General features: G+C 34.5%; 2 protein-coding genes across 3 annotated transcripts in view; both read right to left on the bottom strand.

Annotated features, from left to right (window-relative positions):
* The window catches only part of Miox (Myo-inositol oxygenase), a 6,281-nt gene extending 272 nt beyond the window's left edge, over nt 1-6,009 (bottom strand). Inside the window, exons 1-4 of the mRNA XM_090166439.1 lie at nt 5,873-6,009; nt 5,004-5,084; nt 1,938-2,509; nt 1-682 (exon numbers count right to left, since the gene is read on the bottom strand). The exon at nt 1-682 is cut by the window's left edge and continues 272 nt beyond it. Coding sequence (XP_090022565.1) covers nt 574-682; nt 1,938-2,509; nt 5,004-5,084; nt 5,873-5,968 — 858 coding nt within the window. The 5' untranslated portion in view covers nt 5,969-6,009 and the 3' untranslated portion in view covers nt 1-573. The remainder of the gene's footprint in view (nt 683-1,937; nt 2,510-5,003; nt 5,085-5,872) is intronic.
* A 7,682-nt stretch (nt 6,010-13,691) lies between these two features.
* On the bottom strand, nt 13,692-54,317 carry su(w[a]) (suppressor of white-apricot). 2 transcript variants are annotated; one of them, XM_090166436.1, is made up of 13 exons: nt 53,999-54,317; nt 43,875-44,044; nt 42,134-42,253; nt 40,780-40,841; nt 39,325-39,538; nt 38,914-38,984; nt 30,256-30,367; nt 29,053-29,304; nt 20,788-20,976; nt 17,770-18,060; nt 14,978-15,251; nt 14,436-14,651; nt 13,692-13,846 (listed from the first exon to the last, which is right to left on the bottom strand). In XM_090166436.1, the coding sequence occupies exons 1-13, from the start codon at nt 54,187-54,189 to the stop codon at nt 13,753-13,755; spliced, it is 2,256 nt and encodes a 751-aa protein (XP_090022562.1). In that variant the 5' UTR covers nt 54,190-54,317; the 3' UTR covers nt 13,692-13,752. The 2 variants fall into 2 exon arrangements, with proteins under 2 accessions (XP_090022562.1, XP_090022563.1); XM_090166437.1 differs by lacking the exon at nt 42,134-42,253.
* Between the last annotated feature and the right edge of the window lie 17,772 nt (nt 54,318-72,089).

Below are 72,089 nucleotides of genomic sequence, written 5' to 3'. Positions count from 1 at the left end.
TATTTAGAGGATAGGTTAATAGCCAATGTGCCACACTGTTTTAAACCACAAATGGTAAGCATTAGTTTATTTTTGTAAATACATAAATTGAACTTTCTAGTAATAAAGTGACTGAGTTATATTCACGAACAATTATTCCTATAAAACTTTGTCTATTTTAAATACATAACCTGAATAATTTTTCTAAATACAACAATTAAAAAATCTTATAAAATAATAAAATGGAATATGTAGTTTTAATTTCCATCCAAATAGGCTATGGCTAATATGACTTCTTCACATGAATTGTTTGTGACTAGCACAAAGATGAATTAATTATGCAATACAGTTTTCAACAGTTGTCCCCCAAGGAATAAATTGGTGCAAGTGATGTGTACTTAAACTTTACATGTGATGTAGAATTTTATTTCTTATCTGGAAAGTATGTTAAAATGCTTTCTAGCTTATACCACCATCTACGTAGTCTTATAAACGCAGTGTGCCTTTTGAAAAAATGTTTCTATAGCAAATTTCTGAACATTATGGCCTATAGGATGAAAATTAAGCTACTTTTTAATAACTATTTTTGCTAAACTACCACTCTATAACCCCAGGTATATATTTGTCTATAAGGCTTTGATAGTAGGGTATTAAAGCCTCAACATCTGGAATGATCTCAGATTTGGAGTACAAGTCGAATTTACTGAAAAGAAACAAAAATTAACTTGGTATTTTGTTAAAAAAAGAAAACATGACCAATATAACAAATTATGATTATTTTACAAGAGTATAGTAACCTTGGAGATTTATTGTACTGAAAACTGGTTTAATTTACTAAAATGATATGAAATTTAGTTCAAACCAGAAATAAAGTGTAAACTTTAATAGAGCATACACCTAGTAACCGATTCGGTATGGTAAAAAAGGTATGTTCATAAAGTTTTTATATTTTCAGTCTGACAACCTCATCAATTTGCTTAGTGCAAAAGTTTAAAATTTATTAAAATAGTTTAAAGTGTTGGTTGCACAAAATTTTAGCTATGGCTAATTAACGATTCATTAGAAAGAGCAAACATTTTATAACAAGTACAGAAAATTTCATAAAAATTGGTTTAGCGGTCTTTGAATTACTATAAACAGAGTCAAAATGGTGGAAATGGAGTTTTTTGGCGAAATTCCAGATTTCTAAAATTCTTATCGGCACCCATGACGTCAGAAAATGCGAAGCGAAGCGTATCATTTGCTAATTGTCTGTAATACATTTCTTTACATCTGGGATTAAAAGCAGGTTGATTTAACACCCAGTAAAAAGTCCTACGCACTAGCAATTGAAATAGGCATACACACAGCTACGTATTAGAAAAATTATATGAAACTGAAGGTTCCTCTCGTATAAAAACGTCGTGTCACGCGCGCCGCATAGCGCGCCCGTAAAAAAAAAAATTAAATCGATAATAAGCCTAATATTATAATTAAAAATCTCTGGTTTGAAAACTTCTACAAGTTAACAGAATCCCTCCACTTCAGTTCCTTCTATTTTAGGAATAAAACCAGCTTCGATTTGCCCCAAATTGCTCGTGCTACGGAGGAGAAAAATTAAATTTCAGGATTTTGGGGAGCGAAAAAGGTCAGTTTCGCACTCAAAATTAGTACACTTAGGCTTAGAAATTTGTTTCGACAATGACATTTTTGGAAAGAGAACGCCCAGAGCTTCAAAACAAGCCCGCATACATTCGTTTTTATTACTATCGATTTTTCGTGCAATCAACACTTTAATAATATTGAGCTGTTATCTAAATGCTATTTTTTGTACATCGCAGCCTTGATTGTACTCAAAAAATTTATTTTAAGGTTTGCCTAAATTAAAAGCTAAGGCCTTGCATATCAAAACTGTATTTTTAATGTGGAATAAAATTAGATATCATACAATAATTATATATTAAACTGAAAAGACTTACTTGAATTCCTTTACAAACTCCATCATAGCCAGGTCACGTTTGTTGCATAAGTATTTATAATCACCACCAGTGTGCCATGGATAAAATGAATGGTAACGAATCATGTATAGTGCTTCATCAGGAAGTGTAGTGCCATTGTGCTTGAGAACTTGGTACATATATTCATCGTGACCCCAAGATATTGTCACATTATCAAGTCCACAGTTTTCCTTATATATACCTAATTTCGTGTTGTACATATTGTTTTTTAAATCCACATTATTTTTGAAGGTGCTATTTATGTATACAATAGATTTGGCAAATTCGCAACCCACAGCAAATGTGTCACCAACTACACACCACTGTGGCTCTCCATACAGAGCCATTAATTTGCCAAGATCATGAATCAGCCCAGTGAGGTGAAACCAATCAAGTGTTGGATGTGCTTCTCTTATTCTCTCAGCAGTTTGGAAAGCGTGAATTATATTAGGTAAATCCAAATCAGGATCACTTTCATCAACCAAACTGTTAAGCATTTCCAAAGCCTCCATAATAGTTAATTTGGCAGTGTTGAATTTCATCCATTGCTCCTTCTGGAAGTGTAAATTTGAAAAGAACGTACATACACATAAAAGATGTAACAGTAAATGTTAAAAATAGCTACAGAACAAAAAGGGGATATATTTAACACTGATATGCTTTTTGGCGGGAATTAATGTTTTAAAGTTGCAACTTGAAAACTATTTCATTTTGACAATGTAAAAAACAGTTGAGGTCTGGTAAATTTTCAGTTGGAGACTTTCCTTAAAAACCTACACCTAGTGCAAAATGGCCGAACCTTTATTTTTGCATTGTGACTTAAAAAATATTAATTTTTGCCAAAAATATATTTCAGTTAAAGGGGAGGTAATTACCGCCATTTTCAACCAGTAGCTATTTTTAACTTAAGTCAATGTAACTATAAACCCTCCTCACCCTTGTAATGAGGAGTAACAATTGGAAAGACCCCACACGATAAATTACCTAACCAATACTCAAATCTCCCCTTATTTGAATATCACCATAAACCTTAAAATTATTAACTTTATTTAAAATTAAGTCTATTTATATATTGTTTTACATCTAGAAAACTAATCACACTATGATAAACAAGACAAACTGGTACTAAATTAAAATTATTTATAATTTAGGCTCCAGTATAAAATGGTGACAGAAATACATGAACCAAAATTATCAGCATCCTATTCCTCTAACACGGAAGGCAAGTTCCCCGTTTTCCCCCACCTTAGTGGCCGCGTGTCATCTTCCCCTCGAAAGGTTTTAATATGCTACCTGGCGACTAATGAGCGAAACTTTCTCGAAAAAAAAAATAAAATAAAATATTCTGCTGGTTGGGGAAAAATTAGAAGTGCATCATGTGTTAGTGGAAGAAAGGCAAAAACTAGACTAACTTGACTACGTTAAGAATTATACACAATAAATATTTGTATTATTTTGTTAAAATAATTGAACTTGTTTTATTTGAAATATAAAACTGAATAGCAACGTACAGGTAGCCTTGCTCGTAAACGAAATAATTTTTTTTCTTATTTCTACTAGTTCTTTTCTCGTGGTTTATTTTAGTTTCTTCTTCTTCCGTGGCCTTCTGCTTCTTTGCTACTGCAGGCCTAAATATTTTTCTCTCGGTTTCATATATCTTAAGTAGCTCCATTAAATAATTCTTAATATTTTCGGATTCTAATAAAACTAAATATTTCTCTGTTCTTTCATACATAAATGGTCTGGTAAGATGAGTTAAAAAGGTGTTTAATTCATCTACTTTTTCCATTTTAGACAGCTGCTACAGCCTTCCACCTAGGAGCAACAAACACAAGGAGAACGCAGCTAGCCTTTAAACACGCTAACGAAGGGTTGTGTACGAATTGCATTGGACAAGCGTCACGAGCCTTTATGCTGAACGTTTTACGGGCGGGGGGGGGGAAGACAATTTCTAATTTTTCCCTTCCGACGGCATCAGGCGCTAAAGCGTCTAGCCAATGAAAAACGTACACAAGAAAATCCACGACTTTTGACGGGTTGCGTTCTCCTTGTGTGGGGTGTTGTGTTTGTTGCTCCTAGCTTCCACTGACCTCCATCAATAACAAAACACGGCTAAGCCTAGGTTTGCAGACCACGTTTCTCACGATTTTCTTCGATGAAATAATTTCTCTTAGCCTCACTAGATGGTGGTCTAGAAATTTTCCCTGTAGTTGCGGGAGGCGGAAAATTAACAAGGCCTCGCTATTAAACCCTCCCGTTACACGGAGAAATTGCCGTCCGAGAAAAATTTGCTCGCTGATAATTTCGGTTCATGAATTTCTGATGGTGATATGTGACTTAACATTTGAGCAACCACTTACTGCATTACATAATTTGTGAATGGCCCCAAAGCAAATATTAGTTGGTAATTTAATATTAAAAAATTTCATTGTTAGGCGAAGTAATATATGCTATAAATATTTAGCAGGTATGGCTGGAGATTAGAAATTACCCTAAGTTTGCGAAGGTATACCCTTACCAAAAAAAAAGTTGGCTAAAAACCACTTAGGACGACTTGTTTTTCAACTTGGTTTTCAGTTTGTATTTGGGACAAATGCCTACTTAAAAATAACTTAAATCCTCTTTATTAATCAACTTATTTCCAACTAAACCAGAATCAACATTTACACTTAACTACTTAAAAGCAACTTAAATCCTACTAGGGAAACATCTAAAAACCAACTTAAAAATATTATGTAATTTCCTGACTACTAAAAACCAACTAATTATAAAATTAGCAAAAGCAGTATTTTCCTACCAACTGAATAACAACTTATTACCCCTTTAATAGTAATTTGAAATATGCTGACAACTTGAGCCTACTTAATACCAACTCAATATCAACTAATAATGTGTATACAAACTAAATACAAACTGAAATCCAACTTATTTTTTGGTAAGGGTACATTGATGGATACTTCTTTCAAAACTAAAACTAGTAAAAATTAACCCATTTTCTTCTATTCCCTTCCAATAGAACTAATTTTTCTGCATTATCAACCTGTTTACCTTGTTTCTAACGAAGTCCACTGTTTGATGGGTATGCATCTTAAGATATGTATCCTTAACTCGCAATTGAATTGCATCATTCTAAAAAAAAATTAAAGAATGTTTTTTTTTTATAATTCAGCATTGTTATGTAGCAAGAAGTTTATCACTCGTTAAAATTTCATCAAGAACGCATTTATTATACTTAGGGATAATGACTATGTTGAGATGATTTTCATTGTTTCTCCCATTCTGTCTCAGGGTGAGTCAATATGACTTTGAATGCTTCTCTCCAAAGTTAATCAATTCAGCTCTAAAACTTATGATCGTTTGCCAATGCTATTGGCACACCCAGATTAAGTGTTTCCTTCCCCCTTTTTCATGATGGACTAGCTAGACCATGGTGCTTATGGATAGTCGGATTATAGTCATTCTCAATAAGTACAAATAAATGAATTTATAATTTAAATGCCAAAAAACTGATTTGTGTATGGCGTAAAAATTTAAAATATTGATTTTGAAATATTGCAGGGTTAGTTCTGAGACTCTTAGCTGCTTTGATTAAATTATTTTTGATGTATACAAAGATTTGGTGTTAATTTCAAGATTAAATAACTGAAGATTGAATTTGGACATTTAGTTTTGATTTGAAAATGATTTATTTTTAGATTAAAACAAATTTGATTTTTTACAAAATTTACTTAAGATTTTAGGTTTTAAAAAATATTAAGGTTTCTTTCTAGCCATTGACTATCTGCAGGGATTATCAAAATTTTAAGAATGGAGAGTGACAAAGTACCAAATTTCATTGTTCTATTTGATAAAACCATTATTTGTATGAATTTCCATGCTTGAAAAATTTAAATTTTGATATTAATAATTATACTCACAACATTATCTTCACTAAAGGTCCTGAACTCTTCAATATTTTTGTTTTCTGGCCTATATAACTCAGAAGGATCTAATAAAGAGACCTTGGTAGACATCTTTTTGCTGTTAGAATGGCCACTCAAACTGAAGTTAAAATAGGATGCTATCTAATTTGGATATCTGTTTATATAGCAAAATTTTAAAGACTAATGTTCAAGATGTTTGATAAATAAAGTTTTGCGTAAATCAAGTGTTATCTGAAACACCTTATCAAGGTCATACACTATCTTGAAGAATAAGTATTTACGTCAAACATAAGAGGTCAATAACTATTTCGTGATAGTGAATTAATTGAAAAAGGTTGCGCTATGTCGAGTGTTTTTATCAATTATTTCAAAATACAAAGATATATTCTATTTAATAACGTTGATCTAACTGATTTTTTGAGAAAAACAAATGTTGGCTGAGAATTGAAACTAAATTAATATAAATGTAACAGACTTGGACCACTTTACAAAGTTCGTTTGTTTAACAAATAATAATAACAATTGATTAACTAGTAATTTACTATAATTATGATTTTATATATATATTTACACTACATTCACTGACTGACTAACATTATCAGTGTTATCTCAATTCTGGTAAATAAATTTCAACCCATTAAAGTAAAATTCCACAAAATGTACTGATACCATTGCCCAAATTGTACTAGAATATTTCCATTTAAAAAGTTGCAAGCAAGCATAAAGGGAATAGTTGCAATAGACTTTAATTTTGCTGTGGCATCTAAAAATGTTTTTGATAATTAATACCAAATTTTTGTGTGATTTAACAAAGGAAAAAAACAAAGGTTTATTTAAACCTTAGGGACATTTCTTCCGCACTTATACATGAAGATAGAAAAATTTTAAATTCCACTATTGTATAATAAAAATAGGTTTTATTAGATAAAACAACGACTAATTTCACAATCCCGTTCGGGTGCATCATCAGGTCTGAATTTTGACGTTGTCTTTACATGCTTATATAACCTTGCTGTCAGTTTTTTAGGTGAATACAAAAAGAAGAGGGGGGGGGTTGTGATAAGATAAAAAAAGGAAGGGGGGGGGTTAAAATATTAACAAATTATAGTTTGAAAATTTTAATTTAGAATTGTACATTTAAGTTTTTTGGACCATCGTCTCTATTTTGTGACGTATTTAATTTTAAAATGCAGTAGGCCTTAATTGAAAATATATATTAGTAGGCCAATAATACATAACGTCACTATTTGATCTAGTCCCGGATAACTCGCTTAACTTCATTATTTGTGTTAGCGAGGGCATGACTAATTTTAAAGGTTTCTAGTGGAAGTCTAAGTTTAAATTTAAATACTAAATTATTTATTTAGAAGAAATATATCAATATTTTAAATTAAAGTTTTCCATAAATCTAAATTTTAAAAACATTTTGTCCGAAGGACACAAGAGTTATTATATACACAGACATGGTCGCCAAAAGGCACAGGTTATTTTCAAAAATACTTATGTACTGCTATGAAAGTCGTAAGTCCAGTAGTTCAAATGGATGAATGGTGAAAACGAAGTTGAAGGATGCCCACTAATTGTTGCACGCAACACGAGAGAATGGGTGGATCATTTAGATCTCTTTTTATTTACTTTTGTTTATTGGTTTTACGCTCCGCACACGAATTTAATAAGCCGCCAAAGCCGCACATCTCTGAGTATTCAGAGAAAATTGGTGAGTTGCTGACGGACTCTTGGTTTTTAACCAAAGAGTTAGAGGAGGTTTTCTTAATCCGGGTCGCTGGTGATGTCCAGAGGATCCAATCACTTCTTGGCGTCCCTTTTATTTAAGCCAATCGGCCACGTTGGGTTGGACCTAGGGTTTATGGCCCAGGGGTACCAGTTATTGGTGACCCCTTTCCGTCAAAGGTTAACTTCACAATATTTCAATAAACAGTCATAAATTATCTTAAACCCTTGGGTTAAAGATAGCGAAAAAGAGTAAAATACAATAAAAATAAGAAATATCAGAAAATATTATTTCAAACGCTATGTGCCAATACTATTGAGGGAACGGAAACTATGAAATACCTAGGACTATATTTTGATGAAGATCTCACATGGAATAAACATGTTCAATATACAGTAAACAAAATAAACTCAAGAATATGGCTGCTTAGACCTCTTCAATGTCACCTTACAAGTGACACGTTGCGTATTATCTATACTTCATTAATAAAATCAATAGTGGAATATGGAATAATATTCTACGCTAATACAAATAAGAATGAAATAGGGAAACTAGAAGGTATAATTAATCGTGCCATAAAACTGATCGCAAAAAAGACAAAATTCTCTTCCTTAACTGAATCAAAAAAAATTGCAAACATACTCTTTTCAAAAACTTAATATTCAAAATCTACTTATATTTATGTTCAAGATTAAAAATAATTTATTCCCTATGTATATAGAGGTGTAGAATTAAACTTATTTGCTGGAAAAAGCTATATAAAATATACTAATAAAAGTACTAGAGATAGGGGTATTAAGGCATGGAATGACTTAAATACTACTCTAAAATCTTATGGAACTGTTAATGACTTTAAAAGTAATTTAAGAATATTATTAAAGAAAATGACGTGACTGTTAAAATATGAACCTAAGCTCATATTAACTTAACTCAATAATTCGGACCTAAATTTAATTTAAATAACTTTATTTTATTTTCTGCTTTGTACAATTTTAAACAAATGGACTCTTTTGAAAATAAGATCACTCTTAAAAGATGTTCCGAATAAAGCCTTTTATTATTATTATTATTATTATTAGAAGTTATACAAAACAAGCCATTACTGGCATTTTTGGCAATTCTCAATTCTCATCTTTAAAACGAAAGTATGGTAAAGAAAAGGGGTTGTAAATTAAAACTATTTTGGTACATATGTTAAAGAAAAGGGGTTGTAAATTAAAATTATTTTGGGATTTGAGAGTAGGTCCTAACAAAGACCAAAAGTGAAGCTTCGCGAGCACATACGGAACAAGGTGACAATACGGGGAATAGGGGGCTATGGCCATTAGACCCTCTAACCCAATTTAAGAACGACCCTGCGAATATACCTGGGGGAAATACTCGCAGAGCGTTTGAAGAAAGACCGTCAACTGACAAAAAGGGGAAAGGACGGCCAGCGTCCATACCTGACGATTGATCGGTTTTAAACGAGCATGGGAAGAAAATGAATGTAAAAGTTACTGTATTCTATTTTGGAGAAAATTCTGTAGGTATTAAATTTAGGAGTAGAATTATTTAAACTATAAATAAATAGGGATTATAAGTAAAGGGGAATCAAATCGGAATATTTATAAATTGAAATATTTATTGTTACAATTTAAAATAATAGTGGGGTTATTTTTTCTTTTCTTCATTATTTCTAGTGATTCTCTAATATCTATCTTAAAAGGATTATCTAGTTTACAAATTATTTTGGTGTTTTCAAACAGAGGGTAGTGTTCGGTTTCGTTCGTGTGTTCAGCTAGGCCTGATTTATAAGATATTTGTTTCTGGCATCACCAATATGTTCGTTCAGTCTTTTATTGAGGTTTCTTTTTGTTTGTTGGATATAAATTTTCTCACAACTACACCTAATCTCATAGATACCAAAATTATCTAATTTTTTAATGGGGGGAGTGTTTACTAGTTTGTCGGTGGGTTTGAATATAGGTATGATGTCAAACTTGCTGAACGCATAATACTACAAAGTTCTTTTTAAGAAATTAATTTTTAAGGGCGATTCTATCGATACCTCTATATAGAGTGTTGGGGTCGTATCCTTGATTCTTGGCGATGGCTTTTATCATATGTAGCATAATCACTCACAAGTATGCCATAAAAGTATTTTCGTTAATGAAACCTTGTTCACGGGATATGACGTAAGTTACGTCACTTACAATTCCGTGACGAAATACGCGTCATCAACTTTACTGATTGGAAACGGAAGTTAGTGAGAATTCCTCGCGCGTTTCTGGCTTTGCCCATGTCAAGTTTAGCTCGTGTCTCGAGATCATGAGATTTCGTTTCCTTGGTAACCTTTTCAATAGCACAAGGATTATATGCATTTTTGGGTCCGCTTAATGTATGTTCAGCATGAAACAAGGTCTCATTGAATTTTTTTCAATGGAAATGTTATACAGAGGCATACTTATGAGTAATTATGTTACATATGCTTTTATAAACAATATTTCTTGTTGTTAAAGATCAACATTGAAGCAAATTTTTGTAGCTCAATCGATGAAAGAATAAAGCAGTCAGTTTCTTGCTCTGTGGATGTTGAGAGTTAATGTGGGGTTACATAGCTACGGAAAACGTAGTTTACGGAATAAATGCCTTGATATAATTGAAAATAGAAAAAATAAAAAACCAAATTTATCAAAAGACCAAGCCCTAGCCTTAAAAGAACTAAAGAACAATAAAGATTTAATTATAACCCGAGCAGATAAGGGTGGCTGTATTGTACTACTAAAGAAATCGGACTATATCAATGGCTTAAACGAACTCCTCAGAGATTTGAACACATATCAACTTATTAAAACAGATCCCACAAATACGTTCCACGAAAAAGTAAAAAGAACCGTAAAAAATTGTACTTCATTGACACAAGAGACCAAACGCTTAATCGTATCCCATTACTCCGCCCCTAGAATGTATATTCTACTAAAAATCCACAAGCCTACCCTAAAATTCCGACCCATTGTAGAAAATAAAAACTCGTCCGCAAAACCAATAGCTAAATTTATTGTTAAAAAATACAGTCATCTAATTATTTAACACAAATTTACAGTAAATAACTCTAAAGAACTCATTAATGAAATAAAAAATATCGAAATAAGTCAAGATGACCTACTCCTATCTTTTGATGTAGTACCATTACTCACAAGCGTTCCGGTGGAAAACGCTATTGATACATTCTGACAACGCCTAATTGATAATAACTATAATTATGTTGAAATTGTTGATACTATTACATTAATTGAATTATGTATTAAAAATCCTTTTTTCAAGGCCAACGATAAAATATATATACAAACTAACGGCCTTGCGATTTGATCATCACTGAGCCCCCTATTATGGGATATATATGTCAATAAGCTTGAGACCATTGCATTACTTAATTCCCCTTTCATTATTGACTTTTGGAAAAGATACGTTGATGACGTTCTCGCGGTATGGCGCCACGGCTCATAAATTAAACCAATTCCTAGTATACCTAAATTCAATTGATAAGGCTATACAATTCACCTAGGAAATTTAAACTAATAACTCTATAGCATTTCTAGACATACTAATTAAAAAAGAAAATCAGTCATTAACTACGTCAGTCTACAGAAACCCAGGCAAAATTGAACTACGTACAGTGGCCTCATTTATTTTTTTTTTGGCGGAGAATGTAGCACTTGACGCGTAGATTACGAAATGATTTTTTTGGGCCGCAAATGATAATTTTTTTAATTAACTTAATTTTAAAAAAGTTGTAATTTTGGGGGATTAGTAACGTTTTTCTTAAAAATAGTTCCGTCGTGTATCCGCCGCCACTACTTTTTAGGCGCGCACCAGCCCCATTCTGAGCATTGACGGTGGGCCTTCTGTAATCGTACCTAGTGGCACCGTAATTAGTGAAATAGTATCAACTTAAATAGTAACAAAAATGAGAACAGGTTTGAAGCATACTTTAAAATTCCCCGTATTGGCGCCTGACGGCGCCGCGCACTCACTTCGCCCAACGCTGGGGGCGCGCGGCGCCTCCCCAACCCCATACTAAAAAAAGCGATGAGCCATCTATAACGCGATCAAGTATTTAATTTTAAATTATCAACAACAACCAAAAACGTGAAAAGGCCCAAAAAAGTGAAAGCTTTTCAATTAAATTAAAACCTGAAATAAGAGTTTGTGGCCCAAAAATACAAAACACCTAGAAAATGAACAAAAACTTTAATTGATTTTATAAACTACCGGAATATCGCGTGGAAATTATTAGGACACCAAAACTGTGGTGTCGGCGAACACACAATGGAAATAAATACAACAAAACACGTGAAAATGCACAAAAATGTTAATTTTTTTAAATTAAAAAATTAAATAATCATTTGCAGCCAAAATAAAAAATACCCTCGGCATCTATCAGGCGCAACCAAAATGAATATAAAATTCAATGAGGCCGCTGTAGTTCACTTCACCCGAAAACTGTTTTCCGTAGCTATGCCCCCCCCGCCCCCCCACATTAACTCTCAACATCCACAGAGCCAAATTTTTGCTTCAATGTCGATCTTCAACGACAAGAAATATTGTTTATCAAACCCACCAACAAACTAGTAAACACTCTCCCCCCCATTAAAAAATTAGATAATTTTGGTATCTATGAGATTACATGTAGTTGTGAGAAAATTTATATCCAACAAACAAAAAGAAACCTCAATAAAAGACTGAACGAACATATTGGCCACGTCAGAAACAAAAGATCTTATAAATCAGGCCTAGCTGAACACACAACCGAAACCGAACACTATCCTCTGTTTGAAAACAACAAAATAATTTGTAAACTAGATAATCCTTTTAAGATAGATATTAGAGAATCACTAGAAATAATGAAGAAAAGAAAAAATAACCCCACTATTATTTTAAATAGAGACGATGGCCCAAAAAACTTAAATGTATAATTCTTAATTAAAATTGCAAACTATAAATTGTTAATATTTTAACCCCTCCTCTTTTTTTTATCTTATCACAACCCCCCTCTTCTTTTTGTATTCACCTAAACAACTGACAGCAAGGTTATATAAGCATGTAAAGACAACATCAAAATTCAGACCTGACGATGCACCTGAACGGGATTGCGAAACTAGTCGTCGTTTTATCCAATAAAACCTATTTTAATTATACAATAGTGGTATTTTTAATTTTTCTATTATTTAACCCTTGAAGTTAAATAAAATTACAAAGGAATTTTTTTATAAAATATATACATTTTAGTTTGGATGAACTAGCTTCAGTGAATGCAGTGGCATACCGAGGGTGTTTGGAATGGCACTCCTTTTTGGGGGGATAGTTACTTTGAATTAAACTAGTTTTTGTTAGAGTGGGACTTGGTTCAGGATGATCCTTGTCAATAGGCCTTTGGATGAATGAATATCCAAACACCATTAAGGCAAACTCCCAAGCCTTTGAAATTTTAAATTCTATATGTAACCAGCATTATAATTATTAAGTTTCTTTCAGAAAATAGGGGTCTTTCATGGTTGGTTTTTTATAGCCTCTCGGAATTTTACATGAGAAAAAAAACAATGTTTGAGATAAATATTCCCACTAGTAACTAGTTGCCAAATTAGTGTGTAATATTTTATTCCTATAAATCCTCTTTTCTGCCATTTTGTATTTGAGGATTTGTTTCTGTATATAATAAGCACCAGTGCTGGAATTCAGTTTAGGCGGTTTTCAGATTCATTCAAGTTTTTTTTGTTTCTTTTTGTTAACCAATACCCCTGACAGTCATTGGAGGATTGGGGAGCAGAGAAATCAGACAATAGGCGATAGTACTACCCCACAAAAACAAATAGGTGGCATGATTGGAAATAGTATTAAACCGCGAAACAAAAAAAGGAAGTTGATAGGCAATAAAACCACAGTGTTTTTGATTTCACTCAATTCTATCTAATTTCAGTTCTTCGGCCCACCCCATATTTCCCTGTTCCTATAAAACCTTTAAATAAATTGCCCAACTTTATAATTATACTAACCTAAAATTAAAGATGTCTTTCTTAACTTAAACATATGACTATAATATAACATAAATTAGAATTAATCACTTTTATTTACAATAATACTACAAAAATTAATGTTATTTTTAAAAATCATATCTCCGTGATGACCTCTCTCTTGATTTTGATCTCCCCCCCTTTTGCCTCTTTGGAGAACTGCTTCTACTTCTACTTCTAGACCTGCGAAAATTTAAAAAAATATTACAGAAAAAGTTAACTTCTTAACATGGAAAAACTCAATATTTCATATGTAAATTTAAGATTGAAGAGTTTAATTTGAAAGAAATAACTCTCATTTGTTTGATATCAAATTCTGAGTTCATTTTTCAGTTTTGAAATTGTGATTCAGAGAAATTTAAATTCTTTAGAGACTACAGCTAAACATTTACAGGGAATGACTTAACATGTATTCTTCAATGTTTTAGGTTAGTTAAGTAGTCTTATAATTATTAGAAATCTATAAGATGTTTTAAGACGTCATAAAACCATTGTAGGATTATTTCATGCTTCTGTTAAAATAAATTTGGTTAAATTCTAAAAACTGAATCAGGCATTAAGCCTGTCTGTAAGTCATGAAAACTACCTATAAATATTTCTGGATATTACAAGATTTACTAGCAATAAACCTATCTGATTTTTAACTCTACATATGAAGAGTTTTAAATACAGTTACTCAAAAAAAATGATATGATTAATATGAATTAAAGGTTTGATTGCCAGGCCCTAAATCCGAATAAATAGAAGCTAAATAAAAAAAAATTAAACATACGGGTGAGAGGAGTATGCGGAAGGTGGAGTTTTAATTTTGGAAGCTCGCTCATAGCTAGATTTATGATACGATTTTCTTCTGTGTGATTCACTGTTATGAAGTAATGAACGGGACTTGTGACTACTACTGGGTGGTGAAACACTTCTCTCATATGATCTGGAATGATTTTTTGAAGACCTAGAGTTATCTTTAACCTTGGTCACTGGACTTTTCTCACTACAAAGAGCAAAACAATTAGATGTAAGTTTCAAATTAATCCAACAGAAACATAATAAATATAAGTTTCATTTAAGAGGTTAAAAGTCTTGGAAAATAAATATTTCTTTTAAAATTTCACTTTCAAAAGTGTCACACACTTTAACCAGTAGCATGAACAGATAGATAAGGAAAAACCATGTTAAACAAATAATTTTATACTGAAAACTAAGTAAAAAAATGTTCCATAATGAATTTTTAGTTTCGATTTTCTTCACCTACCTATGAGCAACAGTTCAATAACTTATTTAATACCGCTTAATTGCATACATTTCTAAAGCTCTTACCGATCTTTTGTACTTCCATTTTCAGAATGCACTATGCTATTCTCCAGATGGGGACCGAAAAATATTTGTTTTTTGCTTTGAGAATTATCCGCACCAGCATCTACATCAGATTGTGTTTCATTTGAACTTTTCACCAAATGCGGTGTTGATTTAATCATGTTGAGGAACAAAGCTGCTTTCCTTTTTCTCTCTTGTTGTAACAATCTCTCTCTAGTTTGTTGTGCCATTTTATCTCTGGCAGCTGCAGCTAGACGGTCTCTCAATTTTTCCCCAGCTAAAAAGGTTTAAGAAAATTAGTACTTTATAATACATAGTTCAATGTATGAGGGTGGTTTCTGTAATGATGTATTAAAGAGCTCTTTTGTATATTATTATGTGCAGGTTCTTAATACTGAACCATCATCCTTTTTCACTGTAATTTGCGCAACAATATTCTAGACTTAAAACTAAAGATTAGTGCTAAAGGGGAAAAGAAAGTCATTGAAATATTTTCCAAGTGATACTGACGTCAACTGCTACTTTTTTCTCTTTATCTACAAAAAAATAAGAAGCCTTCATACTAAAGGCCCATGGCAGTACAGCTCAAGATAGCAGACAAAAATTTTGGTTATTTTAAATACGTTCTACCAAAGCAATGTATGGGAGGTTTGATTTAGCTTCAGGATTTTAGCACCCTTTTTTTAAATATTTGCAATACATTTTTAAGGATCGAACCAAGCCTCGGCCTCGGTCCGAGGGTCGTCTAAAAATAGCCGAGGAACAGAGGATTTTTTCGCTCTTATTAAAAACATGGATAACTGAAATTTTGGCCAATCTTCTACCGTAAAATTTATATCTAAGGAGAATGAATATGTGGAGACGATCGTCCGGCTACCGGCACCTTGAACACTTTTTCCCCTGTCTTGCGCGGAGGAGGAGTCAATACTCGAAAGTTTTAGTTTTAGTTTTGTAACTTTGGTTGTAGGGGGCGCGGCTGCTTTGAGGGACGAAACATCTACAATATTTGATATTAAAACTTTTATTTGGAAGCTTTATTTATCCATTTGACCATTTAACCGTTGCCTCGGCCTTTGATGGGTTAGAGTGTGCAATAACTGGTGGCTTTACTGGGGAGTCGGGGTCCGGCTCTTGTAACCCATAAGGGCGGTGGCGCACTGGGAGATGTTAGCTCTGTTCAAATGGTCCTATCTCCACCTCCGACTTTGGTCAGGTTTGGGCTGGATACTGAACTTCGGTTCAGGCTAACGGAGAGGGTCCAGGCAAACTGGTCGCCTCGGCGGATTGGGTAGCCTGCTGTGGGGTAGCGAGCCTCCGTATGAGGGCACGGCGGACCCATCTCCCGGTCTTTTGGACTCCCACCGGGATCTCCGGTGCCAGCTGTGCCGGGTTATGTGGGCTGCTGTGTGCTCATCGTTCCCCTTTAGGAGCTCTCTCCAATGGGTTTGGCTCCTTACCTTCATAGGTAGGGTGTCGGCTGGAGTTGCTATAGCATCCATTCTAAATCCCACTGATGTGTGCGAAGTGGTGATTGGTCCACCCATTGCTACACCTACTGCTGGGTTGAGTGGCTTGCGTCAAAGGTGAGACCATCAGTAGTAAGGTTCTGCTACCCATGCTGGATTTGTCACCGGTCCGGGCTAGGGGGACGCTGGCGTAGGGCACTATGATGATAGGCCTCCGGTGGTATGGTCTCTGTTACTAGGTACACCGGGCTATAAATTCTGACACACTGCCTCGGCCTCGGCCCGAGGCAGTTTTTCGACCCTTGTTCGATCCTTGCTAAAATATATTGCTATTTTCATCTCATTATGTACCAAAGACAATTGTGTCCCCACAAACATAAATTACCCCAAAACAGAGGATAAGCAGGGTCATAGTGAAGTGTGTTTTAATGGTATATATGCGGGCAGACGAGGTTAACTTATCGCAAATTGGATGAGGGTATTTTATTATATATTTATATCGACCTATTTTGTTTTTACCAGTTTAATCCCAAATATGAATGCAATTTCGTGGACTACACAAGTGGGAAAAGGTATATATTAACTCGTTGATTGTTCAAAGAACCTACATTCTGGGGGGGGACGCAGCACCCTCCAACCCCATTCTCGGTGGAGAATATAAATCCCACCTACTGACATTGTATAGCTAGTGATATCTTGCCTACGGAGGCCGGACATCAAAACCATTTAACTTAAACACATATGGGCGTTATACCTTAGCGTAAGCTTTGTGATTGGAAGCCTCAGTGGGCAGTGCTGGAGAAGGGTTTCGAAGTTTAGATTCAAGAGGGGTGCTGCCTAATTTTGGTTTCACCAAGTCTGTGAAGCGTTACTGGGGGCAGCTCCACTACTCCCCCAGGCTATGTCCCTGTCTTAACCTACTCTCCTTATTTTCTAGTAATGATATCTATGTAAATAATGGCAAGCTGAAGAGAAAAAGCAGACATTGACAAGAATTTTAGAATACAGAGTTAAAACAAAAGTTTAATTTTTCCTACAGCTAATGGAAATAAAATTAAATGTAACTTATAAAGAAACCTGTACTGGAATTTTAAAAGTTTGATGCAGGAAATACTGTTAGTAAAAATTCCAGAATTTGATTGACTGGAACTGCTCTCAAAAGGTATGAAAAGGAAGAAGTAGTACAATTTTTCAAATTCCCTTTAAGTTTCCCTTGAATTAGTATAGTTGCCATCTTTTAGACAAATTACTTATTTCAATTCATTGTTAGTAATTTGCAGTAATTTTTTTGGAAATTAATAAAAATACGTTTTATAATAAAATAATTACCAATTTTAGCTTCTATTGATTCTGTCGAAATTTTTTTGAGAGGTGCTTGCACTAAGGTAGACACAATTTGATAAGAGGAGCATGGTGATGGAGGTACATCAAACATTGTTTTTCTGGGAGTAACTTGGGGTAGCAAATTTGGAGATTGAATACTAGTTGATACTAATTTATATTTAACAAGCCCTGCTTGAGTTTGTTTCAAACTTTCATCATCAGAGTCAGCGGTAAGTTCGGAAGGTTTAACATCTTTGATATCAGATTCCTTAGGTTTTAATGAAAATGAAACAGGACCTAATAAAAAAAAATCAAACACATAATTTATACAATAATGCAACTCAATATGTGATATTAAAAAGTTTGATCTTATTCAACATTTTGAACTGTGGTCTGAAGTGGTACAGCCAGACCACTGCTTGGGCCCTTTAGTAGCCCAGCCTAACCAATCTGTAATTAATAATATATAAATAGAACTAAACTTAACACTTTTTTAGTTAGGTATTGTGACAATTAAATCTGGTTTTTGTCTAGGGAAATAGTTGGTTCGAGTGAAATAAGTGTCAGTATATAAAGATATTGATTTGATTTATTTTTAAAAATATGATTTTGATATTAAAATTAACATTACGTAAACATCTTAAGATTAATACAACCTTTTTTAATACGGGGAATGGTTTGTTCTGGTATTTACACAACTTATAAAATAAAGTTTGTTCATGCATGTCTTACATCCAGCGGGTGTAGAGGCGACGGCGGCTTTCGATGTGGCACTCTCATGGATTAAGATATGCAGCTGGTATGAGAGCGTTCGGCGAAGCACTTGCGAGGATTAACAAAGCACAGCTGGGGGTCATTTTGACTAGCGAACGTTGTCTCTTCTAGTGGGAACAACTCGCGAAACTTGTGGCGGTGAGCGGGTCCAGCATATGCGGTAGGGCATAGCATTACAGTCAGGAGCGTATCATCTAAGTCTACTCAATATTTTGGTCGCATGGTTCTGCGCTTTTATATTTAAGATTCTAAGGGGTCCTGGAAGTTCTCCCAGAGGCCCATACAAGCTAGTGCGTCCCTGAGGATGATCGTGCCTTTTTTGGCGACACTACAGTTTTGGGAAATCCAACACACAATAAGGGTGATGAGGTACTAGGTCAGGCATGGCTACTAGTTGGGCAATACCAGAGGGGAAAATACCAGAACTTGGTAATTTATTTACAAGTTAAGCCAGGGGGCATCCATAAAGGTCAAAATATTAACACTGTGTACAAATTTGTTACAGTTTATTGAATTATAAAATGAAACGGACACATTTAAAAGGCTTTCAAGACCTAAACCTATATTAATGTTCCATCTTTTGCTTTTTACACTTCTACTTTCATTTCAGATCTAGATCAGCTCAAGGTAAAAATAAAAGAGAGCAGTTCCCGCAATCTTCAGTCATTTGTATAGAACCAAAGTTAGTACATGGATTCCATTAAGCTTCAAAAGAGGAAATTCAATACAACAGCAACCTTGATAGATTTTATGGTTTACTATGTATAGTAAGGCAAGGAAGAAGTTGTTTAGCTGGTATTTTTTTATTTCTATATGGCACTAAAAGACTAGAAAACATCTATTTTTGTTACAATTGTTAATAAAAACACAAAATATTGAGTAAAGGTCCCTTGCAATTTCGCTCCAGCATTGCTTTATTTCAGACTACAGTAATGAAATAGCAAGTACTCAATGTGGCATCAATCCACTTAAGATTCAAATCTATTTTCAAACAATGAAAAATGATCAAAAACCTTTTTCAGAAAACAGACTGATCAACAATCTCAGGACTGAGTTTCCGGCGGGTTTAAATGAAAAATTAGTTTTTAGCTAGTGCGGTCATTCTGACATTGGTCAATTTCTGTCTCTTTCGAGCGTATGTGGTTTTTTGGTTGTCGGGTAGGGGTTTGTTTGCATGCATTTGATGTTAATTTTCCCATTTGTTTTTGTCCCCTCTTTTACTCCCTAATTGTTTGTCAAACTTATAGCAAACTTCCCCCTATAATGGGTCCTTAGCTGTTTTAGTATTTTATAGCCTCTTTGTCGTCGCGTATTTAAGTCTTGCGCTTTATTTAAAAATTGTAACTTTTGAAATCGTTTTCATCAATAGTCTTAAGTTTTGTATTCGCCCAGAAGGCCCATAGGCCAAAGTACCGTGCTTGTTTCCTTAATAAAGCTTAGTTTCCACTAAATGTTGGTCTCCTCTTACTTTCTCGCGTTTAACATTAATATATTTTAGTAATACATATCGCTAACTTAGCATGGGCTTTCAAAATTAATAAGGTTCGGTTAACAGAATTAAGGGCCCTAGGCAAGATCCTACATCCAGGCCATACATCATCTTATACAACTTAAAGCCTGAACATTTTTGTTTTAACTTTTAAGTTTAAAATTTCACCAGATGATAAATTTAAATTTACCATTAATACTCATAGAATTAACTCATTTTGATACCATCTGTAGTTACATATAATCCAATTTGCCTAAGACTTTTCCTTTTACTAAATTTCTGGATATCAGAATGGATAGTTTTATAAAACCACAAAATTGAGTAATTGTATAACCTTCCTCTTCAGAGATTTAGATTAAAAACTGTTTTTAAATATAATGAAATGGGTGTTAAATGTTTTAAAAACTTATTCTAATTATGGGTCATATTGGTATATAGCATAATGTGGCATAATATAGAGGAAAGGGAATTTATTTAATTTGGATAAAACACCAACCCCAGTGTTTATTCTTTTAGTACTAGACCAAAATTAATTACTATGGTGCTGGTCTAAAAGAGACCAATTCTCTCGTCCCCTCTATCTAAACTCTTCCTCAAACTAAAATGTTTGTCTTTATATTACATTAGAGAAATGTCCCCTGCCGTACATTTCATAGATCCCAATTCTGATGCCTAAGTTATTCAGAGGAAATGCCTTAGAATATTACTACCATATTCTACAAAATTAGAGGTTTGGAATAAACTTTTATACATCAACATACCAGATGATTCTGTGGGCATGTATTGATTTTGAGTGGCTAAAGCAAGTTTTTCCTTCTTTTCTCTTTCTGCATCTTCATACATTTTCTGTTGCATTTCTAAACGCTTCTGTTCAGAAAATATTGTTTTCTTATAAATATAGTAGGCGTGATACTGATTGTCCGGATTAAGAAATTCAAAACGTTTGTCTTCTGTAAAAATATTAGGGAAAATTTACAATAATTACTATTAATGAAACAATACAACGGATCAATTTTGTTAATAGGCACTTCAATAGGATTGTTTATTTTAATTATTTAAATAATTTTATATTAAATATATTTCAATGATTTAAATTAAACAACCCCTGAGCTCCATTAAGTTGGCCCCCCCTCTCTACAATTTTAAAAACTTTCATTTGCGATCGAATGCGACCTCGATGCGACGTTATGCGAAACTAAAAAAAAAAGATGCGACATAATTGTTAAGTTGGAATAATTAAAACAAAAGGGGGGGCTAACTTAATGACAGCCCCCCCACTTTCAACTATCAACCCGGAAACACCTTTATTCGATTGCGACCTCAATGCGACGTTATGCGACACCCTTACTTTCGAATGCGACATCTTAGTTAACGAGATAATCGCTTTCGTAAGTGGGGGGGCTAACTTAACGCGAGCCCCCCCTATAACAGTTGAGGCCTCCAAACACCTTTATTCGATTGCGACCTCAATGCGACGTTATGCGACACCCTTACTTTCGAATGCGACATCTTAGTTAACGAGATAATCGCTTTCGTAAGTGGGGGGGCTAACTTAACGCGAGCCCCCCCTATAACAGTTGAGGCCTCCAAACACCTTTATTCGATTGCGACCTCAATGCGACGTTATGCGACACCCTTACTTTCGAATGCGACATCTTAGTTAACGAGATAATCGCTTTCGTAAGTGGGGGGGCTAACTTAACGTGAGCCCCCCCTATAACAGTTGAGGCCTCCAAACACCTTTATTCGATTGCGACCTCAATGCGACGTTATGCGACACCCTTACTTTCGAATGCGACATCCTTACTTTCGAATGCGACATCTTAGTTAACGAGATAATCACTATCGTAAGTGGGCAGGGCTAACTTAACGCAAATGAATGGGCCGCCATGTTAAATGAATGCAAATGAATGCGACCTCATTTTAAATGAATGCAAATGAATGCGACCTCATTTTAAATGAATGCAAATGAATGCGACCTCATTTTAAATGAATGCAAATGAATGCGACGCCATTTTAAATGAATGCAAATGAATGCGACGCCATTTTAAATGAATGCAAATGAATGCGACGTCAATGCGAAGCAATGCGACACCATAATTATCGAAATAATCACCGCTATTCGAATGCGACAGCCGTGTTAACGAGATAATCGATTGAACCAGATCGATAATCATCAAATATAAATACGGAAACACAGGTCGATTAAGTTGGCCCCCCTTTTTTGATTTCCCAGAAAATTTCTCTATCAATTTTATGCACCCACAATGCGACAGCAAGTGAAAGAGATGTGACTTAACCATTATCGAGATATAATTAAAATTAAAAGGGGGCTAAATTAACGTCAGCCCCCATAATTTCGTTATTCAACCAGAACAGAATATCATAGCCACTACATGGCAATGCGAAGAAATGCGACAGATATAATTTTGATTGCGAAAAATAGTTTATGAGAAAATTAATAGAGAAAGTGGGGGGGCTAACTTAACAGTAACCCCCCATATTAATTCATAATTTTAATTAACCTTAATATAAAGAGACGTCAATGCGAATTAATGCGACACTATTTTTAACGAATGCGACAAATTAGGTTATGAGATAATAGACAAATGAAAAAGGGGGCTAATTTAATGGCAGCCCCCCCCCGAAATATAAAAAATAAGTTCTATAAAAAAATGAAGTCGTCAACGCGGACCAAAGCGACAACCATTTATCCAAATGCGACATCAATAAAAATAGTTCTTCCTAACCAGATTGTTATGTGACCAATAATAGATAAAAAAGGGGGCTAATTTAATGGCAGCCCCCAAATTTTATATTTATAATTTGTAATTAAAAATAAATTACGTCGTTAACGCCAACCAATGCGACAATCATTTTTCCAAATGCGACATCAATAGAAATAGTTCTTCCTAACCAGATTGGAATATGACCAATAATAGATAAAAGAAGGGGGCTAGTTAAACGGCAGCCCCCAAAATATAATGAAAAATTTAAAAAAAAAAACAATTTGCGAGTGTAACGCTAATTAACACGACAATCGTTTTTTCAAATGCGACATCCATAGAAAGAGTATTTCCTATCCAGAATTTTTTTTATCAGATTTAGAAAAAAAAAACAATCTAAGGAGACGGCGATCAATTTAATGCAACCCTGTTTTACACGAATTCAACAAATTAGGTAAAGTAAAAAGCTAATTTATTGGTAGCCTCAGAATGTTAAAAATTTAAAAAAAAATTAATTATGTTTTTAACGTGGACTAATGCGACAACACCTTTATTAATTGTGACAATATTTCATACCTGCGAATCTGACTACTAAATGCACTCCATTTATGTTTTAAAAGCGATAGTTTTATTCAAGAAAACTGATAGTAGCGACTGCGTATGATTACGAATCATCTCTTTTTGATAGCGACATCTGGGTGACTGCTTGAGACATAATTTTAATGAATGGGACATCATTTTAAGTGAATGCGACATCAATATAAATGAATGCGACATCAATATAAATGAATGCGACATCAATATAAATGAATGCGACATCAATATAAATGAATGCGACATCAATATAAATGAATGCGACATCAATATAAATGAATGCGACATCAATATATATGAATGCGACATCAATATATATGAATGCGACCTCATTTAAATGGACTGCGACCTTATTTTAAATTAATGCGACAATTTTAATGTGAAACCTTAAAATTAATGCGACATCAATATAAATGATTCCGACATCAATATAAATGAATTAGACCTCATTTTAAATTAATGTGACCTTATTTTAAATGATTGCGACCTCATTTTAAATGATTGCGACCTCATTTTAAATGAATGCTACCTCATTTTAAATGAATGCGACCTCATTTCAAATGAATGCGACATTATTGAAATAATTGCAATATAATTAGCATTGAATGCGATATAATTTGAATTGAATGCGATATAATTTTTAAATAATGTGACTTTAATTTAATTGAACGCGGGACCATATTTATGTCATCAAACCGCAATTGTACGACGTAAATAAATTCTATTGAGGGTGTTAAAGATAAGTTTGTCAAATATTAAGAGGAGTGGCGTAGACAAGGGGTTTGTGTCCAACGCCCCACCCCTTTTCAGCCAACCTTTTTCTGTTTTATATATCAACTCCTTCTTAACATTGACACTCGTCGACACCTTTGACGTATTTCCGGCTACGTCACAGATAAGGAGCTGTTTTCTATGGATCCTAATGAGTTGAACTTGTCTAATGAACATGAGTTGTAAAGTGCTTTGTTTCAGAGATTTGGGTTCCTAAAAAATTACTTGGAAAACCCAACACAGCCTTAATACTGATAATCGGTATTCTTCCTTAAACCAATTTTGATTTCATAAAGTGATTAGATATTTTTTATCAGTGAAATGAAATACTTTAATATGTGGCAAAAAATCATTATTGTACCTTTAGAAGTAATGTAATTCTGAAGAGGGATTCATGTTTTTTAAAATTAAACGCTCCAAAATAGTTATTTCCGTTTCGATGTCAATTTGAATGGCTATAAAATCACCGCCATTTTGTAATCCCTCAAGTCATTTTGTACCGCCTCCTTGCTAGAGGTCGGCGGAACAAATAAATTAACCGCAACAATTTCAATTAATCATTAAAATTAGTATTATCTGTTTTATACGAATAAACAACGATTTAACATGCACAATTTATAATTTTTTTCGAATATTTCTGAATAATTCTCGGTTATGGATAAATATTAACAATCGTATAATTTCTTATTCAAACGCCGACCTCTACTCCTTGCAGAGACCCTCTCAAAGATCAAATGGTTGTTCATCACAAAATCAAACTAAGACGCTGCAGTCGCTCAGAAGTGAAAATAAGAAAACTATAAAAAATAATTAAAAAACGACCGCTTTATGTTTTTAGCGTGGTTTTCGCTTGACGATTCCCCTGCAATATTACGAGATTATAAAGAACGATCTAAAATAAAATAGTGGATATTACTTTAAATTTAAATTGGGGCCCAGTTATTAACTGTTAGAAGGCCCATAAAGTTGATATGGTGAAGCCCCAACCCCCCTGGAAGTTGGGCCAAATTTGTATATAAAAATACTTGAAACATTTTAAAATACTAGCACCACCTCTGGTTGCCCGTTTTTTGTGACAAACAAATTTATTCCGTTAGCCACAATAATGTTGTAACTTTACAATGCCTTTAATTAAATCGCTATTTAAAAAATGAACCAGGCTTAAATGAAAAACTCATTCACATTCATTTAAAATGAGGTCGCATTCATTTAAAATAGGGTCGCATTCATTTAAAATGAGGTCGCATTCATATATATTGATGTCGCATTCATTTATATTGATGTCGCATTCATTTATATTGATGTCGCATTCATTTATATTGATGTCGCATTCATTTATATTGATGTCGCATTCATTTATATTGATGTCGCATTCACTTAAAATTATGTCTCAAGCAGTCACCCAGATGTCGCTATCAAAAAGAGATGATTCGTAATCATACGCAGTCGCTACTATCAGTTTTCTTGAATAAAACTATCGCTTTTAAAACATAAATGGAGTGCATTTAGTAGTCAGTTTCGCAGGTATGAAATATTGTCACAATTAATAAAGGTGTTGTCGCATTAGTCCACGTTAAAAACATAATTAATTTTTTTTTAAATTTTTAATATTCTGAGGCTACCAATAAATTAGCTTTTTACTTTACCTAATTTGTTGAATTCGTGTAAAACAGTGTTGCATTAAATTGATCGCCGTCTCCTTAGATTGTTTTTTTTTCTAAATCTGATAAAAAAAATTCTGGTTAGGAAATACACTTTCTATGGATGTCGCATTTGAAAAAACGATTGTCGTGTTAATTAGCGTTACACTCGCAAATTATTTTTTTTTAATTTTTCATTATATTTTGGGGGCTGCCGTTTAACTAGCCCCCTTTTTTATCTATTATTGGTCATATTCCAATCTGGTTAGGAAGAACTATTTTTATTGATGTCGCATTTGGATAAATGGTTGTCGCTTTGGTCCGCGTTGACGACTTATTTTTTTAAAGAACTTATTTTTTATATTTCGGGGGGGGGGCTGCCATTAAATTAGCCCCCTTTTTTCATTTGTCTATTATCTCATAACCTAATTTGTCGCATTCGTTAAAAATAGTGTCGCATTAATTCGCATTGACGTCTCTTTATATTAAGGTTAATTAAAATTATGAATTAATATGGGGGGTTACTGTTAAGTTAGCCACCCCCCCCCCTTTCTCTATTAATTTTCTCATAAACTATTTTTCGCAATCAAAATTATATCTGTCGCATTTCTTCGCATTGCCATGTAGTGGCTATGATATTCTGTTCTGGTTGAATAACGAAATTATGGGGGCTGACGTTAATTTAGCCCCCTTTTAATTTTAATTATATCTCGATAATGGTTAAGTCACATCTCTTTCACTTGCTGTCGCATTGTGGGTGCATAAAATTGATAGAGAAATTTTCTGGGAAATCAAAAAAGGGGGGGCCAACTTAATCGACCTGTGTTTCCGTATTTATATTTGATGATTCTCGATCTGGTTCAATCGATTATCTCGTTAACACGGCTGTCGCATTCGAATAGCGGTGATTATTTCGATAATTATGGTGTCGCATTGCTTCGCATTGACGTCGCATTCATTTAAAATGGCGTCGCATTCATTTGCATTCATTTAAAATGGCGTCGCATTCATTTGCATTCATTTAAAATGAGGTCGCATTCATTTGCATTCATTTAACATGAGGTCGCATTCATTTGCATTCATTTAACATGAGGTCGCATTCATTTGCATTCATTTAAAATGAGGTCGCATTCATTTGCATTCATTTAACATGAGGTCGCATTCATTTGCATTCATTTAACATGAGGTCGCATTCATTTGCATTCATTTAACATTTGCGTTAAGTTAGCCCTGCCCACTTACGATAGTGATTATCTCGTTAACTAAGATGTCGCATTCGAAAGTAAGGATGTCGCATTCGAAAGTAAGGGTGTCGCATAACGTCGCATTGAGGTCGCAATCGAATAAAGGTGTTTGGAGGCCTCAACTGTTATAGGGGGGGCTCACGTTAAGTTAGCCCCCCCACTTACGAAAGCGATTATCTCGTTAACTAAGATGTCGCATTCGAAAGTAAGGGTGTCGCATAACGTCGCATTGAGGTCGCAATCGAATAAAGGTGTTTGGAGGCCTCAACTGTTATAGGGGGGGCTCACGTTAAGTTAGCCCCCCCACTTACGAAAGCGATTATCTAGTTAACTAAGATGTCGCATTCGAAAGTAAGGGTGTCGCATAACGTCGCATTGAGGTCGCAATCGAATAAAGGTGTTTGGAGGCCTCAACTGTTATAGGGGGGGCTCACGTTAAGTTAGCCCCCCCACTTACGAAAGCGATTATCTAGTTAACTAAGATGTCGCATTCGAAAGTAAGGGTGTCGCATAACGTCGCATTGAGGTCGCATTCTATTGGTTGTGTTTCCGGGTTGATAGTTGAAAGTGGGGGGGCTGTCATTAAGTTAGCCCCCCCTTTTGTTTTAATTATTCCAACTTAACAATTATGTCGCATCTTTTTTTTTTAGTTTCGCATAACGTCGCATCGAGGTCGCATTCGATCGCAAATGAAAGTTTTTAAAATTGTAGAGAGGGGGGGCCAACTTAATGGAGCCCAACCCCTGACCTGATGGGAAGAATTAAAATACAGACTGGACATGCAAGATACTTTTTAAAATAATATTTGCCATTTGGGTTCAAAGCAGTGTCAAAAATATTAAATAATTCTGCCTCTAAAGTAAATGTAGAAACTATTTGATTTGAGTATGTATTCTAATTGGATAAGAACTTAATTCATTTCATTCAGGAGTCCCCTTAGGATGAAAAAGGGGGTGAAAGAGAGAGGTTTTTGTATTGAAAAGCCTATTATTCATTTTTCTCTTTGCTTGCACCAAATAAAAATTAGCACTTAGTTTAAAAAAGATACATTGAAAATTTCTTTGGGAAAAACTTCATTTTAAAATTTTAGGCATATACCAACAGGTGGAAGTATAGAGCACCAAATTTCTAGGGACTCCAAAATTTTGGTTGATCATTCACACCTCCCCAAGGCCACTACACAAGAGGATGTCAGAACACCTTCCATGTTGAAAGTTTAGATACTAACCTATGTACTCTATCGATCAAATGCAGAGGCATATAAAACTGTGGAACAATCTTCCCTTCTCTATACGTACTATGACTAATACTCATGAATTCAAGTATGCTATCCGCAAAAACAGTGTTAACTAATTAATTTAATTTTTAATCTGCATATAATGTAGGATTTAACTAATTTATTGTTTTTATTCTGTCTTGTTATCTACAGACTTTGTATATTAAACCGGGACCCCTTGAAAATCAGCTTTGCTTAAGGGGATATCCCTTAATAAAAGACCATATTATTATTATTATTATTAGGGGCTTCAAAAAAATTATGCACCCCTGACTTGAACAATATGCCAAGATTAAATTTTATAAATACAAATATTACTTTTTACTTAAAAATGCAATATCTCAAGCACGTGCCCTTTTAAATGACACAAAATTAACCAATTATCCTACCATGATCTAAATCTAATTGTTTATTTGTATGTGGTCCTTAGTCAAATTTTGGGTGAAGGACCACAGTTCTAAAGCTACAGATTAATAATAAAGTATATTATTATTTCAAAGCCAAATTGTATCTGTCTTTTGATAACTAAAAAATTATATTAACTCAATCCATAGGCAATTTAATTTGAAATTTATGATCTTAATCCATTCTGTAAGTTTACGTTTGAGCTGCTTTAAGTAGGACAGCCTTCCTATGAGCTGGAAATATAAGATTTGTGTCCAAAAAACTACAATTCCCCACCAAAAAACTGCTTTTCCTACTCAAGCGTTTACCATAATTTTGTTGCATTACATCAGTTGTGAATAAGTTACAAAAACAAAGTAAGAGAAATTACGTTTTCTTCTAACAACTGCTTCAAAATCATCTCCACTTCTCACAACGTATTCTGCCATTTTATCAACAATGGACTGCACTTCTAGTGGAGGTGTGACAACTTGATCTGGCCGGAGATCAGACCCCAAACTATTAGAAAACGCATGGTATAAAGCCTCATCACCAGGAGGAGGTGGTTGACCGTAAATTGTTCCTTGAGTTGGGTAGTTTCCTTGTATACGAGTCCAATTGCTCATGGAGTAATTCCCATGCCCTAAAAAAACACAATTCTTATGATCAGTGTATAGCTAAAAATAATGTGAAACTGGAAATATCACCAAAAAAATAGATGTACGCGCTTTAACCTTAATACGAATATATCAGTACCACTAAATTAATTACAAGTAGAACCATATAAATATTCCTTTATTAAAGCGAGTAAATGTTATGTAGTACACTATAGCCAAGAACAAAGACTTTCCTTGTCTCCCATACCAGGGAATTGTTCTGGAACCTAATTTTAAGGGTAAGATTCATTACCATCTACTGCATTTTTCTGTGTTATCGGCACATGGTAAGTTTAATATTTGCTTTACATGATAAAATTCAAGGGCATAGCCTGTGACATTACTTGTAAGGTCACTGTGGTTAGCTCGCGAAACTGGTTTTTGGGTGCCTTCTTTTACAAAGGCCATTTCTTAAGGAATTGCTTGACCCTGCAGGGTCATTATCTGCTCAACTTGGCATAGCCCAAAGAATATTTTTCAGTATTTCCATGCTATACTTATGGATTTGGCCCATAACCAGTTATCTTAGCAAAAAAAAAGGAGGGATTGTCAATTTTTAGAAATATCCATACAGCTGTTATGACACCATTTAAACTCTTACCCTTGTCCCATATATCCCTTGAAGGAAATTATAAAGATATACTTTCATTATTTTTAAGAAGAATTATTAGTTTGGTGTCTTCAAAAATTGAGAGGATAAAACTTAAGCACTAATTTTTTATAACATTAATTCCTCCCCTGCTAAATTTCCAGTTGTTTCATCTCCAATGACATATTTCATAAAAATGACCTCAAAAATAGTTCCTTTTTTCCACAAAATTTGTGAGGCTTGTTATACTATGTAAAATCTCACAGCACCTAGAAATTCTTTTCAACTATTACTTTTTTCTTTACTCTGCGGCATTAGTGTTGCCCTTTAACGTAATATAAACTATTACCCGAGTAATTTTGAGGTTGGGGTTGAACAACTTTATCTTTCAAGTTTTGAACAAGTTTAGAATATGCATCATCCTGTCTGCTTTTGAAAACCGGTAAATCTGGAATTTTTACCTAAAAATAAAATAAAAATTATATTATAATTAAAAAACTTGTATAGAAGATTAATTTTTTAATACACTGCCAGCTATAATAATGAATAAATTAATTATCTGCCAAAGGTAGACATCTGGGAAGAAACAAAATTAGGCATTTACCAATTTAAGTATAATAAAGAAGTATGAGGTATGGGGGAGGTTGGTTGATATTCTACACATTGGCGTTGATGAATGGTTTAGTGGAAAAATTCTTTGAAACACTCTCATAACTAAAGTAATATGAATTACAAAATGCAAATTAGTTTAGAATGGGTCATGGTTTAGAACTGTAGATCCCGAACAGGAATGTTTATTGATTTTAAAGGCCCTATATACAGAGACTAAGAACAAACTATAGTAGATTATCTTTTTGTTGTCAGAATGATTACCAGGTTATGTTGGTGGCAATAAATGCCAGTGAAAACCAATTTCTCTTGTACACTTTAAAATTTGTCTTTTCCTTTAAGCTATAGTTTAGTCTTAATCAAATTTAATTCCATCTGTTTTAATTCTTAAGAATAAGCCCTACCTCTAAAGAAACATGGTCAACTTATTTTAAAGTAGATCTTAACATAACTGTCTCTTACTTTTACAAGTCTACAAGCGCATGATAAAGTTGAGACTAATTTCGAATTTTCTACTGCACATTTAAGTCTTCAGTGCTAACACTATAATTGTCTTGTAATCAAGGATTGCACAAGGGTTAAACAATTATCTTGGGTCGAGGGTTTAAAAATGTTCGGCTTGGCACCGAGGCTGAGGGTTACCTAAATGGTCGAGCCTAGGCCAAGGCTTGGTTCGATTCTGTACATTAAAAGGATCGAACCAGCTAGGGTCTAAGATCTCCCTCGGGCTGAGGCAGAGGCCGAGAGTTTAAAAATGTTTGGCTTGGCACCGAGGCCGAGGGTCTTCTAAATTGTTCAATCAGGTAGTAAATATAATTAATGATTAAATGCATCATTCCAACTGATAAGAATAGTTGGATTTCAAATATCATATTTATTTATTTCATAAATAATATTTATCATGAGATTAATGCAAATTTCTCAGTTAAATTTTTTATTTACTTTTTGTAAAAATAATTAACTTATAATGTAAAATAATAATAGTTTTAAGCGGAGCCTATCTAAACATTGGACTTTAAACCAAATTATTTTAACTGAATCCCAGCTTGTTGCATTTAAAAACGGGACACCACAAAACTCTATAGATTAGATTTCCTCCCGGAAACTTTCAATATCAACATCAAAAGGCATTTTCAATAGCATGACAATATGTTGAAGTTCAATGATACAAAAAATTATCAAGATTTCGTTTATTGGCTATACTCTGCATCAAAAACCAAAAGCTATACTCTTATTAGGAAGGATCGTGTAAGGTGGTGGTTTATGCGTCTTCTATAAAAGCTCACTGCAAATATCATTATCAGTTGAGGTTGACACTGTTATATTAGAATTAGTAACCATGTGGCTCTGCACCTTGGGGAAAAATTGTAAGCGAACTGTTATTGGAATATTCTACCTCCCTCGAATGGAAATATATTGGATCTAAAAGCCCAACTGCAAGAATTAACTGATAGCCCACAGAATGACGAAATTATCTTCCTTGGGGACTTTAATACAGACCTAATTGTATCTGGGTCAACAAATGTATGCCATTTGCAACATACCACATAAGGATTTCAACAGTTAATAAATCAACCAACATAGAATTACTAGTGTTGTTAATTTTCTGGATAAATAAAATGCGGAAAAATTTCCAGAAAATTTTCCGCAAATCGGAAAAATTGAAACAAATTCCTTTTTAAGGGTTTTCTATCGATATAAAACGTCTAATAACAGTAAACATACTAAAAAACATTAAGTGTTACAATGTTAATCATTTTAAAGCTAGTCTAGAGGTTTAGTTTTACTTTTAGATTTGAAAAAATTAGGCGAAAATGCCGCTTTATTTAAATTTGCAAACAATATTAAACGAATCATGGAATAAAAACTTTTTTTTATTTTTTTCGTAAAAATACGGAAAATTTTCCGGAAAAAGGCCTTTGTCATTTTCCAACTTACAACACTAAGAAATACTTTGACAACGATAACCATTATCGAACACATATATACCAACATGCCTGCAAGAATTAAGCAGGTAGCAGTTTCAGACCTGTAAGGACTTTGCTGTACTTTGCATAGGTTATTATAAATGTCCTCTGCAAAATCGATGCAGACGCTCTAGCAGACTAATGTCATCTGCTAAACATAACAGACAATATAGCAGACGAATTTCGTCTGCAAACCAAAACTTTGTTTGTTGTGTCATGTTCTTTTATGAGAGATATATATTTTGATATTCTAACTTTTGGTCTTCATTAAACTTAATTATATTTCATTTCAAGATGTCTAGATTATTTACTAATTGCCATTAATCCCCCACAATTGGAAGCGGAGCGTGGTTATAGATCATTTAGAGAAAGTAATTAGAATGTATAGTTTGAATTGGCAATTAGTGTAATAGAACCAGACAATAGAACTAGATTGAAGAAAGAATTAGTTACAACAGTTACAAAAGATGGATAAACAGAACTTAACTATAGGAACATCTTTTCCATTTAATAAGTTAAATGATGAAAATTATGTGAACTGGAAGTTCAACATGAAAATGGCCTTGTTAGATTTTGGCCTGTGGGGGATTATTGATGAAACAGATGAAACCCTGGGGAAGAGGCTGATGCTAAAGTTAAAGAAGAGATATGAAACTAGAAAACAAAGAGCACTGTCAAAATTGTCATTGGGTGTTGATGACCAACACAAGAACTTAGTGTCACAGTATGATACGGCTGTGGAGGTTTGGACCACACTTCAAGAGTTATATGAGCCAAAGTCAAGGGCTCGGATATCATCCTTACGTAATGCATTTCAAAGTTTGAAATATAATCCACCGGAGAGTATGTCTGGATTTTTAGGGAGAGTTAGTGCTGCGGCTGAACAATTAGAATTAGCTGGTCGAACTTTAGCCCCAGATGATTTGTAGCCCCCCTTACCAAAAAATAAGTGGTCTTGTAACTTTTTAAGTTGGTATTTGGAACAAATGCCAACTAAATACCAACTAAAAACCTACTTAAAAACCACTTTACACCAACTTAAAACCAACTAAAAGCTTTCTTAATAAAGACCACTTAAAACCAACTTAAAACTTACTTAAAAAGACCTCTTAATAAAGACCACTTAAAGCCAACTTAAAACCAACTTAAAACTTACTTAAAAAGACCTCTTAATAAAGACCACTTAAGGGCCTTACCAAAAAATAAGTTGGTTTTTAGTTGGTATTTAGTTGGTTTTCACATTTAAGTTGGTTTTAAGTTGGTTTTTAGTTGGTATTTAGTAGGTTTTCACATTTAAGTTGGTTTTAAGTAGGTTCAAGTTGCCAGCATATTTTAATAAACTATTTAAAGAGGTAATAAGTTGTTTTTAAGTTGGCTGGAAAATACTAATTTTTTGAAGTTGGTTTTAAGTTGGTTTTTAGTGGTCAGATAATTACTTATAATTTTTAAGTAGGTTATAAGTTGGCTTTAAGTGGTCTTTATTAAGAGGTCTTTTTAAGTTGGTTTTAAGTGGTCTTTATTAAGAAAGCTTTTAGTTGGTTTTAAGTTGGTGTAAAGTGGTTTTTAAGTAGGTTTTTAGTTGGTATTTAGTTGGCATTTGTTCCAAATACCAACTTAAAACCAACTTAAAAAGTTACAAGACCACTTATTTTTTGGTAAGTGCAGAAACTAGTACAAAAGGATGATGAGAAGACAGATAAACAGGGCGGATTTGCATCTTTACAATACAGACAGACTGGTCAACAGAGAAATAGATTTACACAGCCAAGACGTGTATTTGCATTTGCAAATACACATCAAAGTTTTGAACGTTACAAATGTGGAAAAACTGGACATATAGCGGGACATTGTCAAGAAAATATTCAAATAGACGCTAGACAAATAGATCAAAGAGGAAATAGACAGGAGCGCAACCAGAACAAACCAGCAGGAAAAGGTTACTCTAGTGGTTGGGACAATAACAGTTCATATATGAATGCATATTTGGCTTCAGCGATGATATCAACATCAGATAGAGATTCCTGGATTTTTTATTGTGGTGCTACTCACTATTTCTGTCATAAAAGAGAATGGTTCGTTGAATATCGAGAAATAGACGTAGCGATTGATATTGCTCAAGGAGGAGCAAAGGCTCTTGGAACTGGAGTTGTTAATATGATAGTCAAGACACCATATGAGGAAGAATTACTACATTTGACAGATGTATTCTACGTTCCAAATTACAACAGGAATTTATAATCAGCGAGAAGATTCGATAATAATGGGTGTAAGATCATAATAGTTAATGGATCTATTAAAGTGTATGGAGTTGATCAGAAATTAGTTTTATCATCAACATTGGCTGGAAATAATTTATATGTTGTTGATGCATATATTCCAAGTACTGATGGACACACAGTGAACCGTTCATTAATGCCTAGATGTAAAGCAAGTTTAACTATTGATACTGCTAGATGGCATCAAAGATTGGGCACCCTTCAGTGAAACGAATGAAAGAATTACAGAGTAAAGAGATGATTCATGGCTTACCAGAATTTAAGGGTGACATTGATCATTGTATACTTTGTAAAGTGGCAAAATCAACTAAGACCGCTTCAAAGTCTATACCAGATAAATCCACAAAACAACCTCTAGAGCTTGTTCAGTGACATTTGGGGTCCCGCACCCGTTACATCTTTAGGAGGTTCAAAGTATTTTATCAGTTTCATAGATGACTACACTAGAAAAACTACAGTTTACGTCAGTAAGAATAAAACTGAAGCTTATTAGAGGTATAAAGATAATAAAGTCATGGCTGAAAGGCAAACTGGATTAAAACTAAGAAACTTCGCACCGACAATGGTTTGGAATATTGTGCCAAATATTTTGAGGAAGGTTGTAGAAAGGATGGAGTGACGTTGCATAGAACTAACACATACAGCCCACAGATGTCGAATGGAATTGATGTTTATCATTATGACAACATTACGAATCAGAAAATAAGATCTGAACCTGAAATGAAGCGCTACCCTTACCAAAAAATAAGTGGTCTAAGAACTATTTAAGTTGGTTTTAAGTTTGTATTTGAGACAAATACCAACTAAAAACCTACTTAAAAACAACTTAACACAAACTTAAAACCAACTAAAAACTTACTTAAAATGTTACTTAATAAATACCACTTAAAGCCAACTTAAAACTTACTTAAAATGTTACTTAATAAAAACCACTTAAAGCCAACTTAAAAAATAATATGTAATTTTCTGACCACTAAAAACCAACTTAAAGAAAAAGGCATTTTCCCACCAACTTATTTTACTAATTTACTGAAATATGCTGACCACTTAAAACCAACTTAATACCAACTAAATACCAACTAAAAACCAACTTATTTTTTGGTAAGGGATATATGGTCATTATTTAAGTGTTCTGTTTGCTGACCTAAGTAAGGCCTTTGATACAATGGATCACGGCACTCTTAATTATTCTCAAGAACAAGGATTTGTCTACAGCAGCATGGAAATGGTTCAATTAATTCCTACTTTACTAATAGAAAACAAGCTGTAGTTGTCAGTGGTGAAAACTCAATGACCAAAATGTCCAGCAAGGTGTCCCCCACAGAGGCATTCTTGAACCAACATTATTTAATATATATACTAGTGATATAAATCAATAGCTTTCCACAAGTCTTTCGAAGTAGTACGCGGACGATAACGCTCTCATAAATTCAGCAGGATATATTGATGACTTTATGAAGGCATTGGGGAAAGAAACAAAATCTTAAATCTATTTTGATCTCTAGATGCATAATATTAAACTAGGGGAAAACTGAATGTATGATTTTCAGCCCCATTGAGAAATCAATACAATCTGATGTACATACCACGATTGTAGGTACTGAAATCAAGAGAGTATCATCCTACAAATATCTTGGGGTTTTAATAGACAACACAATTGCATGGAAATATTACATCAATCATGTTATTAAAAAGAATAATATAATAGTAGGATGGGTATACTTAGACCGATACATGCATCCCTTGATACAGACACCCTAAATTTATTATATAAAGCACTGATTCAGGCAATCTTCACCTATGGTGATATTTTCTATAACTCAACTAATGAGTCCTATCTAAAGAAAATACAAATTGCTCATAATAACGGTGCACGTTTTGTGGCCAAAAAGAGGAAAAGAACCTCAGCTAAGGATACAAGAGACCAACTAAATTGACTAACACTGAAACAGCTATTACTGAGAAATATTTTGATATTTATGCATAAAGTATCTAAAAACCAGTGTCCAGAATATCTTTTCGACTTTTTTAAAAAACCTTCTAAAGTTCATAAACACCAAACCCGCAGTACTAAATCAGACTTTTATGTTGATCATCTAAAAAATATCTTTACGTAATAAAAGTTCTAAATACCGCGGAATAAGTTTATGGAATAACATGAAAAGTAAATTAAAGCAAAGAGATCATTTTAAAAAATTCAGGGAAGAAGTGACAAAATACATTATGAGCGTAGATATATAAATGTATTGAAATTATATTTCATATTCTTAACTTCCTTATATTTGAAATTAATACGCGGGACCTCTTTGTAAATAAGACCTGTCTGAAAGCGATATCCAATAAAGCCTTTTATTATTATAACCATTTGAAATTCTTATGGCATAAGAGCTACCAATTATTGAGCAGCACAGCCTCACTAGCTGTTTCTTAAACAATTATACAATTTAGGTATAATTTATTTCTTATTTTACATTGAACCTGGGTGGTCCGGCCTACCTACTCAAAATTGCCAATCCACTTGATATTCATATCCACAGCCCTTTGTATACCCTGTGTAGCAGACAAATTTGCTGGGCATCAAAAGATTTAGATCATGTTACCTATTGTTTTGATTTTTGATGTTCAGGAAAGTTACTCAATCAATTAAAATGAGCCACAGTGAAATCATCAGACATGAACAATAAAACTTTGATTCATCAATAACAAACTGTAGTAAACAGCTTAACAATGACCAAGTTTTACACGTGACCATGCCTAGGGACCATTTAAATAAATCCTGGGTGCACCACCTTACACAGGCGAACAACAAGTATAAGTTTACCATTCAGTGACATATTCCACTGCGAATCGACAAAATGCACCAGCAGGTAATTGTACCTAGTAGCTTATTCCAGATAGAGCAGCATTGGCTTTACGTAAAACTAGTGATAGCTGCCATACATGCTTTTAATAAAAAAAATTAGTGTGATTAGAAACCTGATGGAATGAGCTAAGCGTTGATACAAAGGCTTACGGAATACAGCCTTAATGAAAACGTACAAGAGTTAGCGAAAGACATTCATTACCACATATTCACCAACTATAACAAAACGTTGAAATCTATCTTTGATTACAACTTCGCTAACGCTAAACTTCATGGATTGGCAAATGTTGCTGTGGTTGAGTTTATTATAAGATGACTAAACAATGAGGCCCTGATTAAAGCTCATAGTGCAAGATATTTTATGACAGCCCTTTTTATAACGCTTTAAGCAAGATTTAAGAAATATAAAATTTCTATTGAATAACTTAAAGCCTTCAAAATATTATTCTTAAAATTGATCTTCAAATGCTCAGCAGGGAGTCACCACAAAAGAAATCATGACCCTTGAAAAATGAAAAGCAAGATCAATTGTGTACTAACAGTTTTAGATCTATATGGATAGAATGTAAAGATAGTTTTAAGCCAGAAAACAAAACTTGTCTGTAGAAAATGTCAGGTGTTAACATACTAAAATGATGAGTAATGAACACACGAAGTCACTTCGATAACTGAGGTTCAAAAGATGCAAACGTTGAAGCATCAATAAATGGTAATACTTTGAAATTATATACATTGACTTGGGATACAAATCTTACAAAAAAACAATGCCGACAATCTGGGATTGCTTTCCAAAAATAGCTGTAAATAAAACAAGGGGCTAAAGGAATGGTTTTGTACTAAAAAAAAAAAAATAACCCGTGGCTGAAATTAAGATGTAAGGAAACTATAGACTTAACAATTTTGGAAGGATAACTATGAAATTTTTGAAGTACTAAACTTTAATTAAAAAATAATAATAATTGTCATTCTGCATATGGGACAAAAGAGAAAAAGGCAAAGCAGTTTTCATTTAAACTTCAGTGAAATCATGATCGCATCTTCAAGCAACCACTTTCTGGCACTTTCTCAGCCCCTGTTTCTGCAGATTCACATGAGTGAATAGTTAAATTCATATGACAGTGTTGCCTTTTTAAAGAATGCAATGCTCCTGTGTATTTCTAAGGCCTAAGAGGCGTTTAAATTTGTTAGTTTTCTGTGTAACAATTTTTAGAATTCAGAAATCAAATTAAAATGAAGACATTTTTTTTAAAGGAACAGTAATTCACAGTTGTGCTATTGTCAATATTACGTACCGGTGAAGTAGACTGTGCTGCGTAAAGACTTGGATGAAGATAATCAGTATTGTCATCACTATCCGAGTCCCCTATCAAAAAAAGGAATACCAAAAATTAGATATTTCACAAAAATATTACGCACTGGTATTAAGCTTCAAAATAGTAATAATAATTATAAAAATATGAACTTAAAAGTATTTTAAAAACTATTCTCTCTTTCATACATACTGTGGACAAACGTGGATTAGAAATTGGTGCCAGAATTTTCTTTACCTTTAATTATAACAATATACTTTGCTTCCTCAAGAAATGACCTAAGGAATCTCCATCAAAATACTAGATTTTGTCTCAACTCTTTCGGTGTCAGGATGAAACTTCATTTAAATGTCTCAAATATAAGAGATTTTTAGCATCAACTTGGAAACTGACCTTTTTCTTCGGTTGGCTTTGGATGATATCGACCAGTTTTAATTGACGTAACAAGATGTTTGAAGTATGGATTCAACTGGTTTTCAAAAATGAGGAATTGAAACTGAGGATTAGATGACTGCTTATTTTTAATAACAATCTCCATCTGAGGTCCATGTTGAGCAATAAAAGCCGCAGTTTTTTCCATTATTAAGTGAACTTTCATTGTTTCTGGCTGAAAAAAGTTAAGCTTAATGTAAAAGCTATAGTGACATGGTCATTCTAAAAATTTATAGTTTGGAAACTTATTTTATCCTAAGGGTACAAAATACACAAGGGCTGACCACTATCCGTAATCGGTGTATAAGCCTGTAGCTTTGACTGTACTCACTGTAATCGGTGTACAGAATTGAAGGAAGTGGTTAGCCCCTCATTTTCTCCCATAAACATCTAAGTGTAGCTACCTAGTGAACCAACCCTAAATTGCGTACAATTTTGATTGGCCAGGTTATAAGCAAATTTGCCATTTATTTGCTGGAATTTTTTTTTAACTGCTATCATAAATTATAGTAATGAGGTTGACTTACATCTGTATTATATTCTTAGCATTATTAGTTAAATGTGACATACATTTAAAAAAAAATGTTACTCGCGTCTTCTATAACTTTGTAAATTTAGGGTTTGATATTTTGAATATTGAACAAAATTACATAGCAATAGTTAGTACTTTTGATCACTGTCCTGATATTCAATTTTTATCAAAGGATTTGCTTCTCTTATGGTTCACATGACTAATTTTATAACTTACAAGTATTTTGGTAAGCTGACAAGGTTATTTTTCAAAAACCAAACTCCTTACCCTTACCAAAAGATAAGTTGTCTAGGAACTACTTAAACTTGGTTTTAAGTTCGTATTTGGGACAAATACAAAATAAATATTAATTAAAATCGAACCTAAAACCAACATGTAATTTTCTGACTACTAAAAACCAACTAATTACAAACTTAAAAAAGAAAAACTAGTTTATTGAAATATGCTGACAACTTGAGCCTAGTTAAAACCAAGTATTTAATATCAACTAAGATGTGTGTCTACCAACTAAATTCCAACTTATTTTTGGGTAAGGGATAAGAGATATACAAATTGATTTTTGATCTCACAAAAAAAATACAAGCTAATTTTTTTCATTATGTAAGATATTCCAAGATCATTGATCATTTACTAAGGCATTTCAATAATAAAAATTTTTGATCATTAAAAAACTTCAGTTTAAAGATTTTAACACAGGTTAATTAATTTGTACATCTAATGATTGATTTTTGAGATATCTAATGAGAAAGGTAAAAAACCAGCAGAAAAACTTATTTTTAGATTCCTGGAATGTGATTTCTAAACAAAATTTTATAATCACAACTACTATATTTTAGGTTCTTGATAAAAAAAGTTTCTAAAGAAATTTAAATCAAGATATTTACTATTTGCATTCCTGAAGGAATTGATAGTTCTTGTGGTAACTTAAATGGTTGTTCCTCTTTTTCTAAAGAAAAAACAAAAAGTTAGAAACAGACTATGAGAACCATCAAAATAAGAATTCAAAAGATGTGAAGAAATACACAGTAATTTAATTTTTGGTTGGAACTGACTATATATGTAACATCCCGAAAATTTCAGACTTCTATCACCTTAAAATACAATTTATTCAGGTTTCAGTCATGGTTCTTGCCATAGATAATTCCCCATAGGGCTTGCAGCGGCACGCTAACCCCCAAAAGATTTACAAAAAAAAATTCTAGTGATAATAATAATAATAATAATAATAATAATAATGTTAGCCGTGGTCAAATGGTCCTATTTCCACCTCTTCCTTCTGTCAGGAAGGGCCCAGAAACTAAGTTTTGCCTCAGGCTAATGGAGATTGTTCAGGCCTCCTGGCTGCTTCAGAGAATTGGGTAGTCTGCTGTGGGGAGTTGGGTCTCCGTAGGAGACGCAATGACCCTGTTTCCCGGCCTTTTGGAGCCATGCTGGAATCTCTGATTTCGGGTTACGTGGGTTGCAGTGTGCCCATCGTTCCCCTTTAGGAGCCCTTTCTGAAGGGCTAGGCTCTCTACCTACATAGGTAGGGTGTCAACTGGAGGTGCTAAAGCACCCACTCTCTCTCCCACAGCTGTGCGCAAAGTGGAAGCTTGTTGACCCATTCCTGCGCCTTTTGTCGGGATGAGTGACTTGCGTCGAGGGTGAGAACATCAGTAATTATTATGATTAGTGATAAGTGGGGAGAAGAGCGAGAGATATGCCCATCCGTGCAAGAGCAGCTTTTTTGCTCTCTGCCTATAGAAGCCCGAGATAAACTCTTTATAGCCTGCCTTTGGCCAACCATCTTGTGGTCAGTCAAGAGTTTGAGATAAGGCCGCGCACTTTGCTAGAGGGGATAGGAACGGCAGGTTCAGGACCCAATAACCCAGCCTTAACATCAGTAAAAGTGTTCTACAACCCATGACTGTTTTTGTCACCTGTCCGGGCTTGTGGATGCTAGTATGACGAGACCGCCGGTGTAGTAGCCCACCTTGATTGCGCTTGGAGCACCGGTTTATAAATTCCTGACAAACTTACACCACTGTTCTTAAACATCATAATCTAATAATAAGAATATCATTCCATGGGTGACCAAAGCAGTTTAGTGAATTAACAGTACTATTAGACAAATCTTGGGACAATGCAGCAAGTCAGACAATTAATTAATTGTAAGCTTAACTTCTTTACACATGTCAGCAGAGAATATAACTAATTATCTTCCATATTACTATAAAAAGATATGTACAATAGACTTACCATCAATTGCAAGTGCTTCCTCAGTCTCTAATTCCTTTTTCTCATCATTATAATTAAAACCAATTTCGTGGTATGAACAATCTTCAGCTAGGGCTGCCTTAAGTCTTTTCAACTCCTCTTCTGCAAAAACCAATGAATATCAATGTGCAACAGAGCATCAGCAATTACTATAAAGCATTAACTCATTTTTGAAATAAATGGAGAAAGGTCTACAAAAATTATTTCCTCATAATAATAAAAAAATATAAAAAAGTGGTTAAGTCAAATAGAAAAGAGATTCCCCAAATGAAGCAACCATTGAAAAAGTGTTCAACAAGAACGCTTAATTTACTCAAAGGACAGCGATTGTGATTCATTGGATTAGATACACTCTACAGTACATTCCAAATCCTACAACCAACGACAAACTATCAGACCCGAAAGAAATTAATGGTTCCAATAGCGACAGCTTGAACCAGTATAGATTTTCTATGCTCAATTATTTGGTTTTCTTCTTCCATTCTGCCTGGGATACAGCTCAGAGAAGGGCTTGTAGATGATTAGGCTAAATACAATGGTGCAAGTGAAATCCCACACCAATGATTTCTCACCAAACCACAAGACAAGCGACATGCCAACGGGCCTTTTACCAATGACACGAGAGAGACCTGGGAGCTTAAGAATTGAGAGATCGACCTCCAATGGTCCAAATGTCATTAAACTTAGACTACTGAAACAGACGACACGAATTCCGCATAGTACATGTGCGTGGTACATATAGGGGCACCCAAGCAGAGGGGCTGAATGCTATGCGAAATAGTGACCTTTAAAGAACAGGATTCCTTGGAAGCAGCTGAGAGAAGCCTAGCATCATCTTGTTCACTAGTCCTAAATTGAGCTCTCCCAAATGGGTAAGATTTAGAAACACACGTCTGCTTCCGACAGTGTTGCCAATTTAACAAAAAAATATATATATATATAGATAATGAACAATGGATTTTAAGTAGGAATAGGAATGTTAGGAGTGTCCCAGTGGGAAAACCACTGTTTCTCCTATGGAAACAGGGTAGGTATTTAATAATATAATTTAAAGATTAAGATGTAGGAAAAAGTCTCTGTTCCAAGGTCCTCAACCACTATCTTCAAAACGTCGATTTTACTTGCTAATCAAGAGGAAATAGATTTTAGAAAGGGGTGCTCCCAAATGCCCTTAATTGGAAAGTTACAATATTTAATACCCGGTATTACCAAGCTGAAATAAGATCTAAATTGTTCATTGACAAAATAGCCAAGATTGAAAAACAGAAGCTCCCTTTTGATGGATTCAACCCGAAACCATTGTCAGATTGAAGGCTAGCTAAGGACTAGATAGAGGTCAGCACCTAGCGATGCATCATCCAAATATTTAACTGCAAACTCGGGTGAGAAGCCACTTAATATAAGTGAGGCATAAAAGCAGCTTGCTGTACACTAGATATTAGTGATTTAACGAGGTGAGTGGGATCCTTGCAACATTGACATAAATATAGGTCAGGAAGCTCCTTTAAAGGGCATTTTGGAGACAGTCTGAACAAGTCATAATGAAAAAATTAAGGAAATCAACTTTTAAGCAAATAAGATGGCACAATCCAACTATAATCTGCACCAGTGATACCTTAATTTAAAAAAAAAAAACATTTGGGCACAATATTTCATTTGTAAAAAAAATATATTTAGACATATAATATTAATAGCTGAGCTTCATCAGCTAAGATAAACTTACCATGATGTATATCTTCCTCAGAGAGCTGATTATGATACAGAGAAAAATATCTTTCTTCCTCACACAATTGTTCAGTTTTTTGGTCTTCATCACCCAACTTTGGAAAGACTTCACTATTGCTATTTGCTTCATACGAACTCAAATCATTTAAATATCCTCGTACATCATACCTACCAATAAAGAAAAAGAACCTTGTATTAGGTAAAATACACTTTTTAAATTATGTATTGCCTTTTGGTGCTTCTGACCACGATATTATCTCGTGTATCAGGAAAAGGAACTGTCCTAAGACCAAAAAATCATTATAAAACATTCGAAACTATCAAAATACTAACTTTGATAATATAGCGAGAGACGTTCAACTATTCCTAAATACTATAGACTATACCATCGTGGATACTGCTGTAAATCTTCTTAACAATATTATCATTGGTCAGTTAGATATGCATGCACCTATAAGTACTAAGAGGAAATCATTAAATGACCCTCCATGGTTAACTAACGAAGTGAAATATACAATGTTTATGCGAGACAAGTTCAAAAGGAAGTCTAATAAAAATAAAAACTTTTTCAATGAATATAAACATCATAGAAATGTGGCCCACAAAATGGTTAACGATGCCAAGAGCAATTATATTAAGAACATCTCTAATAAATCGTCTAAAGACTTCTGGAAAAACATAAAAAAGAACTCTGGATCAGCTCCAAAGATAAATAGCAGCCTGATTCTAAATGTAAACCATGTACGTATAACCGAATCATTTGACATTGCTGAAGCACTTAACTACCACTTTATAAATAATCAATCCCAAAGTAATTGTGCTTCTCTCGACAATGATAACAAAGAGAACGATCCCCTCACAGTCCCTCAATTTAATTTTGAAAAAGTTGATGAGAAGATTGTTATGTCTTATATCGAAAAGCTAAAAAACACTAAAGCAACAGGTACTGATGGTATCTCTATTAAAATAATAAAGGGTCTAGCGATTCTTATATCACAAGCTCTTGCCACAATCATCAATTTATCATTTGAAACTATATCGCTTCCCATCTATATGGAAAGAAGCCAAAGTAGTCCCTATATTCAAGTCTGGGAATGAAGAAGATACAGAGGTATCTCCGTCTTGCAATGTTAATCAAAAATTCCGGGCAAAATAGCAAATGACCAATTACTAAATCACGTGATACAAAATGATATGCTCCATAGTAATCAATCTGGTTTTATTCCAAAACATTCCACTATGACATGTATAACTAACTTATACGAGAATCTACAAAAAGAAATCAATAGGAATAGATTTGTTGGTATTATTTTTTTGGACCTATCAAAAGCGCTTTTGATTGTGTAAATCACAAGAAATTAATACGCCTAGTCAATATTGATCAGGAGATACATTACATTCATATGAATGTAATGTATCTCCTGATGTCCTAAATTGGTTCGTATCATACCTGACAAATAGAAAACAAGCTGTAACAGTAAATGGAACTAAATCAAATAATAGTACTATAATCTCCAGCGTACCACAAGGGAGTATTATCGGCCCTCTACTCTTCAACATATACACTAAAAATTTACATAAATGTTTAAATTCTTCATTATCCTTAGAGTTTGCAGATGATAATTTTCTGCTTGTCTCTGATGAATCAGTTAACAATGTTTTGATGAAATTACAAAATGACTTTACCATTTTTAATAATGAGCTAAGCCAATTAGGTTTAAATTTAAACTTAACAAAAACCGTATTTATGTTATTTTACCCGAACAAAAAGACCAACCAACTAAACAGCATCACTGAATTGAGAACCACTAATATTAAAAGGGTCGACAAAATTAAATATCTTGGGCAAAATTGAACTACAGCGGCCTAATGTAATTTTGTTTTTTTTTGGTGGAGAATGTAGCACTTGACGCGTAGATTACGAAACTATTTTTTGGGCCGCAAATGATTATTTTTTTAATATAAACTTAATTTTAAAAAGTAGTAATTTTAGGGAATTACCGTTTTTTTGTATTTTTTTGGCGGAGAATGTAGCACTTGACGCGTAGATTACGAAACTATTTTTTTGGGCCGCAAATGATTATTTTTTTCATTAACTTAATTTTAAAAAAGTAGTAATTTTAGGGGATTAGTAACGTTTTTCTAAAAAATAGTTCCGTCGTGTATCCGTCGACACCACTTTTTTGACGCGCCCCAGCCCCATTCCGAACATTGACGGTGGGCCTTCTGTAATCGTACCCAGTGGCATCGTAATTAGTGAAATCGTATAACTTAAATACTAACAAAAATGAGAACAGGTTTGCTTCCAAAACACGTAGAAGACGTTACTAAATTCCCCGTATTGGCGCCTGACGGCGCCGCGCACTCCCTTCGCTCAAGCGCTGGGGGTGCGCGGCGCCTCCCCAACCCCATACTAAAAAAAGCGATGGGCCATCTATAACGCAACCTAGAGGACAGTACCAAGCCTAACGCATCAAGTATATACTTTTAATATCAACCAGAAAAAAGCGTTTGTGGCCCAAAAATACAAAACACCTAGAAAATGAACAAAACCTGTAATTGATTTTATAAAGTACGGGAATATCACTTTGTGGCCCAAAAACACAAAACACCTAGAAAATGAACAAAAACTGTAATTGATTTTATAAAGTACGGGAATATCACGTGGAAATTATTAGGACACCGAAACTGTGGTGTCGGCGAACACACGACGGAAATAAATAAATGCCCAAAAATGAGAAATTTTTCAAATTACTTTAAAAATTTAAATAATCATTTGCGGCCAAAATAAAAAATACCATCGGCATCTACGTGATAAGGTCTATCAGGTGCAACCAAAATTAATATAAAATTCAATGAAAATAAGAAATTTTTAAAATTTAATTAAAAAATTAAATAATCATTTGCCGCCAAAATAAAAAATACCCTCGGCATCTACGTGATAAGATCTATCAGGTGCAACCAAAATTAATATAAAATTCAATGAGGCCGCTGTAGTTCACTTCACCCTACAAAGTTATTATTTGTGATGTTTAAGCTAGCAGTTTAGGCAAATGAAAGTATTTTTTTTGGTACTTAAAACAAATGGCTCCTCTATTCGGTGCTTTCCTGTATTACTTAAAAAAAACCATGTAAATTATCGCCTTTGTCATATTTGCAGTGCAAAATATTTGGAAAAAGGGGATAGAACTTCTTAGTGGGGACTTGATATTATAACATTTAAATAATAATAAAAAAATTCTCCATTGCTATATTTTATGGGTATATTTCAGAATTAAACAATAGAGAGGTTAAGCAAGACGCTCTAGAAGTGCGAATGATAACGTCTGGAGTATCTAGATTTTCGAGAAATAAATTCTTTAAAATAAGTTAGGCGCGCTTTCACTTTGACTGCTAGAGAAAACATTTACAGATACAATAGAATTTTAACACATTTTATTAATACTTGCTTAACTAGGGTACATGACGAAAATAAAAACGTGTTAAGGTAATATTAAAACGCACCTTATGCATAGCTGTGAGTATTCCCTTACCAAAAAATAAGTTGGCTAAAAACCACTTAGGACAACTTGTATTTCAACTTGGTTTCCAGTTTGTATTTGAGACAAATGCCTACTTAAAAATAACTTAAATCCTCTTTATTAATCCACTTATTTCCAACTAAACCAGAATCAACATTTACATTTAACTACTTAAAAGCAACCTAAAAATATTATGTAATTCCCGGACTGCTAAAAACCAACTAATTATAAACTTAGCAAAAGCAGTATTTTCCTACCAACTGAAAAACAACTTACTACCCCTTTAATAGTAACTTGAAATATGCTGACAAATGAGCCTACTTAATACCAACTCAATATCAACTAATAATGTGTATACAAACTAAATACAAACTGAAATCCAACTTATTTTTTGGTAAGGGTTGTCTAAACACAAATATTTGTTTTCATGTACTACCCTGCTTTACTTTTTGTGCCTACCATTTCACCTATAACATATGAGGCTTAAGAGAATTTCAATTTAAACCAGTATTTAAGATTCTAAAACGCATCTTGCTAGAAACCTATCATAATTATCTTTCGATTTGTTGGGCGGAAAAATTTTAATTTTAAGTATTTTTATTTTAAGGCTATAGATATTATACTACGTGTAACATTAACTCTACAGAAATATGTCGTCGTCTTCAAGTTATAAAAGGTTCCGACTCTGAATTATACCAAGAAAACCATGGAGAATGATCACGTAACTCTCGACATCGTTGTTCAACTTCTACAGAGATGGCCTAACCCTTACCAAAAAATAAGTGGTCTTGTAACTTTTTAAGTTGGTTTTAAGTTGGTATTTGGAACAAATGCCAACTAAATACCAACTAAAAACCTACTTAAAAACCACTTTACACCAACTTAAAACCAACTAAAAGCTTTCTTAATAAAGACCACTTAAAACCAGCTTAAAACTTACTTAAAAAGACCTCTTAATAAAGCCACCTTATAACCTACTTAAAAATTATAAGTAATTATCTGACCACTAAAAACCAACTTAAAACCAACTTCAAAAAATGAGTATTTTCCAGCCAACTTAAAAACAACTTAAAAACAACTTATTACCTCTTTAAATAGTTTATTAAAATATGCTGGCAACTTGAACCTACTTAAAACCAACTTAAATGTGAAAACCTACTAAATACCAACTTAAAACCAACTTAAATGTGAAAACCAACTAAATACCAACTAAAAACCAACTTATTTTTTGGTAAGGGAACCTCTCTAACGGTGATTGAACGGATAAGGCAGGATAAATTAATTTTTGTATTTACAATTATTCCCCTTTTTAAATTTTTTATTTTAAAACAATTAATGCTTTTTATTTCGCATGTATAATGCTCACATCACAATATTTGAGTTTTTTTAGTCTGTTTGTAGGGCTTGGAAAACTCAACCAAATATTTTCAAACATTTTAAGAACAATGAATTTTATGTATTTTAAACATAATTTAAGTATCTTTATGTTTAAAATACATAAAAATTCTATGCCTGACTATGTTCTTTAAATGTTTGAAAATATTTCGCATACATATACTACACGCTCATGTCCATATAACCTTGTACTAAATTATAAGGAATCCAGTATTATGGATAAATGTGTAAAAGTCCGTGGCATCCGCTTATGGAACTCTTAACTCTAGAAAATTAAAAACCACTATTACGTAGTAAATTTTAAAAATTTTTAATTATAAATTAAAAATATTTACAGACGTACCCTTACCAAAAAATAAGTTGGATTTCAGTTTGTATTTAGTTGATATACACATTATTAGTTGATATTGAGTTGGTATTAAGTAGGCTCAAGTTGTCAGCATATTTCAAGTTACTATTAAAGGGGTAATAAGTTGTTATTCAGTTGGTAGGAAAATACTGCTTTTACTAAGTTTATAATTAGTTGGTTTTTAGTAGTCAGGAAATTACATAATATTTTGAAGTTGGTTTTTAGATGTTTCCCTAGTAGGATTTAAGTTGCTTTTAAGTAGTTAAATGTAAATGTTGATTCTGGTTTAGTTGGAAATAAGTTGATTAATAAAGAGGATTTAAGTTATTTTTAAGTAGGCATTTGTCCCAAATACAAACTGAAAACCAAGTTGAAATACAAGTGGTTTTTAGCCAACTTATTTTTTGGTAAGGTGTGCTTTTGAAGAAATAAATTTTGACAAGACTTTAAGAAATCTATCACTAGGAACTCTTTACCAAGCGTAATTAAACAAATTATTTCTCTGCTGCAGTTCAAAAAGGCAATAAAGTATCACATTCAAAATTTGACTTAGAACCCTATACCAAAAAATAAGTTGGCTTTCAGTTTGTATACACATTATTAGTTGATATTGAGTTGGTATTAAGTAGGCTCAAGTTGTCAGCATATTTCAAGTTACTATTAAAGGGGTAATAAGTTGTTATTCAGTTGGTAGGAAAATACTGCTTTTACTAAGTTTATAATTAGTTGGTTTTTAGTAGTCAGGAAATTACATAATATTTTGAAGTTGGTTTTTAGATGTTTCCCTAGTAGGATTTAAGTTGCTTTTAAGTAGTTAAATGTAAATGTTGATTCTGGTTTAGTTGGAAATAAGTTGATTAATAAAGAGGATTTAAGTTATTTTTAAGTAGGCATTTGTCCCAAATACAAACTGAAAACCAAGTTGAAATACAAGTGGTTTTTAGCCAACTTATTTTTTGGTAAGGTGTGCTTTTGAAGAAATAAATTTTGACAAGACTTTAGGAAATCTATCACTAGGAACTCTTTACCAAGCGTAATTAAACAAATTATTTCTCTGCTGCAGTTCAAAAAGGCAATAAAGTATCACATTCAAAATTTGACTTAGAACCCTATACCAAAAAATAAGTTGGCTTTTAGTTTGTATTTAGTTGGTATACACATTTTAGTTGGTATTAAGTTGGTTTTAAGTTGTCAGCATTTTTCAATAAACTAGTTAAAGGGGTAATAAGTGGATATTAAGTTGGCAGTATGGTTTTAGTTGGTAATAAGTTGTTTTTATGTATGGTTTTAGTTGGTATTTGTCCGAAATACAAACTTAAAACCAAGTTCCTAGACCACTTAATTTTTGATAAGGGACTAATGACATGTAATACGATTATTTTGACTATTGTTTTAATTTTAATTTAATACCGGACTCCATTGTAAACCAGATCTCTATGATCTGAACTGGAATATCCAATAAAAGCTTATTATTATTATTAATGGGGCGTAACATACTCGCTCAAATTGGATCTCACTGAAGACAACTAATCCATCTCTATACTTGCTTTAAACCCTTACCAAAAAATAAATTGGATTTTAGTTTGTATTTAGTTGTTAAACACATTTTAGTTATATTAAGTTGGTTTTAAGTAAGCACAAGTTGTCAGCATATTTCAATATAGAAGATAAAGGGGTAATAAGTTGTTGGGAAAACACTTTTCTTTAAGTTGGTGTCTTTATTAAGTAAGTTTTAAGTTGGATTTCAGTCTAGTTGGTGTAAAGTTGTTTTTAAGTAGGTTTTTAGTTAATATTTAATTGGTATTTGTCTCAAATACAAACTTAAAACTAACTTTAAAGTAGTTCCTAGCCAACTTAATTTTTGGTAAGGGAAGGGAGTATGAAATTCCATAGTTATGGTGGGTTAACGAATTTTACCTTTCTAACACCAGGTTTAACAAAAGCTAGGAGTTATTGGTTACGTTAAAAACCAGCCGTAGCGCATGATAGCAGATGATTTTTATACTCCCTTAAAGCGCCGAAGCGCATGATAGCAGATGATTTTTATACTCCCTTAAAGTGCCATAGCTATATTCCAATTCCTTTCCACCCTGATGTTCTTGATATTTCAAGGAGGATTCAGGGTGTTATAGGGAAGGGGAACAACTCCAGAACAGATTTTTTGGAGATATTGTTGAAACTGAGATAGAGAGAAGCATCGTGCATTTGGACTTTCTAACCGTGATGTTGCTGGTTAGATTTTCATAGTGATCTGTTTGCCTGTATGCTAGTCTGTACTTCATTATTAGAAGGCTACTTTGTAACAAGGATAACTATTATCAATGACTCCCCCTAGGTGTTGCCTAAAGGAATTTTCCACCCAGAAAGTCAAACCTCCAGACTTAAGATTAAGAGAAAAGAGTACTTAACATGTGTTAATTTTTGAGCATTAAAATAAATTTTAACTTTATATTAATATACAAAGTTTAGAAAGTACCCTTAACATTCTCTGTCAAAATAAAAAAGTAATTTCAACATAATGGTCCCTATTTTTTTATGGGAGATTTTTAGGCACAATTTTAGGGCAGAAAATACTTTACTACCATGGAAGTAAGATTCAAGGAACAGTGAGAAAGAATTTTATAAGCAATATAACAACTGTTGGGGGTTGATCACTACATTTCAGTTTCTTTCCTGGTAAGAATCAAAATACACCCAAGGAAAACACATGCCCAATAAGATGATACTTGGCATGGTAAAAACTACCCTTACCAAAAAATAAGTGGTCTTGTAACTTTTTAAGTTGGTATTTGGAACAAATGCCAACTTAAAACCAACTAAAAACCTACTTAAAAACCACTTTACACCAACTTAAAACCAACTAAAAGCTTTCTTAATAAAGACCACTTAAAACCAACTTAAAACTTACTTAAAAAGACCTCTTAATAAAGACCACTTAAAGCCAACTTATAACCTACTTAAAAATTATAAGGAATTATCTGACCACTAAAAACCAACTTAAAACCAACTTCAAAAAATGAGTATTTTCCAGCCAACTTAAAAACAACTTATTACCTCTTTAAATAGTTTATTAAAATATGCTGGCAACTTGAACCTACTTAAAACCAACTTAAATGTGAGAACCTACTAAATACCAACTTAAAACCAACTTAAATGCGAAAACCAACTAAATACCAACTAAAAACCAACTTATTTTTTGGTAAGGGTAGTGTTGGCTGATATCGTAATTTAACCAACACTGATTTTGATAATTTTCCGATACCTATATCTAACAGATTTTTACTGAAACCAACATTTTTTAATAAATTAGCAAAGCCAAAGGTCACGGTTAGTGGCGTCATCTGCCTTGTTTTTGAGAATATTCGTTTTAAAATATCGTGAAAAATGTGTAATCATCAGTATTGGGTAAAATCGATAATTTAGAAAAATCGAGATACCAGTAACTGATACTGATATCATATTGGTTTTCGCCCATCACTAGTAAAAACACTTAAAATAGAAATGTAATAATTCTGACACAACACTCCTGCCAAATAAATTATGAGCTAAGTTTGGTTTATTTTAGACTGAAATTTTCATTGTATAAGCTTCTCAGCAGAAGGTTTGAAGATTTATGTAATCTGCAGTTATTATTATTATTAGTAGAGGTTGAGTGGTTGGGTCAAGCTCAACCTAGCACCTCGACCAGAGGTCAATTGTGCAGCCCCAGCCTTTTAGCAAATTTTGCTTCCCCGAAATATTGGAAAGATCGCTCATTTCTAGCCTATGCATACCATGATACTCAAACCTTTGAGCCACATAAAAATCACAGACACAAAGTACATCAGGGAAAGATTCTTTTTCAGCAAGGCATGCCCTGCAAATAGGACTCTCACTGATGAAAAAAGGAGACCCGTTACCACCCTGATACTACTCTTGGAGAGCAAGACCAACTTAGTCCAGGGATAAACTCCTTGACCTGTCTCTCTGCCATAGCGCCATGCACAGGGCTGCGAACCAGGCCATTGGGTATTGGAATAGAAGGTTCAGCTCCCAAGAACCTAGCCTCCGCACCCTCCTTGGCCAGAGTGTCAGCCCTTTCATTACTATGATTCCCCCTATGACCAGGCACCCAATAGAGTTAAACCCTATTATGGATGCCCAGTTCTGAAAGGAGATCCAAACAGCTAAGAACAAGCTTGGGAGTAATATTAAACTGATTAAGAGCCTTAAGGGCAGCCTGGCTGTCCAAAAAAATTTGCAAAGTCTTGCCCCGATACTTCTTAAGACAGAAGTCTACACAAAAGCAAATGGCAGAGATCTCTGCCTGAAAAACTGTAGCAAAAACGCCTAGGCTCTCAAAATAGCCAAACTTCTTAGTCTGACTGTAAACTTCAACTCCCACCCTTGAGTGAGTCTAGGAGCCATCCGTGAACCAAACAATTTCACCCTTGGTTCCAAAAACTGTGTTGCCAGTCCAGTTTAAGCGACTTGGAAAGTAAACACTAAACAGCTTTTCAAAGTGTAAATTTGCAGCCATATTGTCAGAACCCATTAATAAGATCAGTAAATGACCAAAATATTGCTTACTGGAGTTAAGCAGACCTCTTAAAGGGATTTAAGTCTGAGAGAAACTAGCTCATAATTAGTTATTCCCCCTAAATGGAGCAGCATAGTGTTGGGGCCAGTTGCCAGTGCAGTCAGTCACAAGCTGTTCTGAGATTATCAGTTGTTAGAGAGAGTACAAAAACTCCGGACAATGGTTTCAGTGCCTGAAGCTCACCCAGTGAAAATGGTCAATCAGTGCATAAATTTATGACAGTTCTGTTCATTCTAGGCATCATTATTGTGCACAAATAATGGAACTGCAAGCTTTACCTGTCAATTTTATGCGTGTCATCTCCCATCCATGGGATTAAATATTTTCCCTGATCTACACAGAGAGCACGATCATCATCTCGAAACAATTTACAAGAATATCCAAACACTAATAGCTCATCCTCATCTCTAGACACCACTTTATCAAATTTTCCTAACCAACTGGAATGACTTTCCAAAGACCTTTCCATTATTTATTACTGTTAACAAACAGGCCTATAACGTTTCCTTTAAGTCTGTCATTAAAAGAGCGTATAACTTTAAAATTAAAAACGTTAAATAGATACCAGTGCAAAACACAAAGAAACTAGAGTGGTACAGTGGCTGACATGCTCGATATGTCTGTTACCTTATTACGTCGTCTGCAGTCAAAGTTTTTTTTTTTGTAAAAGCCGAAGGACACCAAAATGACCAGGCTGAGAAATATGGAATTTTTTAAACTAGACCTGGGGCCAGTAGAGAATAGGTCCACTTACCATTTTTTAACCTTCAAAATCAGGCTTTCATAATTTATTTTCAAATTATCTATTCTTGACAATATGTGCTAGAGCATATGCTTAGAAGTTAGTAGGTAAGTTATTCTGGGTATTTCAAAATTTTTAAATATACAATTTTAGGGATTAATATACTATTTTTTTAATGAACTAAAATCTTGAGGGGAAAAAAACTTTGAATTAATTAAGTGGTCACCAGGGCCACTAACACCCCGAGCATTTAATTTTTAAACTGGCCCAGCTAATTTTTAAACTGGCGATTGGCCTGTGATAGTGCCTTATTTCTCACATTTAAAATGACCAAATAACGAGGGATTGTAGAAGTCGCTATAGGCTTCGAGCACCATCTGCCTTAAAATCCGTCAATATGTGAAAAAATAGCAGACAACTTTTCATGTATTTCCGGTTGAATCGAGTTGAATTTTCAGCTGTAGCGCAGAAAAAAATTTTGAACGAGCAGACAGCTTTCATATATTAAATTTAAAACTCAGTCGGTACTCGGGAGAAGGTGATACTTATAACCAAAATTTAAACTACGCACGAAGTCTATCGCTTACAGAGATGCGAAATTTCCTTTAGTTAGCTAAACCTAACTAATTTTGACGTCATACGTGGGCGATAAACGGGAGTCACGGTTCTTTTCAGCTCGCATCCTGACTCCTGAGAATTCTGAGTTTCTCGGAGTTGTTTTTGAAGTTGAACGACCTTCAACTTGCCGGGAGAAGTGGCGTACTCCTGTAATCCCAAGCGTCTGGATGGCCGTTTGATGACGACCACCAATCCCCCAACGTGTGGTCGGAATACTTCCGCCACGGGTGTCCCCACCCCTGTCCCCACGTATCCCCCAGTTGGCGTGGCCGTTACACATATCTGATTAATCAGATGATTCGGATCTTCGCTGGGCTCGCGGTCTTCTCAGACTCAATCAGCCCTTATTTCTTCCTTCTTTGAAAAAAACGACATTTAACTTTTCTTCTACATTCGTTCGTCAATAGTAAGTACATCTGGCCATTTATTTATATTATTGGCTATTTTTTACGGTTTATATTATAGTGTATTGTAAAATAGTAATTGTTTACATAATGTCTTAGTGCTTCTCTTAAAGGGTTCCACCATGAGGCTCGTAAGGGGTGGAACGTTCGTCCCCCTCTAGCCAGTCCATAGATATAGGAAACATATATAAAGGTCTAGATAAAATATTTCAAAAGTGGTGAATACGGAGGTGACCGCTAGCAAAAATGCGTAATTTCTGCAGGCTATCCTTATAAGACGCTATCTATCGGTAAGAAAGCTCGTGCTATCGTCGCGAGAGCCATTGTCTCCAGCTTAAAAATTATACTAAAAGTCACCAACAGATGGTGCCTAAAGACTACGGCCTGCGGAAAGGTCAAGCCATAGAAATCTCATAGGTAACTAGAATGCTGCCGTGTAACTGGCAAATGGGCCAAACGCCGGGGCAGACGATAGCCAGATCTCAGCCAATCAGAGCTCAAAAAGTGGTTCTGCCAAGAATTTATTGTCACCAGAGAGAATGACGTCGCCTATCTCCCGCTATAGTAGCGGATCCAAGGAGAATTATTATCCTCCTTGGCGGAACCACTCTACGGCCTGTCATTGGCTGAAGGTTCAAGGCGAACTGGCGTCAAGCTCGGCCGTAGGCGGCAGCATTCTAGTTACCTATGAGATTTCTATGGGTCAAGCACTTAGCACTAAAATGCTAAGAGAGCTCGCGTATGGCACGCCAAACCGGACAAAATTCGTCTACCACTCGCTATATTCATACTTTACCTCTTGCTATACTCATACTTGGTCTTGTTATATTCATACTTTACCTCTTAATATACTCATACTTGGTCTTGTTATATTCATACTTGGTCTTGCTATACTCATACTTGGTCTTGTTATATTCATACTTTACCTCTTAATATACTCATACTTGGTCTTGTTATATTCATACTTGGTCTTGCTATACTCATACTTGGTCTTGTTATATTCATACTTGGTCTTGCTATACTCATACTTGGTCTTGCTATATTCATACTTGGTCTTGCTATACTCATACTTGGTCTTGTTATATTCATACTTGGTCTTGTTATATTCATACTTGGTCTTGTTATATTCATACTTGGTCTTGCTATACTCATACTTGGTCTTGTTATATTCATACTTGGTCTTGCTATACTCATACTTGGTCTTGTTATATTCATACTTGGTCTTGCTATATTCATACTTGGTCTTGTTACATTCATACTTGGTCTTGCTATATTCATACTTGGTCTTGCTATATTCATACTTGGTCGTGTTGTATTCATACTTGGTCTTACTATAACTTGGTTTCGTTATATTTATACTTTTTCTCTCTCGTATACATCGAGGTCTCTCACACTTCGACTCTCTCTCTCTCTACTCTAACTTGGTCGTTCACTATTCATACATCGCACCTCTCTCTCATACTTCGTCTCTCTCTCTCTACTCTAACTTGGTCGTTCACTATTCATACATCGCACCTCTCTCTCATACTTCGACTCTCTCTCTCTACTCTAACTTGGTCGTTCACTATTCATACATCGCACCTCTCTCTCATACTTCGACTCTCTCTCTCTACTCTAACTTGGTCGTTCGCTATTCATACATCGCACCTCTCTCTCATACTTCGTCTCTCTCTCTACTCTAACTTGGTCATTCGCTATTCATGCATCGCACCTCTCTCTCATACTTCGACTCTCTCTCTCTACCCTAGTTTCCTTAGCTTTCTCTCTAGCTACATACCGTCGAGCTATCAAATTCGAAGGTCGTCTGTCTCGAACTTTGTACCGCGCGCTTTTGACGCCGACTATATTTGGCCAATTTAAGTGAGAACTTGACCAACAGCAAAACTATTCTGTCTCAGCCGTATTTTATTGTACAGGGTGTTTGGGAATTAAATTTCCATAAGTAAATAATTACTTTTGAAAGAAATTGAAATTAAAATTCCTCACTTTTGAAGGGTATTCTGCGTCGTTCAAAAGTCAATTAAACCGTAGCGCTGTAGTCTGACCCTGGTAGCAATGACAAGTTATTTCTTAACTTAATATCAACGTTGATATTAGGTGCATACTTTCAACTCTATTCAACGTTATATTTAATGAGAGTTATATACGTTGTAATACCGTTTCAATTTATAAATATTATATTATTTATATATAGAAAAAAAAACGATTATTTTTCAAAACATTTATCATCTTTTCGGAAGTTATCTTTATTTTCTTTAATTTTCTTTTATAGTTTTCGAATTTACAACTGAAAACTATTAAACATCCTTATTCTTAAATTAAAACAGATACTTGTAAATGATAACTCCGTTTTTCTTGGCATCAACATTTTCATTAATGTTGCAGCGCCACCTAGGCTCAAGTATTTCAATTTCAAGTACTTTTCTATATACGTTAAGGCAAACACTAATGTGAAATTAAACTTACAGTGATTGATTCAAAATAAAATATTAAGCTTCATAAACAATTTGTTTATTTCTATAGTTAATATCTTCTATCCGTTAGTATTATGAAGATAATAATGATATAAATAATAGGTGGTATTCACGAGAAGATGGCGGCTATTGCTCTAAGGTAGATAGTAATGGGGAAAGGGGGATGACACTAGCCTTCCACAACAGTAATGATGACGTCACGATAATTCACCTTATATTAAAAAATAAACGATTAAATATTGTTTTCCTTACGTTTTAATATAAGCATGTTTTCGAGAAAAACGTTTTTTAAATGTTTATAAAACTAAAAGTTCTATAATATGGTTTTAATACTAGAAAAAGACAAACACGTTTTTAGAAACTAACTGATTAAACATAAACACTATGAGACATCGCTTATTATTGGGTCATTGGATTTGGCTATATACGAAATAGACTGAGCTATTAAAAATTTAAAACCAAATACAAGTTTTCAACTTTTTTTGCAAGGCTTAGATTAATTAATTACATTTGTTTAACCCCTGGTCTTAAAATAATTAGTGTTCGGAATTGTTTATTCATTATCCACAAATTTTCCGATTTATTTAAAAAACGTTGGTAAAAAGAATATCATTTTAACTTATTTAATTATGTTTTTTACGCAACCAAGCATTTATTGGAATAAAAGTGGTATTTATTTAAATAATTGTTTGTTTTATTTAAAAAATAGGCTTATTCACTTTCGATTATTTAAACATTTTACAAGTTTTATTCAACTATAACCAATATATTGGTTATTTAAATAAATATTATTTAAATATAGCCGAGCTTATTTTATTCATGGATAAAAATTAATTGACTGCCGACCTCTAGAGTACCTGAATTTAAAGCTTATTTGTATAATGTACCCGATATTAAATCAATTTAAACGTTAATATAATGGTTTTAAAATAGCTTAAAAAACGTTCCGAAAATAACGTTTTTTTACGTTACTCTAATAAACGTTCAAAATTGGTTAGAATTTAGTTTTTAGAAACGTTTTATCAACCGTTTTTTAGCGCGTTCCATAGCCGGACATGATCAACGAGTCAATAACGTTTGCTTTAATTATCAGCTACTCATCAACTGTTTTTTAACGGTTTTTCAACGAAATTTTTCTTCCTGGGAACTGCTAATGCAGTGCTGTCTTTCCCATTGAACCCGTTGGGCCAGGGGCCAGTGCCAAGAGTTCGAGAGGAGCCCCTCAGGCTAAAAAAACCCATTCAACATTAAAAATGTATTTTTGCAATAATGACTCAGACATTTTATCGCGACCGGCGGGCGTCACATATTTAGTCTGAGCTGATATCTACCTTCGATTATTTGTTCTCAAACACCTACAGTTTTCCGGATAGAGGCAATTTTTTAGGCTGACTATGTGTAATTTAAAGTGCGAAGTCGACGTCAAACGACCTTGCAAGATATTTTCCACTATTTGATTCGACTAAATTATGACGTTAATTTTCGGGTTTACCTTTCGCACCGACGAATCGATCAAAGTTTTTTATTAATATTCTTAAATACCAAATAATGAAAAGGCCTTTATTAAAAGGGGTGTAAAAATGTCGACCCTCGCAGCAATATTTGAAATTATATGAAAACGAATTTCCTGTCTCGCTTAGTTTCGTGTTTTCGGTTTAAAATCGTCTGCGTTTCAGACGTCGTGTAACGAAATAGCAGTTTCTTATTGGTATTTCACATAAATTCAAAGTTTGCTGGGAGGGTCGCCATTTTTACCCACCTTGTAATAAAGGCCTCTGTTTAAAGCGGTGGTTGTGAAATGTCTCGGCTCTTTCATCCGCGATAGTTTGGCCTTGGACCACTCCATTGGTCGTCGTATCGGGGGGGGGGGCGCAAGTTCATCGGGATATTTTGACTCGCGATTCAACGGGGCAATACACTCTTTTTCGCGCCTTTATTTGACCCCTCTTACTTGCATCCCGCTCGTCGGCCATTGCCTCTGCCCTCGGCGGGGAGTCAAGCATCCAGTCTTTAGGTATCCGTAATGGAGGATGAGTATGAAAGGGGGAAAACGAAACATGGACGCGCCTAGAAAATACCGCGAAAAAGAGTGTATACTATTCCGCGTCGGTGCTGAACACTTTTCCGCCCGGCACCTCCTTTAGGGAATAGCTCTATGGCTTCTAAAGTCTTCTTTTTGGAAATATTTAATGTCTTTGAATAAATTAATTTCAAACATGGGCGCAGCGCTCAAAAACATAAATTTTTACTATTTGATTTTGTTTTAAATTATTTGGCATTCCCATCAAATTTTCGCCCGTGAGCGTTGCAACTTTTGCAGTGTTTGAGAGAAGTAGTAGTGTGATAGTGATTATTTGTTCGTAATTTACTTTATGTATGACATACGTTGGTTGGCGCCTTATAAAAATTTTGAACCTAGCGCCACAAACCCTCAGAACGCCACTGAGCGTGCCCCCTTCAACTAGAGGTCGGGGATGGTTAACTTTTATTCAATAGATAAAGCTCTAAAATTATTCGTAAAACGTTTTGATCGAGTAATTTATATTTCTGTATTATCCGATTAATTTTTTGATAAATTTGTAAAATTAATCGGAAAAACGACGTAGTTTTCGATAAAAAGCTCAAATTTTACGAATAATACATGTTTTTTAATAATTTTCCGAAGTATTAACCGGTAAATTTCTTTGTTTAAATTTTTTTAACGAAAAAATCAATTTAAACATGGATAATGATTAACCGTCAACTGAAAAATCCTGGCTACGGGCCTGCTTCCACCGGTTTTCTTCTGCTAATATAAAGATTATAAATCACTAAAATATAGAATATGAATTCACCTTGTAATACAAAGGTCAAAGGTTCAAAGTGTTACTTGGATAATATTTGCTGTAGCGTAGCCAGGATTTGGTTTCGGGGAGGGCACACAATGAAAAAAAGTAAAACAAAAAATTAAAAAATTGTGCATACAACTATACGTTTCGGAGGGGGGGCACGTGCCCCTGTCCCCCCTGGCTACGCCACTGAATATTTGGTAAGGGGAATAGTATAACAAAACAGCGATAGAAAATGGGGGCGGGGAATGGGGTTTTCGGTCGAAAAACGTTTTAAAATCGTGATGTCACCCAGATGCGATCCCATTGCAGTATCTCATCTCAGTGAGGTCACGATGTTCGTTCGCAACGAAGTTACCAAACTTAGCCCTTAGCAACCACAGCGTATCGAGGCACGGCCAACTTCGATCGCGCGTACCGCGCTTTAGCGGCCCCGTCAATCGCCTGTTACCGTGTATATATTTTACCACCAGGCTTTCGCTACGACAAAAATTTAACGTTAGTCAGATAGGAAAATTCCACAAAAAACAATTATTTTTAAATAAATTTAAAAAAACATTGAATTAAACCGAATGTAGGTTAATATTTAACTAATAGTATATTTTTTTAATGATTCTAATTTTTTAACGGTGTTTATAAATTATAAAAGAGTTAAACAGAAACCAAGAACATCCTCTAGATGTTGTCAACAACATAGTATTATTGTTTAATACTCGGGTCGGGGTTGAAAACCCGGGGATGCCCGACATACCGGGTCGGGGTCGGTGTCCCCGTACGATCACTACAATACACCTACTTGCAAAATTATTGCAAATCGCAGAATACCTTTCAAAAGTGGGGAAAAGTCACGCCACTCGAATTGCTAATGTTCTGATCTCACGTAGATTCTCATTCTTGAAATTTTATTTCCAAACACCCTGTACAATAAAATACGGCTGAGACAGAATAGTTTTGCTGTTGGTCAAGTTCTCACTTAACTTGGCCAAATATAGTCGGCGTCAAAAGCGCGGTACAAAGTTCGAGACAGACGACCTTCGAATTTGATAGCTCGACGGTATGTAGCTAGAGAGAAAGTTAAGGAAACAGGGGCGTAGGAACCGGGAGGGGCAGGGGGGGCAATGCCCCTCCCTAGAATTTTGCTGGGAGGGGCAACTAATGTTATTGCCCCCTCCAACCTTTGGTCAGTTGAGATCTTCAAAAGACTCAAATTATCATTTTAAAAGCATATACAATTTATAGAACCTCAACTGTGTTTAAATTTCAGTCTTTTCCCGCCAATTTACATAGTAGTAACAAGTACACTCTGTTTGAAAAGTCTTCGACAGCTGAAATTTTTGCCCTCTTTTTAATTCTGCTAGAAAACTATAATAGATAGCTGGATGAAACCAATTGCAACTTTTATTTATTTTCCAATATCTTTCGTTATTTATTGGTTTCGTCCACCAAAAATTAATAGTTTGGTGGGAACCGTCAAAACTAATTTTGACAACTTTTTAAATATTGGTTCTATGGCACTGTTTCCCTCTACAACCAACGGTTGAGAAGTTATCGCATTTCCAAACTTTCGTCGAAACTAGGAAACACCTAAAATGCATCAAGCGATTATAAATAACGCAACTTCGATGAAAATTTGGAAAGGCGATAACTTCTCAACCGTTGGTTGTAGAGAGATAATTTTTCCACTTTCTAAATATGAACCGACCATTGTGAATTCAAAAACGCGTGAGTCAGTGCCGTAGAACCAATATTTAAACAGTTGTCAAAAATGAGTTTTGACGGTTCCGGCCAAACTATTAATTTTTGGCGGACGAAACCGATAAACAACGAAAGATATTGGAAAATAAATAAAAGTTGCAATAGGTTTCATCGAACTATCTATTATAGTTTTCTAGCAGAATTAAAAAGAGAGCAAAAATTTCAGCTGTCGAAGACTTTTCAAACAGAGTGTACACATGCATTCGGAGAAGCTACACTCCATTAAAAATTAAAAACCATTCTCCAGACCCCTTTTCGTTTATCTTTGCCCCCTCCAACTTCTAGAACGTTCCTACGCCCCTGTAAGGAAACTATGGGTAGAGAGAGAGAGAGAGAGAGATGAAGTATGAGAGAGAGGTACGATGTATGAATAGCGAACGACCAAGTTAGAGTAGAGAGAGAGAGTCGAAGTATGAGAGAGAGGTGCGATGTATGAATAGTGAACGACCAAGTTAGAGTAGAGAGAGAGACAGTCGAAGTATGAGAGAGAGGTGCGATGTATGAATAGCGAACGACCAAGTTAGAGTAGAGAGAGAGAGTCGAAGTATGAGAGAGAGGTGCGATGTATGAATAGTGAACGACCAAGTTAGAGTAGAGAGAGAGAGTCGAAGTGTGAGACACCTCGATGTATAAGAGAGAGAAAAAGTATAAATATAACGAAACCAAGTATAGATATAGTAAGACCAAGTATGAATATAGCAAGACCAAGTATGAATATAGCAAGACCAAGTATGAGTATAGCAAGACCAAGTATGAATATAACAAGACCAAGTATGAATATAACAAGACCAAGTATGAGTATAGCAAGACCAAGTATGAATATAACAAGACCAAGTATGAATATAGTAAGACCAAGTATGAATATAACAAGAGGTAAAGTATGAATATAGCGAATGGTGAACGAATTTTGTCCGGTTTGGCGTGCCATACTCGCGCTCTTGGTCACGTGCCTTCCTCGGTGTCTGCTAGGTGTCAATTCCGTATTTTATGTTAGGCTTAGACCAAGGATAATAGCTAAAGGATACGAAATGGCGAAGCGAGCTCGTACCTCGCTCGTGAAAGGAGTCTCCCCCGACGTGTGGATGGGGTGGGTGGAAAAAGTGGGGATCGCATCCTGGTAAAACGCTAGCTGTCCTTGCTGTTTCCATCTAGAGGCAAAAATCTGCGACTCCTGGCGACAATAAACGGTGATTCGATCTAGGCTTAGGTCAAGTAGCGGGATAGCTTTAAAACTTTTAACTTCAAGGGCGATTTGATTTGAGCTTTGATTTAAATAGTTATTTTGTAAAATGGGAAAATACTGTGTGTTTAGTAAGTGTAAAATTTTTGCTGCGCCTTAGTAGGTTTTTTCAAAGCTTTTAACTTAAAATAATTGTGATCCATATTTAGCTATTATACTTAAAATCTCATTATTAATAAAAGAAAAGCGTGGTCCAAAGCCGTTGGCGGCAAAACTAAGGATATTTTCAAATATCCTTAGTAGAGAGGGCGCTACAAAGTGGTCTTACCAGGATCATACACATTTCCCATTTTTTAGTACCCCCTTTTCTCCCAACTTGTGGGAGTAAAACTGTTACGGAAGGGGAGCGAAAATCGCGGGTTATTTCGTATCCTTTAGCTTTTATCCTTGCTTAAACGCCCCGAAATTTATCTAGACCTTTATATACATTTCTTATATCTATGAGCCAGTCCGCCTTCTATTTTCCATAATTCCCACGAGCGGCGCGCCGCGCGGCCTGATAGGTGCTTTGACGGAGTATACTTCCGCGCAAGGTTCGTAAAATCGTGCAGGCACTAAGAGGTTGGCCGATAGAGCCCATTTTCGGAGAGAAAATCCTCAGGTGTTTGTAGGGAGGGTCAAAGATAATTTAAACTCGTACCCTAGATTCGAATACTGAGAGCTTTCACATTGACGGTTTTGTTACGAAGCGCTTACCCTTTTCCGGCACGTGACCTCAGAAAAATATGGCTCCATCGGTTGTGGCACGGCCAACTTCAATCACGCGCTGCCGCGCTAAATAGTGCGTGATCGAAGTTGGCCGTGGTTGCCGTAAGGCGCAAACCATGGAGCGAATTCTTTATGAGTTCCGGCGGGAAGTGGGTAAACGCTATCGGCAACGCACGAGAGAGTGATTTCGAATCTAGGGTACGAGTTTAAATTAACTTTGGGACGTCAATGGGTTCTTGAAAACACGTTTCGCGAAAGGAGAGATTTGCAGCCCACCTCGCATTATTTCGTATGTCAATAGTTCGCGTTTGGCGTAAACGCGCCGGTTTTTCCCTTTGGGCTTATGGACAAGGCTTAACGATTCGACGTAAAATTTTGGTAAGTACGAGCTTTATTACAATATAAATATTATTAAGTAATGCATTTCTTAATTAAATATTTTCGTCTTAGGTCTTGTCACCTATAATTGCCGTATTTGGGTGCACTAACCATGTCAACAAAACCAACAATCAAGACATATCATATCATACTCATAGATTTCCTACCCAAGAACAAATTCGACAGATATGGATAGCGAAGTGTAATTCTAACGAAATTAATACGAAATATGCGCGTGTGTGTTCTCAACATTTCAAAACGGGGGATTTCAATCGCGATTTAAAAGCTGAACTGTTGAATTTAAAGCCAAAGAAAACGTTAACAAAGAATGCGATTCCATCCTTAATGTTATTTGATGAAGTTGGTAATAATAGCCGACTCCCCCGTTTTGTTGTAAGGTAGCCGGCAGCACTGCCAACATTAGTTACCCGCAAGTTATCCAGATGGCACTATTTTTATTTTAGTCTGCTTTTAAAAAATTGGCGGTAAATTTGAAAACTTATATATTTAGATTTGAATGAAACAATCGAGATTAGATAGAAATAAATTTATTTAGCTTTATATATGAGTTAGTTTATTATACATAGATCTGAATGCAACAAGCGAGATTAGATAGAAATAAATTGTTTTAGCTTTATATATGAGTTAGTTTAGAAAGTTTGCGGAAATGAGAGTCTCTTTTAGACCTTGGTGGTGTTTCATTTTTCATCTTCTCTTTTTCTCTTTTTTTCTTTTCATTTTCTTCTCTTTCTCTTCAAATAACCACCTGTTTTTTAGGCGAATATCATGGTGAATTCGCAAACGGATGTAGAGTTTGATGAGTTTTACTTTGGTGTCTAAACACATTTCGGGGAAGCTAATTTTATTTTGAGCATCAAAAATGTTTTTAGCTAGTCCTTCTTCCCACATAAATTGGCCGTAACTTTTCATATAACAACTTTCCATTTTTTCCACAGTGTTATAGAAGTCTTCGGTCACTAGAGTTAATTTTCCAACATCACTACCTTCTTCCGCACGATGTGCTTTTAGCACCGTAAGAGTTTCACGAGTTGATGTAATTGTTTTTGTTGGTTTAATAATAGCACTTTTGCAAATGTTGCAATTATGCAATGGAACAATTTTTTTGGCCATATAGCCAGAGATGTAAGTTACTACGTTAGCATACTTTCCCTCTTCAGACTGCGGAATGTTAATATCAGAAATGGAAATTTCTTCTGGTCCGAAAAAAGGTACTTTCTCTACCGAAAATGAAGTTGGCTGATTTTTTGATTTGGTACTTAACAAGTCAACCAAAAAATCATTAGCCAAATCCGAAGAACCACTGCAGTTTGCTGAAGAGGGGACTTGAAACAGTGAAGACGCCATAACTTTCCTAAGATGGAGACGAAACAATTGCGGAGTTGGGTTATCAGCGCAGCCACCCAGTCTTCTAATTTTGCCAAATGTGTTCTCCAAGACGTCTTGACTAATTCTTCATGTCAAAAGAAATTCAAGTCCTTCTTCTATAAGGTTTTCAGATAGTTGAATTGTGCAAGAGAGGGTGGTTTTCCAACCCTGAAGCACAGGTGGCTGCCTATCACAGTCAAATTTTAAATTGTCAAACCAATTTAATTTTTCTTTAAGGTAGTTAAGATGTTTGGAGTTTTTCGTTATGGCTGACCTAAATTCTTTCACATCATATTTTCTGAGACAGTCAAACAATTTGTCTAACTCTGCTATTAGGTTTGATGTATTTTGGGCTTCAATTGGTAGTTTTTTGTTAATCACAAAAAACATTAGGCCCATTGCAACTGAGTGACTAAACAATTGCGTAGCCAATTTAACTTTCATTTTTGTAAAAGCTGTTACATTTAAATGTTTAAGTGTGAGTTTTGGAGCTATTCTTAGCGGTTCACGTGAATCAAGGTAAAAAAATTGTTAAATATGACATCATATTTCTTAAAATTGTTCCTAAATCCTTTTATGAGATGCGATGGATCATGCATACAATAAACCTTGCAATTATCTACATATATAAAAGGCGTTTTCTCATTTACATTCAGTCGTTGATACACGCTACGATTGTTGGACCCTTGATCGCAAACTACCACCTTGACTTTTATACCTATATTAAGTAAGCGACTAAGTGTTTCAATAAATAAATCATGAAGAACGTCTTTCTGCATAGGTCCTTTTGTCAAAAAATAACTGACTGGTTGCTTCCAACTTGATTCGATTCCGGAAATCAAGAAAAGAATAGCATGCTTTGCAAAGTCCTTTCCTCTTTTGCCATTCCCCAAATCAGAAAATCCCTCTATCAGATCATCTCCCTCATTAAAAGTTAAACCTTCTTTCAGCGATATCTCATCAAAAGTTAATATTGCCAGTTTTTCTTTTTCAATCATGCATTTGACTTTTTTCTCTAATACATCCCAAAATTCTTTGATAATTCCAGGCTTACAAGGAATATTTTTCAGCCATGTCTTCAACGAAGATTGGGTAGGCAACAAAAAAAGCTTTCTTAACAGAACGTAGGCCTTTGGCCCATGATAATGCAATGTTAGTGAAAGTTTTTTTTCTTTGGGTGTCTAACGTCGGCCCTTGGGTTTTTTGGAAGCGGCTCTTAATTGCATTTCGAAGAAGTCAGCTCCTGGTTTGGGAAGAATTTTCCTGATTTCAGATATTAATTGTGTTTTGGGAACTTAGCGAGTAGAAATTTTTTTAAGAAGCCTCCAATTTCTATGATACTGCTTCTGTAATAAAAATGTTAACTTCTTTTTTCGTGGCGTGTCTATGTTCGAGTTTGTTGCTTTCTTAATAATACTAGTTGTTGGGGTTGAGAATAATTTCCTACGTGGTTTTTTGATACATCGATTTTCAAGTTTTGAAGCATTTTTTTCTCTTGTTTCCACTTAGTGAGACTCCCTCTCTAATTTGATAACTAGTTTGTTTCAGAACTGGCGTTGAAATAACAACTGAACCTAGCATTAAAAATTTATTGAACAATTAGGCTTAGCATTTTCGTAGTCTACATGCCGTTTACCACTGGTTGTTAGTCTCTTTTCATCTATTATAAATTGAGCACCAATAGATAAATCACTAGTCATCACTGGGGTTAAACAACGCATGGGAGTTAGGCTCTGTATTGGGGTTGAACTTTGCAAAAAAGTTGGTTTTTGACTTGGCGCAAGTGTTCTTCGTAATGAGATGAGTCCTCTTTGTTCAGTGTCTACCGGAGTTATACTTTTTGCTAGCATTAGGTTTGGTGCAGGTTGAGCTAAAGAGAGTTTTCATTATAAAACCTTTCTACTTTTACTTTTCAACAAGAAAGTAACTTCACCTCTTTTCAATTTAAGACCAACATGGTCTTCACTAATCACCACTGGGGATAAACTTTTCACTGGCGTGGCACTGGCACTTTTCACTAGCGTGACACTGGCACTTTTCACTGGCGTAACACTGGCACTTTTCACTGGCGTGGCACTGGCACTTTTCACTAGCGTGACACTGGCACTTTTCACTGGCGTGACACTGGCACTTTTCACTGGCGTGGCACTGGCACTTTTCACTAATGTGGCACTTTTCACTAGAGTGGCACTTTCCAATGGTGTTGCACTTACACTGTGTACGGGAGTTACACTATGCACAGAGGTGACATTTTGCTCTGATCCAGCAAAAAAAAATGTGTCAATTATACCACTTACATACTTATAATAGGAATGTGAAATTCTAATTCTCATTTTGAATAACCCTTTACGTCCTCTGGTACAGCGTTCCAAAGTAATCTCTTTGCAGAAAGGAACTGACACGGTTTAAAATGTTCACTACAGATTTTCCACTGTTTATTATAGGCATATTCCTCTTGTCCCAATAGTTCTTCTCTTCCTGCATTTTTTAACCACTGCTCACTTCTATCAAATTATGTAAACAAAATAATGACAGACCAAGGCTAAGCTAAAATAACAATTTAATTAATAATATTACCTTTTAGTATCCTTTGGGAAATTAAAAAAAGACACTCCAGGCTTCTTTCTAGCTTGAGCATTGTTACAATTTGCATAACAACATACTTTACCGCTATAATATTTTAAATTTTCCCATTTCTCAACTAATTCTCTATTACTATCCGCCATTACGAAAATTTCTAAAAATTGAGCACGTGATGAGAGTTTATCCGCAAGTTCAACAGGGGGCGATCGCATCGCCTTCCAAAAAAAACTTTAACGGCTCAAAGGTGGAGTCGGCTATCCTTCTCTTTCATCCATGATAATAGTTCCTGTTTTAAAGAAAATATTCAAAATAACGGTTCCAATTTATCTGGTCTATTGGTTCAAGGATATAATTTTTTTAACTGCGTAAAGTTAATGAATTTCAAACGCCAAATTGTGATATTTAGGATCTCAAACTCAGGGCTGTTAATAATTTAAATGTTTTAAAATTAGTTTTTAGTTTATTGGTTCAAGGATAGAAATTTTTAAACTGTGTAAGAGCTTAATGAATTTCAAATGTCAAATTGTTATATTTAGGATCTCCAACTCAGGGCTGTTCCTAATTTCAATTGTTTTAAAATTTGTTTTTAGGTTATTGGTTCAAGGATGTAATTTTTTTAACTGTGTAAGAGCTTAAAGAATTTCAAACGCCAAATTGTGATATTTAAGATCTGAAACTCAGGGTTGTTCCTAATGTAAATGTTTGTAAGGGTTTATATTTTTTAATTTAAATTTTTTTAATATTTTAAAAACAAAATTTAGTCATTTGTTATTACAGTTTAATAATTTGTTTTTAAAAGCTAGGAAACAAAATTAAAGGGTGATATTAATGTTTTCTTAGTAATTCACAATTTTATATATATTTTAGCCAATTATTCAGATTCACTTATATCACATGCAGCAATAAAATTTCTCTTGAAAAGTACATTGCGTTTTAAATCAGGGTTGGCTGATTTAAATCAATTTTATTTTTGAAAAAGAAAAAGCCTCGCCAATTGCTATAATTTAGGTTTAATTATAATCTTTCTTGTATTTCTCCCCTAATGTTGCATTGGATTCTACCTGTGGCTGGGGATTCTGCCAAATTTGTTTTGTGAAGTACCAAAATAGGTTTTAAAAAATAAAAACTTCTATATGATTATTATACATATTAGTCTTTAAAAATTAAAACATATTTGATTGAGGTAAAATTATTGTACTAAATTATATAAAACTTTGAAATTTTAATTAAAATCAAATAAATCAATAAAAATCCGATTTAAATAAAAAAAAACGATTTATTTGATTTTTTTTAAAAAAATCCAAAAATTACCAACCTTGTATTAAATTCTAGACAGACCAATAAAAACACCAAATAAGCCCCCTATTTCGCTCGTATACTCGAGAATCCGGAATCCAATGACGTCACTGGCGCGAGAGAGGAGAGCGTTCCTCGCTAAACGTGAATTTTCCCCAGCGTGTGCTCGGAATCGGCCCCCGTTGACTTCCGCGGTTTTTTACCTCTCCGAGGGGACAAAGTCCCCTAGGAAGGGTTATACAACCACCGTGTCTGTCTGTGGGTCTGTCTGTCAGGCCTGCGAACGCGTTCGCATTTTCGGTGCAAAGTGTAATCACTGCGTACGCAGTTTCTCGAAATCTCTGCGTTCGCAGTTTCTCGAAGGGTTGGCAAAACCACCGTGTGACTTTGAGCGTTAACGGATTCATTTGCGGTTTGGTTTGGATGGTGTTTTTTCGCTCACCGTCGTGACGGTTTGGTGTATTACGTTTTTGTAATGTTTATGCGTAGGTTGTGAGTGTTGAATTTGTTGTGTTTGTGTTCTGATGGTTGTGCATGTTGAGTCTGTTGTGTTTATATGGGCGTTTTCTCTCCAACTTCTTCTTAATGACTTTGGGACGGACCGAGTGCTGAGTGTAATGCTACCTCTCAACGTCCAATGGCAGGGTTTCCACCAGTTGTACACGGTATTCGTCTTAGTATCAATTTGCGATCGCATCGGGCGGGATTTGAACCCGAGACCTCCTGCTTGACAGGCGGACGTTCTACCACAGAACCACCGACACTTGTTACGCCTTATTGAAAATTAGACCTTCAGCTTTATCGGAAGCGTATTTAATAGAGTACGAAATTTTGGTTTAATTGGAATAGAATTGAAATTTAAATTATTGCATCGAAGAAATTCTAATTTAGCGTTTCTCTTTTGATTAAAAACAAATGCGCCAACCAGGTTTCGAACCCAGACCATTCGGCTTGGTAGTCGAGCGCAATACCACAGAACCACCGATAGCTACTTAGGTTCACTGAAATTAAGACACGCATCGTAAGCATAATAGGAAATAAAGTCTTTTTTTATTAATGAATTTATGAAGGCCTAATCTGGTTTTTTTAAAGGTTAAATCTTGTTTTAGCGCAGTCAGCCGAGATAAGAGGGTTAAAGGGTAGACCCTGTGGGTGGTCCACTTTGTTAGTTTTTTGTTATTTATTTACGGGTATTATTAACGACCTATATATAGTTGTGTTAATTCAAAGGAGATAATTTAACGTTAATTGCTTTAAGAGCTGGCGGTTAGTCAAGTGGCTCTCTGTGCTTTGTTGATGGTAAGGTTTTTGCTTCTTGTAAATATATTTGGTGTGGATATTTGGATATCTACGATTTCTAACGCAGTCAATTATTTCCTGGGTGTGCGAGTCATTATATGATATTGGAAATTGCAGTGGCGTCACCAGATATTCCAAACTGGTGGCGCTTAAGCCATAAGTACTATTCAGCCCTGTACCGTGCCTTAGGCTAAAGCGACATTGAGTGATATAGGGAGAGGGGCTCTCCCAAAAAGTTTGTAAAGTTAAAATATTGAGGCCGGCTAGGAAAAATGATATTGTTTAATTCCCATTTTTAAGATCGAAGAAACTTTTAGCCAAGTGAATTACAAAAATTCTGAATTTTAGGAGGCGCTTTTCGGAAATTTTAGGTGGCGCTTCAGAAATTTTACAGGTGGCTCAAGCGCCGCCTAAAACACCCTAGCGACGCCACTGGGAAATTGGACGGCATTGGTCTTTTTCATGCGGTATGTGTCACAACGTCAACTGGAAGTCTACGAGCGTTGAAATAAAATGAGCGTTAAAGATGCGGCAAGTATTTCGTAAGCGAGAAAAATACAAATACCATCTGTAGATATTTCTTTCATTAAAATTTGCTTAGTATTATAATAACTGATAAACATGTACTGTAAAAAGGGTTAAATTCAATTGTGCATTG

Source organism: Leiobunum rupestre, chromosome 2 (assembly GCF_980474605.1).
Source record: "Leiobunum rupestre chromosome 2, qqLeiRupe1.1.hap1, whole genome shotgun sequence".
Lineage (NCBI taxonomy): Eukaryota > Metazoa > Arthropoda > Arachnida > Opiliones > Sclerosomatidae > Leiobunum > Leiobunum rupestre.
Note: the sequence above shows the minus strand (reverse complement) of the source record. Positions and strands in the feature narration are given on the sequence as shown.